General features: G+C 40.8%; 1 long non-coding RNA gene and 2 other non-coding genes across 3 annotated transcripts in view; 1 reads left to right on the forward strand and 2 right to left on the reverse strand.

Moving 5' to 3' along the window:
* Positions 1–33,903: 33,903 nt before the first annotated feature.
* On the reverse strand, positions 33,904–34,010 carry LOC130709615 (small nucleolar RNA R71). The gene has a single exon (XR_009010094.1). It is a non-coding gene; the product is annotated as a small nucleolar RNA R71 (small nucleolar RNA).
* A 27,355-nt stretch (positions 34,011–61,365) lies between these two features.
* On the reverse strand, positions 61,366–61,472 carry LOC130709637 (small nucleolar RNA R71). Its single transcript, XR_009010116.1, has one exon. It is a non-coding gene; the product is annotated as a small nucleolar RNA R71 (small nucleolar RNA).
* Positions 61,473–70,689: 9,217 nt separating this feature from the next.
* Positions 70,690–72,089, forward strand: part of LOC130743056 (uncharacterized) — a 1,844-nt gene continuing 444 nt past the window's right edge. The window contains exons 1-3 of the long non-coding RNA XR_009021336.1: positions 70,690–71,254; positions 71,490–71,652; positions 71,760–71,947. This is a non-coding gene — a long non-coding RNA (uncharacterized LOC130743056). The remainder of the gene's footprint in view (positions 71,255–71,489; positions 71,653–71,759; positions 71,948–72,089) is intronic.

Genomic DNA, 72,089 nt, shown 5'->3' on the forward strand with positions numbered 1-72,089 from the left:
ATAACCCAGCAAACTAAACTAACCGATGTACAACATATATAGACACGTACAGCCTCAGCTGCACTCCCACGTCACGCGCACTCGCAGTGACTCCAAAGTAGTGTGCCCGTAGGCAAATATATACAAATTCAGAAGTGTAAGTGAGAAAGTTATAAGTACAATCCACTAGGAGAAAGTCGGCCTCAAAATGGCCTAAGCAAAGACCCCCCTACAGTCCGACTGACTCACTGTGATCCCTCAGTAAGAGAACCACACAAAAAGTCATGCGTCGGGAACCTACCCTGTCCCAAAAGCAAAACAAATCAGAGCTCTACACAAAATATGACGCCTACTTAATCTACCCTCCAGAACTGCTCACAAGTCCTCCTCCTCCCCCTTGTCAGATGAAGATGAAGTCGAAGGTGGTGAAGGTGGTCTCCGGCCAGTGCCCGGTCCACAGCGAACTGAAGACGGTAGGTTGAAGCTCAGCTCCATGCGTTGTAGAACTCCCTTCGTCAGACGTCCACGCTCGTCAGTACGGTCCTCCCAACTCAAACCCGATCCCCCCCAAGGGAGAGACCTTCGAAACCCAAACCGCCATCGACGTCTGGTAGCAGGCCGACCGCCCAAACACAAACATGAAACCAAAGCCATGGCGCTAGGGTCAACTCACGGAATAGAGTAGATATACAAACAACATGTGATTGGGGGATATATATATGTTATTAGATATATATAAATATATTCCTAGCATGTTATCGGCTCTAACAATAATTCAGTAATACAAACAGCACACAATTCCAGTCAGGGTGAATGTATGCGTGAAATGCAATTCAATATGATCCGGATAGTTGTTTGGGATGGTCACCATCGAGTCAGTCCTAACACCGGCCTAGTGTTTAACCATTTCCGCTCGGGTGTCGCTTACAAACCCATGCATAGTCGGATCAGCCCGCTATGCCGAAGATACATCTTTGTGTTCTTCGATGAAGGCAATTCCCCAACCTTCGTGAAGCATTCCCGTTCTTCACTAGTGAAGCATTCCCGTTCTTCACTATTGGTGAAGCATTCCCGTTCTTCACCGAATGATGCATGATGCAATATGGTTAGCCAAACATCGAATCGTCCTCACAACACAAGTGTTTAGCTTAAACCCTATTTCAAAACCCAAGAGTTTAGTGTCGGTCAATACAACACAACTCCAACAATAAGAGTACTAGAGTACTCGGTGACTTTCAATCATCACCGTAGATCGCCTCAGTGGCTTTCCCCAATTCCCAGTAACTTCAAGACTTGACGACTTTTCCCCGTCTTTCGCAATCATTTTCCCCTTTAGGTTCCCTATGGTTCATTCGTTAATGAAAACGTTTCGAATTTAATTAGTCAGGTTATGAGTTTAATTCTCTGAAGACTAAGTTCTCTAAGGTCTTTAGTTTTCGAAATTCTATTCATTCTAAGTTTTCCAAAATCCCACCAAATGTAACCCCCGGGGAAAGTCTAAGTATATAAAAGATAGCTAAGTCTTTTATATAACAATCGGGTACGAAAAGATAAGTTTTCGAAAACGGAAAACTCCCCCCCCCCCTTGACTAAGCTCTCGGCCATAAAGAGAAAAGAGCTCCGGCTCTTTTTCTTCGATCTAATCTGATTACAAGGTAGTTTTAGGGTAAAACTAAGGCAAAGAAACTGTCGGAAAAAATTTCGGACGATCGGATTGAAATACGGCTATTCAGGGGCGTTTTGGTCCAAAATAAAAGCTCAAAACCTCAAAGTTAACACTTCGGAAAACAAATTTGACAGCGATGTTCCTAACGACATTTGTAACAACTAATCCTAAAGGCACGAAGTCGGATTGCGACTTTTTGACATTAAAGTTTCGAAATGTGCGCCAAAAAGGGTTTTTTACACAGTTTTTCAGATCTTGGACAACTCGATCGAAATCGGCGAATATCGGCGAGTGTTCTAGCTTGTTGGCAAGCATAGATGATAACCCAACAGAAAAATCAGGAAAAACGGATAGTTTTACGAAAAAGCTCGAAACTTTGAGCACAGAAAGAGATATAGAAACGCAGTAGAAACAGTGATCAGATGTAAGAATCAAGCTAGTTACCTCGATACCTTGAAGTAGGAACGAACTGCGCGAAGATCGATCGAGTTTCGGCGAAAATCTCCTCTCCTCTTTTCTCTTCTCAATCCGCGGCCCCAAATGGAAGTTATGGGAGATATTTTGATTTTTTTACTATTTATAGGCAGGTAAAATTGCGGGAAAATGAAAATTTCGCGATTCCGATTTTTGCAGCACATTCACCGATAAATTCTAAGAGAGATTCTGACGACAGATTTCCAGAACTCAAAACAAATCTCTATAATTAGGGAAAAACGATCTCTAAAATCCCAAAAGCGGTGTAAGTTAATCTGTCCCGAAAAACTACTTTTTGCTGTGAAGGTCGGACGACAAAACTTCGTTTTGAAGAAAGATTGGAAACATCGAAACAAATCTGGCAATGCGGACGGAAACTTCGTTAAAAGCTCCGGATAGAAAAAGTCTTCATTCAGTGATTGAATTTAGGGTTTCGAAGCAAAGAAATTAGCGTCGTCGGACTTCCGAGAAGTGAATACTATCGTGCGTACAGTCCAGGGTTCCCAAGGATTTGAAATCTCACTTAAACGTTGCTTTAAAGAGAACTTCTTATTTTCCCAAGGATTTGAAATCTCACTTAAACGTTGCTTTAAAAGCGAAATTAGCCTATTCTGGACACTCTCGCCATAAGGCAGGTGTGCAGACGACTCGCACTAACTCATAAAACCACTATGAAACATTCCTCAAGCAATTCCTGAACTTTCTTCTGCATTAATCTTTCTCGAACGGCGAACTCCTGTCACGCTTACACTGATGCTACGCGTGAGTCGGAAAGTAACTAGTTCCGTAAATCCAGGTCTTACAAAAACATATCTTCATAAAATCTTCAAGGGCCCACATCACGTTCCAAGCAAAGGACTGATGTCCTAGCTTCAAGAAATCAGATGTCAAGGCATATGCTTCGACATCAGGTTGTTTTTGACAAAATGAAGACAACAATGTAACAACAGGGACCTTCTTGATGAGCAATTCTCCATCAGAGTCTACATCATCAGATGCAATCACCTTCTTTTCCTTACCCTTTTTGGTGGATGAAGTAGGAGGAGTTTTCTGAACAGGGACCTCCTCAGAGGAAGAAACTTCATGTGCAGAGGTTTCATTCTCATCTTGCTTCTCTCGACTAGAATCATGAGACTTGACAATAGAACCAGAGGGAGAGGATTGATGTTTCAGTTCAACATCTGGTTCAACATTTGCATCAGTAGCTACATTTGCAAGCTTCTCAAGAGCCTCATTATCTTCTTGATTCACAGCTTATGGAAGATTGGGATTTTGATCATCCTCATCATCAGAAATATTTTGTATCCCCAAATTTGTTGGGTCCTCTCTTAGGAGCCACATGCTTGATACGAAGGCTTCTTCTTCGTGGTTTGGCTGACCCAGTTGGAGCATGGGTACGACTTGCTGCTTTATGGGGAACCCTAGTGTAACACCCCGATTTCCGGGTGCCACTTTAGTAACCAAAAATAACTTTACGCGGAAAACAGGTAATTTTTTTTTTGATTGATTCCTTTTAAATAAAGCAATAGAAAATAAAGACATAACCCAACCACTAAACTAACCAATGTACCATATATACACATGTACAGCCTCAGCTGCACTCCACGTCACGCAAACCCGCAGTGACTCCAAAGTAGTATGTAAGACCTAAGTTTTTAAGCTTATGCTAAGTGAATAAAATCCTATTCACAATTAGGGTTGATGTATCGTGAAGGGAAACCTGAACTAGAGTTTACCAAACGAAATAAATATATGAAGGAGAAAGTTCAGGAAAAGTCTGAGAATCGTACCGAAGTCGATAAAAGTTATAGCATGATCGTTATACGCTTAAACCTAGGTCAGAAACCCTAGTATATAGCTAGTTTTCACTTTTAGGCACGATGGAAGTTAATTCCAAAAATCTTCAGAGAAATGTTAGAACTTCTCTTTTTCCATATATCACAATCGTTTCGAGGCGAAACTCTAGAATCTACGAACGTCCGATTCCAATCATCGGAAATTTGCCGAAACTGAAACCCTGGTATTTCAAAACCCTAGAATCACCCGACAATGAAGACTTTTTCTATTCAGAGCTTCAAATGAAGATTCTACACGCGTACACCCATTTCTCTTGATGATTTCAATCTTTCTTCAGAAGGAAGTTTTCCATTCCGACATCCGATGCAAAAAGCAACTTATCGGGTAAAATAGTTTTATACCGACTATGCATTAGTTGCCAAAAATACAAGGAGACCTCTTTTTAGTTTTGGAATTCTTTCGCCAAAACATATCTTAGAATTCATGGAGAATGACGCCGGAAAAATCAGATTCGCGAAACTTTCATTTTCCCGCGTTTTGTCAACCTCTATATATAGCAAGAAAGGAAGAAAAATCACAAAAAAAAACTACCCATTTTCCCCACCCAATCCCGCGGCCAAGAGAAGAAGAAGGAGGAAGAGTTTTTCTTCATTACTTGCTTGATCGTCGATTAATCAGTTGCTGCTTCAAGGTTTCGAGGTATAGTCGCTAATCCTTACCTCTGATCGCTTTTTCCATAGCTTTTTTGTAGACTTTTCTGAGCTGATAGTTTTGAGGTTTTTGCAAAACTATCCTGAATATTTCATTTCTGATCCTAAACCTCTTCCTTATGTGCCCAAGATCACTTCTGCCGGGTTAGATTTTCCGTTATGTCGCCGGAATTCCGCCGGAATCAATTTTAGCCTTAAATACCCATTTTTGGAGTAAAGCTTCAACCTTTAGGCTAAAAACTATCGCCTTAGCTTAGTGCTAGTAGGATTAGTTGTCATAAACGTCGTTGGTGACGTCCCTGTCAAATTTTCTTTTTGGGATTTCAATTTTGAAATTCTAAGTTAAAAATCATGACCAAAATACCCCTGCGACAGTTTTTGATCCGATAATTTTTCCGAGTTCAGAATACCCTTAGTTACGGCTTATGATAGCATAGGAACCAAGTTTGATCGAAGAAAAATCGAGTTCCCCAATTACCAAAAGTGGCCGAGCCCTATAGGGGAGGAGGGGGGAAAATTCCTTTTTCGAAAACTTGTCCTCTCGCGCTAGATTATCGTACCTCGGAGTATGTACTACTTTGAGTAACCCTAGTGTCTATTGTTTGCTGAGTTTCCGATAGATTCTGATAGTATTTCTGTGGTTTTGCTCTAAAGGTGATTTTAAGGAATTCCCAGAGGAGCAAGCCTTTGATTGTGAACAAGTGTTAGGAGATCATCCTGGAGAATCTACAGGTGAGGGCTACTCACTGAATCTTTAGTTAATGCTTAGGGTCGATACTTTCGACATTGATTTACTGTTTATGCACTTGTTTGTGGTTGATTGGAAAAATGTTTTCTGAGGCTTCGGCTGACAATGTAGATGATTCATCTACTACTATGTTTTTGAGATTGACTTACATGCTATGTGCTATGTGGGTAATCTAGGATGTGTGATGCATGCTTTATATGCTAAGTGCTAAGTGATTATTCTAGAATGTGCTGATAAATGACATGTATGTTGGCTGTGTTGATTTAACTATGTCTTGCACTCATATCTGTGATTCTGAGGAGTGAGAATAGCGGGCAGGTCATGCCGATTTTATTTTGAGAGTTTTGAGAAAGTTTGATAGGACGAATGAGATTCGGGCCTTGTTATGATGTTTATGGATCGAGACATTCTCTAGACTCATTTGGGGATTAGGAGATCCCGAGAACTTATAGGAATTGCGATAAGACTAAAAAGGATATTATTTTGAAAAGAAAACTCATAAGACATTAAACAACCTCTAAATCTTCAATTAATGATAATAAACTCGAAAGGAAGCTTCGGATGCAAATCTTAGTTTTTGGAAAACGAGAAGTGTCATCGGATCCAAGTGTTGAGGAGATTGGTAAGCTCTGAGTATGTTGATACTCCTTCGCTCGTTGAGCAGTTTGTTTAGCCATCCAAGGGATGAGCCGAGAAGCTTCACTGAGGCGTGAGACCTTGTGAATGCTTGATACTCCACTGAGGCGTGAGACCTTGTGGAAAGCATGGATCTTCACTGAGGCGTGAGACCTCGTGAACAGCATGAAGCTTCACTGAGGCGTGAGACCTTGTGAATGCGGGTTACTCTTGTGCTGTTGGAGCAGCTATGTGTTGTGGGGCTATCCTGGGGATAAATCCGGGAAACCGTTAGTTTCCGAGAGTGTGATACTCTTTGCTCGTTGAGCAGTTATGACCATCGGATTGAGATGAGTCGGATGATTTGTAGATCATCATGAGTTATGTGTTGTTGTGAAGTGTTGTCTTTTGTCGCAGAATCGACTTTTACTTAGGGTAAGCTTTTAGAGACATTAATTTACCTAGAACACGTGGCGACGTGTCGAGTGAGGTCGGAGACGTTGTTTGGTTAATCACATTGCATTCATGCATACATAGGAGGTTAATACACGGCGTGATACCGGACCTCGGAGAATTCCAAATGTCATCGGTTTCCAAAATGGTCATAAGACCCGGAATGCCGTGTAAGAGCGTTTGTAGACGACTCTTGTAGCAGACCGAAATGGCAGACCTAAGGGTTACGGCTGATCTAACTACCTTTGTGTGGTGTAAGAGGCACGCGGGCAGAAATGGTCCCACCGTTGCTGGTGCTAGGATTGATCCGTTTGATGCCCATCCGTTCCGGATTGCATGTTGGTTGACTGGGTTAACCTGCATATCATTTCATGCAACATGCATACTGACTAAGTTGCTGAGTGTGATTGCTACTTGTTAATTCTATTTGGAACATGTTAAGTGTTATTATTGTCGTTTATGTTATTGTGGAATATGCAACCCTAGGATGTTATCCCTAGCTATAAGCCTAAGTGGCTATTCTCTTATCTATATCTATTGGTGCTATTATTTACGTAATTCTTTGGAGTTGACCCTCGCGTCTTCTGTGTGTGCTTTGGCGGACAAACGCCCATTGTCAGATGTCTTTGGCGGGCTAGTTCATGATGGTTTCCCCTTCGGGAGGAACTAGGGGAGAAGCTGGAACAGGAGCGCATCGCGGTAGCGAGAGGAGGACGGAGGATGTACATAGACTAGGTCGTTCTGGATTTCGAATTCGGACGACGATCATGCTAGCATGTAGGTCTTAGTGCTGGTGTGAGCTCCTCGAGATGGGATTAGTGTAGGAGTAGAGTCTTAGCTCTGAACATCATTTGTTTCTTTGGGGACAGGGTAGTTTCCCACCTATAGCTTTTTGTGTGGTTTCTTTACGGGAATCACAGAGAGTTGGTTGGACTTAGGAGGTCTTGTTTCAGGCCGATTGGGCTAACCTATTCTCGTTTTTGAGGTTTGTGTTGCGAACACTTCACCTCTACTTTGGTCTGTACCTTTTGCCTATGGGCGTTACAGTTTTCTTTCCGTCACTGGAGGTTACTCGTGACGAGGTTGCTACTTACAGCGGGGGGTTGTTATATATATTGTATATTAGTTTTATTGCTTTTCGCTTTTGGGTTTTATTTAATTCAGTCTTGTCTTAGTTATTATCGGAAAAAAAAAATATTCACGTTTTTCCGCATTAAGTTTATTGTTGGTTACTAAAGTGACGCCACCGAAATCGGGGTGTTACATAGTATGCCCGTAGGCAAATATATACAGACCCAGAAGTGTAAGTGAGAAAATTATAATTACAAACCACTAGGAGAAAGTCGGCCTCAAAATGGCCTAAGCAAAGAACCCTATGGTCCGACTGACTCACTGTGATCCCTCAGTAAGAGAACCACACAAAAGTCATGCGTCGGGAACCTACCCTATCCCAAAAGCAAAACGAATTAGAGCTCTACACAAAATATGACGCCTGCCTAAACCTACCCTCCCAGTACCAAGTCCACAGCGAACTGAAGTCGGCAAGTTGAAGCTCAGCTCCATGCGTCGTGAAGCTCCTTTCGTCAGACGTCCACGCTCGTCAGTCCGGTCCTCCACGACCCTTCCCCGGTACGTCGCCTGATGACCCACAAGATCGATCACCCAAGCGGTGGGGGCATGTTGATCCATCAGCTCAAACCTGATCCCCCCCGAGGGAGAGACCATCGAAATCCAATCCACCGTCGACATCTGGCAGCAGGCCGATCGCCCAAACACAAACATGAAACCAAAGCCAAGGCGCTAGGGTCAACTTACAGAATACAATAGATATACAATCAACATGTGATAAAGGGGGTATATATATATGTTGTATATATATACATATAAGTTATGTATTGCCTACCCCAAGGTATATACCTAGCATGTTATCGAATCTCTTACACAATTCAATCGTCAAAACACATAACGATGTTTATCAACATCAAATCATCAGATCTCAACAACTATAGTTAGAGTGCACGATATGTCATGCAACGTTAATCATAATAAGATGCATTGTGTGCCAGTGCAGAATATGCTGACACAAACCCGAATAACGTCACTCTGCTTGGCGACGGAACAAATCAACAACGTCACTCTGCTTGGCGACGGAACAAATCAACGATGTCACTCTGCTTGGCGACGGGACAAACCAATGGTATTGCCACTTATAGGCTGGGCACCTCGAGACGGTGGTAACACTGGCCTCATGTTTAACCATTTCTGCTCGGGCGTCGCTTATCACCTTTGGCTATAGTCAAGACGGTACAAACTCTACATGGTTTGACCATTTCTGCTTGCTATGCCGAACATCAACAAAAGCGATACAACTCTACACGGATGATCGTTTCTTCCTGTGCTGCCAGGTATAGTCAGGACCGATTCAACTCTACACGGCTGATCATTGCTTCCTGCTATACCTAAGTACTCCACTTGGCACTTCATCGCGTATATGCATGTGTGCAATATGATTATCAAAACCACGACTCGTCCTCACAACATAAGTGTTTAGCTCAAACCCAACCTCAAAACAACCCAAGAGTTAGTGTCGGTCAATACAACACAACTCGGAGTTAGTGTCGGTCAATACAACAAAACTCCACCAGCAAGAATACACCAGGGTCTAGTGTCGGTCAATACAACACAGCCCAAACAACAAGAGCACTAGGTGTCGGTCAATACAACACGACTCCAACAACACTCCCAAGAGTACTAGAGTGCTCGGTGACTTTCAATAATCACCTTAGCTCACCTTAGTGGCTTTCCCAATTCCAAAACTCTCCAAACCCACAACAAAGTCGACTTTTCCCCGTCTTTCGCAATTATTTTCCCCCTTTAGTTCTCCTATGATTATTTGTTTAGTAAAAACGTTTCGAATTGGATTAGTCAAGTTATGAGTTTACTTCTCAAAGTCTAAGTCTCCCAAAGTCTCTAGTTTTCGAAATTCTAATCATTCTAAGTTTTCCAAAAACCCTCCAAAAGAAGTTTCCCGGGGAAAGTCTATGTATTCAAACGAATCCCAACAAATGGCTAAGTCTCAAACCCCTCGTTTGGACTTGCCTAGGGTTGTTCATCCAACCCGAAATATCAAAGATCACCAGATCAATGAATCTCCACTCCGAAATTGCGTCAAAACGCCCAATCCAACAAAAGCACAACATCACAAGTTATGGAAAAGCATCATAACATCAATTCATCACCATAAACAACATCAGATAAAGCATAAGTCGAATTTATCGACGCCTATCATGCAATCGTAGCTAATATAGTAAGTTGCCCTAACCTTAGGCGCTTTCCTTACTAAGTTGCGACTCAAATCAAATCCAATCATATCTTTGCTTTCCCGTGTTGGCTCACTTCTGTTTGTTCTTTGGCTTCGTCGTCAAGCGCTTCCGTCCTTCGTACCCTTCACAAGTTCACATACTAAATCTTAGCCTCTAAAGTCACATCTAAAGTTCCAGAACAAACTTAGCCAATCATTCTAGCTCACTTAGGCTAAATGCACAAACTTTATGTTTCAAGGACTAAAGTCCAAAGATTAAATACTTGTGAGTTTTAAAGAAAGGTCCTTAAAAAAACACATTTCGCAAACAACTCCTCAACTTTTAAATAACTCAACCCTAGTCCCTTGATAAGCACATAATCACGAAAAGGTCCTCACATAAAAGTAAGTTCTTTTTCAACCCTCAATCTTTTATAAATTTATCAAACAAACCCCAAGACTTTTAAAAATCCGGTTTAACCCAAAACTTCTCAGCCTCTTGTGCTTTAATCCTAAAGTTTTCCCACAATAAACTTTTAGTCCTCAAACTTAACTTATGATTTTCACTAAACAAAAACAAGTTTCAGAATTGATTTTCCAAACCCAAAACACATGCCATAGGCTCGGCCACATCTACATAACTATGTATAAATTCACCTTTTTCCCCAAATCACTTCCAAATCCATTTTTAACATTTAAACACAACTAATCAAGACTTAAATTAAAGCTCTTAAAATCCCAAAATCTCTTAACTAAAAAAAACAAGTTTTAAGAAAACTAAATGGTGAAATCCATAGATCCGGTGATGGGGAACAACGTTTGTAAAAGCACTTTTGGTGGAAGTCATTTTTGAAAAAGCATCACAAACCAAAACTCAATCTTTGTGATTAAAAAACATGATAAAAAGGAGAAGATGCTTTACCATAAAATTGGAAGATGAAGATGATGGTAGTTGAGTGGTACTTGAGTGAAGCCATGGTGAAAAGATGAAAAAAATGATAGTCATGTGTGGGTGTTGTACAGGTGGTACTGCCAGGGGAGGCTACGTGAGAAGAAAATGGCTTTCAAAGAGGAAAAGAAGAAGAAAATGAGGGTTGTGCTGCTGTAACAAAGAAAAGAAAAGGACGAGAGTGTTGTGCAATGAGTTGAATGAGATAAATGAAGTGAGTATAGGAAATGGGTGATTTAGGTGCTGCAAGGAAGGAAATAAATGAAGAAGAAGAAGAAGTTGATGATGCTGCTGTAACGTTGGTGATCATGAGAAGAAAAAAAGAAGAAAGGGAATGAAAAGGAGAAGTGCTGCAGGAAAAGAAAAGAAGGGACGTGAATGTGGGAGAAAGAAAGAAAATGAATAAGAAAAGAAATCTGGTGGTGATGCTTCAGTGAGAGAGAACGTGAGTGAGGGAGGATAAGGACGGATGGTTTAGATATTTAGGGAGAAGATATTTTTAAAACTAGTACAAATTGATTTAGACACCGAATGATTTAACTCATAGAGTTAAGAGAAAGATATAGGGGTGATATATTATTATCCCAAAAATTAAGAGGAACTCTATGAAATGATAAAATATAAATTTGGATCACTTTGGGCAAAATAAAACGATCCATCGACAAGAAAATGAGTAAAAACTGAGCTAAAGAATAACTGTTAGACAATTAGAACAAATATGGCGTTGTCATATTATGCAATTAATCTAAGTATCGATCCAAGAAAGGGCGATACTTGCATCGGGTTCATTTAAGTGAGAAAATGGCTTGAACGCAGTATGCTTCAAAATATACCGCAAAACTACTTTTTGCAATTGATGTCGGATGAGAAAACTTCCATCTGAAGAAAGATTGGAAACGTCGAAACAAATTCGGCAACGCGGACGGAAACTTCGTTAGAAGTCCCGAATAGAAAAAGTCTTCATCCATCACTCGAATCTAGGGTTTCGAAGCAAAGAAATTAGCGTCGTCGGACTTCCGAAAAGTGAATACCATCGTGCGTACAGTCTAGGGTTCCGAAATGAAACGCTGGTCGAAGGAAAAATTAGGAGAATCTTTAAATTTTCCAAGGATTCAAAATCTCACTTAAAACGTTGCTTTAAAAGCAAAATAGCCGATTCTGGACACGCTCGCCATAAAGCAGGTGTGCAGATGGCTCGCACTAATTCCTACAGCGACTACGCAACATTCCTCAAGCAATTCCTGAACTTTCTTATTCATTAATCTTTCTCAAATATCAAACTCCTGTCACGCTTACACTTATTCTACGCGTGAGTCGGAAATTAACTTGTTCTGCAAATCCAGGTCATACAATACTCCCCTCCAAAAAGAAAGTTTCGTCCTCGAAACTCAGAGTTCTGCGAAAAGTCCAAGATACAGTTCCTTGATCTTGTCTTCCAATTCCCATGTAGTATTGCCCGTGTCATTGTTCCTCATAACCTTTACTTAAGCAATCTGTTTTTCCCTTAACTGTTTCACTCTTCTATCCCCACTGCTAACTGTCGGCGTCTCAAAAGACAAACCATCATTCAACTTCATGTCGTCTGGCTCGATCACTTGCGTCGGATCTCTGCTTGAAATAATACCGGTTGGCACTCCGTGCAGTCGCACAATCTTAGCCACTTGCTTCTTTACTTTCGGTCGTCCGAAATTCTTCTTAAACTCGATGCCTCTCTGTCATTTCAAAGTAAATAATCAACTTGTCCTCGTTATCTTCATCTACAGTCCCAAAACTCCACTGGTTCGTTCGATAACTCCTAGACGATTCATCCCCTTAGAAACCGCTAGTCCATTAAAACACCTCCCACTTCGTAACTATCTTTACACACACCAAGAAATCAAACTTCTACTTAGTCACTATTCAAATTAAAACTCGACTCGTGTCCCTATTTCTTGTCCTTCACTAATCTTATCCCCTTCAACATCAATTTATCAACAACTTATAAGATAATCCTCCTCTTAATATCTAACAATCCATCACTGTCATTTCCTTCCTTAAAACTTTCCTCACTCAAACCAATTTACACTTACTGAAATCCCTAACACTTCGCATAAATCGAGACTTATCCTCTAGAAGATCAAATCATAACTATACCTCAAGGAACTTAACTAGTTATTTTATCATCCGGTCCTTCAACCTTCCGAGATTTAACTGTAATCATAAATGCTAACACCGCTAAATCTCTTATGTGTACATGAATCTCAGCTCACTAGGTCAACCTTAGCCCTAGGATTCTCATTCAACTCTAATAAAATTCACTTGTTAACCCTAATATGCATCATCGAAATCCATAACAAAGTTCCATTCACTCTTAGACTCTACGAAACTTGTTCAAATATAAAACCCTCAAGTATTCATCTTGATGCTAACATTTTCCTTTCTGTAACCTAATCATCCTCCAATCAATCCAACACTTAGCCTCTCGATCAGAACCTGACAAGACTTCATGTCTCACGCGTTTTAAAATCTAAACCTTCACGAAGTTTGGACCACCAATATCCTTTAACTCTCCAACACTTCTTAAATGAATATTCATTTCTTAAAGCTACAACTCCTTTCCAAGGAAAATCAATTACTTAACACGAACTTTCCTCTCAAACCCGAGACTAATCCTCGATCGATTCAAATTCATCTTACACATCCTTCTATCAAAGTCCATAACCAGCTGTGATTCCGAATATCACCCCCTCAATATTAGGTTGATTAGGCCTAATACATCGAAGGTGGAAATTTAGAAAAACCCACTGGAACAGACAATGAGTTCCTAACATCCAGTAACCACAAATATCCTGATATCAAGTCCCTAACGATTCCGCTACGGAACCACACACCCTCAATCCATGTAAAAGATTAATCCTTCCTCGTCAATTGAGTCAAAGGTCCAACAATCTTGGCAAATCCCTCAATGAAGCGTCTATAATATCCGGCTAAATCCACAAAACTTCTGATCTCTGTCACCGTCTTCGGTTGCTCCCAAGCCAAAACAGTCTCCACTTTCGCCGGATCCACAGCTATGCCCTCCTTCGAGATAGCATGGCCTAAGAAATTGACTTCCTCCAGCCAGAATTCACACTTGGAAGGGTTCGCATACAGCTTTTTCTCTCTCAACACTTGTAAAACTTGACGCAAATGTCCTTCATGTTCCTTCGCATCCTTCGAATATTTCAATATGTCATCAATAAACACCACCACAAACCGATCTAAGTGTAACACCCCGATTTCGGTGGCGTCACTTTAGTAACCAAAATAAACTTAATGCGGAAAAACGTAAATATTTTTTTTTTTTTTTGATGACAACTAAGACTGAAATAAATAAAACCCATATGCGAAAGGTAACAGAACTAATACACAATACATATAGGCTTAAATATGTTGGAAGTCCCTCTAAAATAGGGGTGCTTTGGTTAAGGCCCCTACAAATTTTTTTGGGTGGAATAAGCCCCTAATGTGAAAATAATATATGGTGATAAGCCCCTACCGTGAGGTTCCGTTTAATTTATGATGATTCTGTAAACGGCGTTGGCGTGTATTATATTTTGTGAAAATTATTCAATTAAAGAGGGTGCCACGTAAGTAAATGAGGGATCAAAAAATAAAAATAAAATGAAAATCCAAAGTAAAAAACACAAGTACGTTTGGGGATTTTACTTGAGTTTTTTACTTGGGTTTTTATTTTTTCAACCCTAATTTACTTACGTGGCACCCTCTTTAATTGAATAATTTTCACAAAATATAATTTACGTCAGCGTCGTTTGCAGAATCATGAGAAATTAAACGGAACCTCACGGCAGGGGTTTATCACTATATATTATTTTCACATTAGGGGCTTATTCCACCCAAAAAAAATTGTAGGGGCCTTAACCAAAAGATCCCTATTTTAGAGGGACCTCCAACATATTTAAGCCATACATATAACATTCCCCGCTGTAAGTAGCGACCTCGTCACGAGTAACCTCCAGTGACGGAAAGTAGAAAAGTATAACGCCCGTAGGCAAAATGTACAATCCCAAAATGTTAGGTCAAGTGTCAGCAACACAAGCCTTCAAAAATAAGAATAAGTCAGAGCTAGGACACTAACACCCAACCTTAATAGACTCTAAACACCCATCCCCTATACTTCCATCATCGACTCTCATCTGGTCATGCATGAAGTCCGGGTCCACGTCGAAGGCTCAGCGGTAGTCATTTCGCTCCGGGTCTTCCCCGAATGACGAAGAATCACGAAAGAATCCATCGACGGCATCTGACAAAAAGGGCATACCTAGCCCCCCAAACACAGGTAGCACATGCAAGGGTCAACTTACGGAATATAGGATAGAGAATACAGGACACCAGATAAAGTATAAGGGGTATATATATATATGTTGTCTACATACATATAAGTTCTGCATTGTCTACCCTAAGGTTTAAACATATCATGTTATCAAATCTCTAGTACAATTCCATCATCAAAGCACATAACGATATCTATCAACATCTACTCATCAAAACACATAACGATGTTTATCAACATCAACTCATCAAAACACATAACGATGTTTATCAACATCAACTCATCAAAACACATAACGATGTTTATCAACATCAACTCATCAAAACACATAACGAAACAATTAGAGTGCATGATATGTCAATGCAACGTCACTCTTGACGGTTCCAGAAAGAATAGGCTGGGCACGTTTGAGTTGGTCCTAACACTGGCATTGTGTCGACCATAACCCCGGAGTGTCACTTACAACCTTGACATAGCCGGATCAGTCCTAACCCTGCGGGTCGACTTTTCCCTCCGCTATGCCCGACAATCAACAGGTCGATCCTACCCTCACGGTCGATCATATCCCCCGTCGATGTCCGAATTACCCGAAGGTATAAACTGTACCCGAAGGTATAAACTGTACCCGAAGGCATAAACGGTACCCGAAGGTATAAACTGTACCCGAAGGTATAAACTGTACCCGAAGGCATAAACGGTACCCGAAGGTATAAACTGTACCCGAAGGTATAAACTGTACCCGAAGGCATAAACTGTACCCGAAGGTATAAACTGTACCCGAAGGCATAAACTGTACCCGAAGGCATAAACTGTACCCGAAGGCATAAACGGTACCCGAAGGTATAAACTGTACCCGAAGGTATAAACTGTACCCGAAGGCATAAACTGTACCCGAAGGCATAAACGGTACCCGAAGGTATAAACTTAACTCATGATGATTCCTCAAATCATCCGACTCATCTCTATCCGATGGTCAACACTGCTCAACGAGCAAAGAGCATCAACATGCTCGGAAACTACCCGTTTCCCGGCTTATCTCTCAGATAGCCCAACAACACAACTGCTCCCAGAGCACAAGAGTATCAACATACTCAAAACCTCTCAATATCTCAACACTTGGATCCGACGACACTTCTCGTTTTTCCAAAACTAAGATTCGACTCCTAAGCTTCCTTCGAGATTATTATCATTACTTAAAGATTTAGAGGTTGTTTAAGGTCTTATGAGTTTTCTTCACAAAATAATATCCTTTTAGCCTTATCGCAATTCTTATAAGTTCTCGGGATCTCCAAATCCCCAAATGACTCCAGAGAATGTCTCGATCCATAAAACACCATAACAAGGCCCGAATCTCATTCGTCCTATCAAACTTTCCCCAAAACTCTCAAAATAAAATCGGCATGACCTGCCCGCTATTCTCACTATTCAGAAACTCAGATTTCATTGCTAAAGCATAAATAACTCAGCACCATCAATCAACATGTCATATATCAGCATAATAAGCAATAACCACATAGCACTTAGCATATAAGGCATGCACCACACATCCTAGATTACCCACATAGCACATAGCATGTAAGTCAATCTCCAAAAACATTCAGTAGATGAATCATCTACATTGTCAGCCGAAGCCTCAGAAAATATTTTCCCAATCATACACAAACAAGTGCATAAACAGTAAATCAAGTCGAATGCGTCGACACCTAAAGCATTAGCTAGTAAGGTAAGTTGCCCTTACCTCTAGTTATTCCAGCGTTCTCCTCAAACGTTCCTTCACAATGAGCTCCTTGATCTTCAGGAAATTCTTCAAAAGAACCTTTAAAGCAAAGTAACAGAAATACTATCAGAATCTATCGAGAACTAAGCTATCGATACTTACTAAGGTTACACGAAGTAATCTATACTCTAAGGTACGATAATCTAGCGCGAAAGACAAGTTTTCGGAAAAGGAAATTTTTCCTCCTTCCCCCTAATAGGGCTCGGCCACTTTGGTTAATTGTGGGGTTCGATTTTTCTTCGATCAAACTTGGTTCCTATGCTTTCATAAGCCGTAACTAAGGGTATTCTGAACTCGGAAAAATTATCGGATCAAAAACTGTCGCAGGGGTATTTTGGTCATGATTTTTAACTTAGGATTTTCAAAACTGAAATCCCAAAAACCAAATTTTGCAGGGACGTTACTAACGACGTTTATGACAACTAATCCTACTAACACTAAGCTAAGGCGATAGTTTTTAGCCTAAAGGTTGAAGCTTTACCTCAAAAACTCCAAAAATGGGTATTTAAGGCTAAAATTGATTCCGGCGGAATTCCGGCGACATAACGGAAAATCTAATCCGGCAGAAGTGATCTTGGGCACATATAGAAGAGGTTTAGAATCAGAAATGAAAGATTCAGGATAGTTTTGCAAAAACCCATAAACTATCCACTCAGAAAACTCTACATAAAAGCTATGGAAAAAGCGATCAGAGGTAAGGATTAGCGACTATACCTCGAAACCTTGAAGCAGCAACTGATTAATCAACGATCAAGCAAGGATTGAACAAAATCTTCTTCTCCTTCTTCCTTGATGAACTCGCGGCCTTGAGAGGGTAAATGGAGGAGTTTTGTGTTTTTTTCTCACTTGCTTGCTATATATAGAAAATGGTAATTCGCGGGAAAATGAAAGTTTCGCGAATCTGATTTTTCCGGCATCATTCTCCATGAATTCTAAGATAGGTTTTGGCAAAGGAATTCCTAAGCTAAGAAGATGTCTCCTTGTATTTTTGGCAACTAATGCAAAGTCGGTGCAAAGTCGGTGTAAAACTATTTTACCCGATAAGTTGCTTTTTGCATCGAATGTCGGAATAGAAAACTTCCTTCTGAAGAAAGATTGAAATCATCAAGAGAAATGGGTGTACGCGTGTAGAATATCCATTTAAAGCTCTGAATAGATAAAGTCTTCATTGTCGAGAAATTCTAGGGTTTTGAAATACCAGGGATTCGGTTTCGGCAAACTTCCGATGATTGGAATCGGACGTTCGTAGATCCTAGAGTTTCGCCTCGAAACGATTGTGATATATGGAAAAAGAGAAGTTCTAACATTTCTCTGAAGATTTTTGGAATTAACTTCCGTCGTGCCTAAAAGTGAAAATCAGCTATATACTAGGGTTTCTGACCTAGGTTTAAGCGTATAACGATCGTGCTATAACTTTTATCGATCATGATGTAATCCTTTGACTTTTCCTGAACTTTCTCCTTCATAAATTTATTTCATTTGGTAAACTCTAGTTCAAGTTTCCCTTCACAATACATCAACCCTAATCGTAAATGGAAATCTCTTCCACTGATCCTAAGCTTAAAAACTTGGGTCTAACACTAAGAGCTCATGAAAGATGCGGTTCATGTAATCCATGAAGACAGCAGGTACATTTGTCACTCCAAACGGCATCACTAGGTACTCGTAGTGTCCGTAACGTGTTCGGAAAGCAGTCTTCGGTATATCCTCAGTCTTCACCCTGATCTGATGATAGCCTGACTTCAAGTCTATCTTGGAAAATACGGCAGCCCCTCGTAATTGATCCATCAAATCATCTATCCTCGGCAACGGGTATCGGTTCTTGATCGTCGCCTTGTTCAGTTGTCGATAATCCACACACAATCTCGACCTTCCGTCTTTCTTCTTAACTAAAAGCACTGGCGCTCCCCACGGTGAAACACTTGATCGAATGAATCCCTTTTGCCGAAAGATCCTCCCACGATTCCGCTTCAAAACTAAACGCCCTAAAATCCTACATATCGTACCCATAAGGAATTCCCCTGAGATCCTAGCTTCCTTATCAACGCATCGGTAAAACAACTTCCTAGCTCAGCATGCTATTCTAGACCTCGTGTAACTTCTATAGTTAAATCACGAGCAACTTCGAATAAGGTCCTACTAGGGATAATAATCATAAGATCTTAGTCTAAGTAGTAACGCAAACCATTAGAGCGAAAATCGCTCTGCAGACAATCAATTTTCACTCTTTGCAGAGTCACACAACCTAGCACAGAAGACCTATTCCCCAAAGACTCCCAAAAGACTCGACTAAGCTCTGATACCACAATATAACACCCCGATTTCCGGGTGCCACTTTAGTAACCAAAAAAACTTTACACGGAAAACAGGTAATATTTTTTTTTTGATTGATTCCTTTTAAATAAAGCAATAGAAAATAAAGACATAACCCAACCACTAAACTAACCAATGTACCATATATACACATGTACAGCCTCAGCTGCACTCCACGTCACGCAAACCCGCAATGACTCCAAAGTAGTATGCCCGTAGGCAAATATATACAGACCCAGAAGTGTAAGTGAGAAAATTATAATTACAAACCACTAGGAGAAAGTCGGCCTCAAAATGGCCTAAGCAAAGACCCCTATGGTCCGACTGACTCACTGTGATCCCTCAGTAAGAGAACCACACAAAAGTCATGCGTCGGGAACCTACCCTGTCCCAAAAGCAAAACGAATCAGAGCTCTACACAAAATATGACGCCTGCCTAAACCTACCCTCCCAGTACCGAGTCCACAGCGAACTGAAGTCGGCAAGTTGAAGCTCAGCTCCATGCGTCGTAAAGCTCCTTTCGTCAGACGTCCACGCTCGTCAGTCCGGTCCTCCACGACCCTTCCCCGGTACGTCGCCTGATGACCCACAAGATCGATCACTCAAGCGGTGGGGGCATGTTGATCCATCAGCTCAAACCTGATCCCCCCCGAGGGAGAGACCATCGAAATCCAATCCACCGTCGACATCTGGCAGCAGGCCGACCGCCCAAACACAAACATGAAACCAAAGCCAAGGCGCTAGGGTCAACTTACAGAATACAATAGATATACAATCAACATGCGATAAAGGGGGTATATATATATGTTGTATATATATACATATAAGTTATGTATTGCCTACCCCAAGGTATATACCTAGCATGTTATCGAATCTCTTACACAATTCAATCGTCAAAACACATAACGATGTTTATCAACATCAAATCATCAGATCTCAACAACTATAGTTAGAGTGCACGATATGTCATGCAACGTTAATCATAATAAGATGCATTGTGTGCCAGTGCAGAATATGCTGACACAAACCCGAATAACGTCACTCTGCTTGGCGACGGAACAAATCAACAACGTCACTCTGCTTGGCGACGGAACAAATCAACGACGTCACTCTGCTTGGCGACGGGACAAACCAGCGGTATTGCCACTTATAGGCTGGGCACCTCGAGACGGTCGTAACACTGGCCTCGTGTTTAACCATTTCTGCTCGGGCGTCGCTTATCACCTTTGGCTATAGTCAAGACGGTACAAACTCTACATGGTTTGACCATTTCTGCTTGCTCTGCCGAACATCAACAGGAGCGATACAACTCTACACGGATGATCGTTTCTTCCTGTGCTGCCAGGTATAGTCAGGACCGATTCAACTCTACACGGCTGATCATTGCTTCCTGCTATACCGAAGTACTCCACTTGGCACTTCATCGCGTATATGCATGTGTGCAATATGATTATCAAAACCACGACTCGTCCTCACCACATAAGTGTTTAGCTCAAACCCAACCTCAAAACAACCCAAGAGTTAGTGTCGGTCAATACAACACAACTCGGAGTTAGTGTCGGTCAATACAACACAACTCCACCAACAAGAATACACCAGGGTCTAGTGTCGGTCAATACAACACAGCCCAAACAACAAGAGCACTAGGTGTCGGTCAATACAACACGGCTCCAACAACACTCCCAAGAGTACTAGAGTGCTCGGTGACTTTCAATAATCACCTTAGCTCACCTTAGTGGCTTTCCCAATTCCAAAACTCTCCAAACCCACAACAAAGTCGACTTTTCCCCGTCTTTCGCAATTATTTTCCCCCTTTAGTTCTCCTATGATTATTCGTTTAGTAAAAACGTTTCGAATTGGATTAGTCAAGTTATGAGTTTACTTCTCAAAGTCTAAGTCTCCCAAAGTCTCTAGTTTTCGAAATTCTAATCATTCTAAGTTTTCCAAAAACCCTCCAAAAGAAGTTTCCCGGGGAAAGTCTATGTATTCAAACGAATCCCAACAAATGGCTAAGTCTCAAACCCCTCGTTTGGACTTGCCTAGGGTTGTTCATCCAACCCGAAATATCAAAGATCACTAGATCAATGAATCTCCACTCCGAAATTGCGTCAAAACACCCAATCCAACAAAAGCACAACATCACAAGTTATGGAAAAGCATCATAACATCAATTCATCACCATAAACAACATCAGATAAAGCATAAGTCGAATTTATCGACGCCTATCATGCAATCGTAGCTAATATAGTAAGTTGCCCTAACCTTAGGCGCTTTCCTTACTAAGTTGCGACTCAAATCAAATCCAATCATATCTTTGCTTTCCCGTGTTGGCTCACTTCCGTTTGTTCTTTGGCTTCGTCGTCAAGCGCTTCCGTCCTTCGTACCCTTCACAAGTTCACATACTAAATCTTAGCCTCTAAAGTCACATCTAAAGTTCCAGAACAAACTTAGCCAATCATTCTAGCTCACTTAGGCTAAATGCACAAACTTTATGTTTCAAGGACTAAAGTCCAAAGATAAAATATTTGTGAGTTTTAAAGAAAGGTCCTTAAAAAAACACATTTCGCAAACAACTCCTTAACTTTTAAATAATTCAACCCTAGTCCCTTGATAAGCACATAATCACGAAAAGGTCCTCACATAAAAGTAAGTTCTTTTTCAACCCTCAATCTTTTATAAATTTATCAAACAAACCCCAAGACTTTTAAAACTCCGGTTTAACCCAAAACTTCTCAGCCTCTTGTGCTTTAATCCTAAAGTTTTCCCACAATAAACTTTTAGTCCTCAAACTTAACTTATGATTTTCACTAAACAAAAACAAGTTTCAGAATTGATTTTCCAAACCCAAAACACATGCCATAGGCTCGGCCACATCTACATAACTATGTATAAATTCACCTTTTTCCCCAAATCACTTCCAAATCCATTTTTAACATTTAAACACAACTAATCAAGACTTAAATTAAAGCTCTTAAAATCCCAAAATCTCTTAACTAAAAAAAAAAGTTTTAAGAAAACTAAATGGTGAAATCCATAGATCCGGTGATGGGGAACAACGTTTGTAAAAGCACTTTTGGTGGAAGTCATTTTTGAAAAAGCATCACAAACCAAAACTCAATCTTTGTGATTAAAAAAACATGATAAAAAGGAGAAGATGCTTTACCATAAAATTGGAAGATGAAGATGATGGTTGTTGAGTGGTACTTGAGTGAAGCCATGGTGAAAAGATGAAAAAAATGATAGTCATGTGTGGGTGTTGTACAGGTGGTACTGCCAGGGGAGGCTACGTGAGAAGAAAATGGCTTTCAAAGAGGAAAAGAAGAAGAAAATGAGGGTTGTGCTGCTGTAACAAAGAAAAGAAAAGGACGAGAGTGTTGTGCAATGAGTTGAATGAGATAAATGAAGTGAGTATAGGAAATGGGTGATTTAGGTGCTGCAAGGAAGGAAATAAATGAAGAAGAAGAAGAAGTTGATGATGCTGCTGTAACGTTGGTGATCATGAGAAGAAAAAAAGAAGAAAGGGAATGAAAAGGAGAAGTGCTGCAGGAAAAGAAAAGAAGGGACGTGAATATGGGAGAAAGAAAGAAAATGAATAAGAAAAGAAATCTGGTGGTGATGCTTCAGTGAGAGAGAACGTGAGTGAGGGAGGATAAGGACGGATGGTTTAGATATTTAGGGAGAAGATATTTTTAAAACTAGTACAAATTGATTTAGACACCGAATGATTTAACTCATAGAGTTAAGAGAAAGATATAGGGGTGATATATTATTATCCCAAAAATTAAGAGGAACTCTATGAAATGATAAAATATAAATTTGGATCACTTTGGGCAAAATAAAACGATCCATCGACAAGAAAATGAGTAAAAACTGAGCTAAAGAATAACTGTTAGACAATTAGAACAAATATGGCGTTGTCATATTATTCAATTAATCTAAGTATCGATCCAAGAAAGGGCGATACTTGCATCGGGTTCATTTAAGTGAGAAAATGGCTTGAACGCAGTATGCTTCAAAATATACCGCAAAACTACTTTTTGCAATTGATGTCGGATGAGAAAACTTCCATCTGAAGAAAGATTGGAAACGTCGAAACAAATCCGGCAACGCAGACGGAAACTTCGTTAGAAGTCCCGAATAGAAAAAGTCTTCATCCATCGCTCGAATCTAGGGTTTCGAAGCAAAGAAATTAGCGTCGTCGGACTTCCGAAAAGTGAATACCATCGTGCGTACAGTCCAGGGTTCCGAAATGAAACGCTGGTCGAAGGAAAAATAAGGAGAATCTTTAAATTTTCCAAGGATTCGAAATCTCACTTAAAACGTTGCTTTAAAAGCGAAATAGCCGATTCTGGACACGCTCGCCATAAAGCAGGTGTGCAGATGGCTCGCACTAATTCCTACAGCGACTACGCAACATTCCTCAAGCAATTCCTGAACTTTCTTCTTCATTAATCTTTCTCAAATATCAAACTCCTGTCACGCTTACACTGATTCTACGCGTGAGTCGGAAATTAACTTGTTCTGCAAATCCAGGTCTTACACCTAGAGGGATTTGAAGAAGATGCAGTGGCACCAACAATCTTCACATTGTGTTCTGGGGTGATGATCTTTGAACCTCCCTTCATCTTCTTGCCAGAATCATGAGTCATGGTGAAGTGAACTGTAGAGAAAACTGAAAAATAACCGTTGGAGGTTAGAGAGAAAGTAGTCACACTCTTGGAAAGCACATTGAGAGGAATTGATGAATCCCAATACACGATCAAGGGCAGTTATATAATGAATAATATAGTCGTTGCCCGTGACAATTGTCATTAACTGCTACAAGTCAGTTAGAACACCAATCCCTAACTTTCCTCTTAATTTCTCAAATCTTGCTGCATCCAATGCTTTTGTAAAAATGTCTGCTAACTGCAAATCAGTTTCCACATGTTCAAGAATGATAATCTTTTCTTCCACCAATTCTCTAATGAAATGATGACGAATATCAATGTGTTTTGTTCTGCTATGCTGGATTGGATTTTTGAAAATGTTGATAGCACACAGGTTGTCACAGAACAATGTCATGACATCTTGTTTGACATCATATTCCTTCAACATTTGTTTCATCAACATAAATTGGGTGCAACCACTACCATCAGCAATGTACTCGGCCTTAGCTGTAGATAAGGAAACACAATTTTGCTTTTGCTGAACCAAGAAATGAGATTATTTCCCATAAAGAAATTGTAACGCCCCGATTTCTCGAGTGTCACACAGTAACCAATTAATCCAATTTCCGTAAAGAATTTTCGTCGATTCAATTATTAATCTTTTATTAATGACAAAGGTTCATTAATTGTGAAACTCTTGAAAGATTAACCTTTACAAATCTCGTGGAAGTAAACATCATCCCAAAACTTTTGAATTAAATAAAATAAGTATGAAATATACATCTAAAACCAAAGTAAATTACATCAACTTTATTTATCCAAATGAAAGCAAAATAATTGTTCAGTGCTTCCCGAACTCGGTACTCTCAACCCAAACATAAAATGGATGTCTCTCAACCCAAACCTATTCCTTGGCCTCTTCCTCTTTATCTTCTTCCTCTTCATCAGGAGTGTAGTCGTCATCCGGTAGTGGCTCGTCACGGAGTATCAACTCCCAAGAATGGGTCGTCGCCGTTATCTTCACGGCCATCTACCCCCCCTCCCCCACAAATAACAAATAAACAAGTAGCGCAAGGGTCAGGTCGCAAACAAAATAATCACAATCCATATCATAAAGCACAATAATCATTCGTTATAGAATTTAAGTTTTATGACAGTTAGTCAGTTAGACTAGCGCATCGTCACATCACATAACCCACCAAAACTCCTTGGCCAATCACGTACATCCGCAGATGTACAATCACGTGGATTCGCAATGACCCACAAACACAAGTCTCACGGTGACCGCAGTCAACCAAATCACGTGGAGCCACAATGATCCCCAAAATCTCCCTCGCGTGCAAGCTACTGTTTGTCTCTAACTGCACCATCGTTCTCATGGTACATAGTCTCACCTAGACCTATATTCCATTAATTCTCATTTCACTTGCAAGCGATTAATCACATTCTCTTTGTTACCGGCTCTAAAGTCATCCTAGAGTCTTGACAGTTCAACGTCGGATAAAACATAAACAACAAGAAATAAAATCAACAGTAGAAGGGATTACAACTGGATGAGCGACCTTCTTAAATAAATCTCAGTCAGACAATTACATTAAACAATACAATTAAGAAAAATGTTCAGAATTTCAAAGGACAACTAACCAAATAGCAGATGGATACAAGTTTTTCTGAAATCAAATATCACGGTCGTTTTCAAAAAAATACATCAGAAACCACAGTCACTAAAAATGTTCTACAGAACTCATTTCGCAACCAATAGTTACGTTCAACACATCTCTGGAAAGCGAATTTAAAATCCTACAATTTTCTAGTTTACCACGTTTTCGTTTGAAAATCGGAACTAGGTGATATTGGACCACAAAGTTTTCTGTCCAGCGCAGGAAAAACAGCAGGTACTTCAGTTACTAAAAACGTTGTCCAGGACTCATTACTAAACTAAAAATTACGTTCTTTGTTCTTTATATGCCTGGAAAGCTGATTAAAATTCCTACAACGTCCTAGTTCACTGAATTTTCATTTGAACACCAGAACGGAGTGATACTGGACCTCTAAGTTCGTTGTCCAGTATAGAAAACTGGCAGCGTCCCTTCGGCCTCAAAATTTCTTTACGTATGTTCAAGTCTAGGGTTCCTACTTGATTCAACCTGATTCAAACTCTAAGCCAAGAATCCCTAATAAACATGGTTTTCAAGCATAAAGGTCCAGCAACATTTATGATCATAGAACTCATGCAAGACAATCAATAACACATCTATTCTCATGAAATTTCTCATAGCAAAAACCTAATCATTCTACCCAACCTAAGACCAGCCCTTACCTTGCTAGTTGGGTGGTGCAAAGAGATGAAAGATGAAGTGTGGAAGAAGCTATCCCATGCTGTCCCTCTCTGCTCGCTCGATCTCCTCCCTCCCTCTCGCCCGCACGCTCTCTCTCGCACGCACGGTGGTGGCCGGCGCTTGGGTTGAAAGTGGCGGTGGTTCCTCTTTCTTCTCTCTCGGTTTCTCTCTTTCTCTCTTTCTTTCTTCTGAAGTTTTTCACGTAAGAGTGGTGTATGGGACCTTCTAATTCAGAATGAAGAGAAAATTAGGATTCCCCCCCCCCTACCCTTATCAAACCCGCGGCCACACTAGCATGTGGGCTAGGGTTTTTTTTTCTTTCTTTCAAGCCCGATCCAAGTCAACTCACTTGACCCACTAATTTCCAAGTAATCAGACCTGAAACCCAATTTAAACCCTCCCCCTTTCTCTAAAATCAAAGGTAAATTCGAAATTAAAAAGTTATTATTTCACAAAAATCGCTGGCACTGTACAGCCAGACCTTCGCTCACTAATTTTCAATTATCTTGAGCTACAGATATCGGATTGACACGAACCCAACTGGAGAATTTAGCTAACTCCGAGAGCTACAACTCTCATGAAGGAAGCTTCTCCAGAAAATGTCGTTAAGACCTCTCAAAAATTCATACAAGGTCACAGGCAGATTACCAATTAAATCAAACTTCACTAGAAACTTCACTTTTATTCAATAAATCACTTAAGTAATACATAATTAAGGTTAGGGTCTTACAGAAACACCCCCCTGAGGTGCTTTTTCTGTCATCTACATTTCCTGCCTAATCTGCATCACAATAACCTATCAACTTAGGATCATTGTTGTGTGCATAAAAGATGCCATAGTCAATAGTTCCACTGATGTACTTAATGATCCTCTTGACTGGTAGAAGATGACTTTCCTTAAGTGCAGCTCGATAGACAAACCCCAACTGAGAAGGCAATATCAAGTCTGCTAGCAGTGAGATATAACAAACTTCCAATCATGCTTCGATATAAGCTTTGATCAACATCTACTCCACTCTCATCCTTAGTCAATTTGACATGAGTTGCTTCAGGAGTTCTCTTGTGTGTTGCATTTTTCAGACCAAATTTTTTGACCAATTCCTTAGCATACTTACTCTGAGAAATGAACATAGAGTCCTCCATCTGTTTCACTTGACATCCAGTTTTGCAGAAGGTAACATTTAGATCCAAGTCACATAGCTGACTTATGCTTATCAGATTTGCTGCCAGGCCTTCTACTAGCAAGACATCATCCAGCTCTGGAGATCCACTACTAACAAGCTTTCCAAATCCTTTGATTTTTCCTTGAGCACCATCACCAAAAGTAACATAACTGGTGGAGTGTGGTTTTACATCACCAAGATAATTCTTTACTCCAGTCATATGCCTGGAACACCCACTATCAAAATACCAATCCTCTTTTGAAGAAACTCTCAGAGAGGTATAGGCAACTAGAGCAGATGTGTTGATCTTAGGCTTCTTCTTCTTTAACTCATTAGAGCTAAATTTAGCTGAACTTCTTTTTGGAAACCCATGTAGCCTGTAGCAATAAGGTTTTATGTGGCCATACCTCCCGCAATGGTGACATTTCCATCCGGTTTTGTTCTTTTCTGTGCTTGAGGATAAGCATATGGAATCTGAGAATACACATGTTTGACACCATGTTGTGACATCTGGCTTGACATGTGAAATTCAGTTTTCCTTTCAGCAGGAACAAACGGATGAGTGACCTTCTTGTCATCATCTGGTGTAGAGTCACTCACGTATCCCAGTCCTTTCACATCCCTGGCGATTTTTGCTGTTTCTAGCATGAGATCAAACATATCAGTTCCATTATTCAGCATGCGTACAGATTTAACCATACCCTCCAGTTTGGATTTCAAGACAAATGCTTCCTCCTGAAGATTTTCATTTAGAATTAGAAGTTCTTGTTTTTCCTTCTCAAGCTTTGTGACAGTTTTGCCCAGTTTCCTATGAAGGTATGAAAAACGATAGAAATGGGGGATTTGAATAGCGTTTTCAGTATAAAACTTCCCGCTTAAGATTTTAACAAATCTTTTGAGACACAAGTAAAGTGCTTAAGATAAGAGATAGAAAAGCACACAAGGATTTTATCCTGGTTCACTTGATGAATCACTCAAGCTAATCCAGTCCACCCGTTAAGGTGATTTCTTCCTTCTTAGAATGAACGCAATCCACTAATCAGGTAAATGTTACAACTGCACTTGAAACCTACAAGTGACTAACAATACACTGACTTAGCTCACACTAAGATTCACTCTCTTAGTCTTCTCTACGATCCGATCAAACTTGATCTCCTAAAGGTAACTAAACAACTGTTTAAGAAAGAATGTTTACAAGAAATTTGCTTCTGAAAAGCTAATAGTAAGCACAATGAATTCAGATGAAAGAATGCTTAGAAAGTTTGAATATAGCTTGCGCGTGTGAGATTCTTCCAACTGCATCTTTCAATCTTCAGCCTCTATTTATACTCCAAGGATTAGGGTTTGAACGCTGCATGGGAATGCTACCGTTGGAGGGCAGTTCTGGAAATTCCAGCTTCTGCTGTGGCTGAGAATGTTAGGTAGGTCGTCAGGATAGTACATTTGCTTTTGTACTTGGACAGTGACTTGACCTTTAAACCTAGTAGACTTATGATCAGGGGAATGCTTCATGTTGGAACTTGTGAAGCTCGTTGATCAGAGTCAGAGGGAAGCAGAGATCCTCTGACCGTTGTATCTTCTGATTCTGAACTCAGAGGGAAGTACATGGTCTTCAGAGTCATCTTGCTTCTGGACATCAGAGTTCCCACTTTTCAGCTTCTGGATCTTCAGAGTCTTCTACACCATCAGAACATCTGAACCTTTAGAGTGTCTGGGTTGTCAGAACATCTGGATCTTCAGAACTTCAAGTGACTGGGTCCATATCAGAGCTTGTATGACTTCAGATCTTCTGAAGCGTTTCTACTGTTCAGAGTGAACATAGATGTTGCGAAAGCGTTGCTTGGGTCACTCTTTATGCATAGTGCTTCTGATTTGTGTGAGATAAAATTGAGGTCAGAGCCTGTAAATAGCACACTCAGAAAAACACGTTAGAGTACCATAATTGTTCATACTAAAATGTTAACTTGTAATCATCAAAACATAGAGTTGTACTACTTGATCAAAACTTGATCTTACAAGCTTACACATCAAAAAACTGGGTTATACTCCCCCTTTTTGTCATAAGCAAAAAGTTTGGGGTGTGAAAAACTTAGCTTGAAGTACAAGGTACTTCCCCTTAGAGAAGGTCTAAGTTTCAAAAAGATGGAGAAAGAATTAAAGATGAAAAAGAAATTAGCGAGTTAATGAAATGAGTTAATGCATATGCAGAACGTTTACCACCGGCCACGGGAGTAATGAGAAGCTTCAGTTACTAATAACTTATCCTCGAGAAACAGCTTCAGCATTAACGTCAGGAGACTGAATTGAGCTTATAAATAGCGGTGAAAGCATAACAGTCTTCACATCCCAGATACAGAAGAACACAACTAGCAATGACTTCCTACATAGATTGTATCGAAGAGCTGAGGAGGAAGGCATTTGATGAAAGTTTGTTCTTTAACATGCGCCATCCAGAGGAGCCAACAATGTATGATCTAACCAACCGGCTCTTGGGAATGGATCTGAGTCCAGAAATGGACACAATCCTTAGAGACTTCCTTGCCTTTGTAGAGGAGCTACAGTAACTCTTCCAGCGGGAGCTGGATAACATGGTGAGGATACAGGAAGTGGGGGACGCACTGGTGTCCATGGCAGAGGGTCCTGAGAAGCAGGAGCTTCGTCTGACCTTGAATCGTCTGGAATATGAGCAGCATCCTCTGGAGCTAGAGAAAGCAGCGATGCGTAGAGAATGTGGGAACTTGAGGAGAAATCCTCCTTTTTAATTGTAACGATGCAAGTGTATGATATTGCCATTAATAAAAAACGGTTGTTTGTTGATTTATTTTAAAACATTTTATGATGAACAACTAATATGCAGCACATAAGGTGAAATGTAATAGAAAAACATAACATAAAAGGTAGAGAGAAGAAAACATAGTTGAAAAAGAAAGAAAATTAAAATAAAAACATATAAGAAGAGAGAGTTCCTAAAATCTAAGGATTGGGTGTTCTCCGTAAAAGCTCTGTGCACATCTTCTTTAACTCTTGAAGAATGGCATCATAAGAGTCAAGGCGTTGTTCAATGAGATCAATCCTAGGATCTGACTGAGGTGGAACAGATGTTGTAGCTTGATCCGAGTGAGAAGCTTGACCTGATGCAGCAGCAACTGGAATAATGCTAAAAGCTTGATTTCTGAGAACCTCAGCTTCAGTTGAAGTTGAGCAGCTTTTTCTAGAGTTTGCAACCTTGCAGCTTCACGTTGCTCTTTTTCAATCCTTGCAGCTTCTTCTTCTTGTTCTTTCTTCTTTCGTGCTTCTTCAATAGCAGAGTAGAGCTGTTCCTTTATCTGCTGTTCAACCAGAAGTTCTCTTCGTCTGAGACGTTGAGTAGCAGCTTCAACACATTTTGCCTTCTCAGAGTTGAGAAACCCCATCATTAGAGGAACTTGGTCAACCATCCAAGAACACAGACATTCCCATTCTTCAACAACTAGGTCTGGACTTGCACTTAGGTCAGTGCGACCATGCACATTGATGATCCTTAATGATGCTTCATGATTAAATGCATTGATGCAGTCAAGAAGGGTGGTTGGTCCAGAGTAAGTGTAGGGAATAAGGGAAAGGTTTGGTTCAGTTGATGAGGAGTGGTTGCTGCTAGCAACTTCAGAGGGAGAACCAACCTGCAGAGTTTGATGTGCAGAGTTATTGGTCTCAGGGTTTGGTTGAAGAGTTTCAGTCTCGAGATTCTGTGTTATCTGGTGAATGGTTGGAGACTGACTCAGCATTCTCTTGAAGAGGAGGAGGAGGAGGAGGCATTGAGGTAATAGGAATTGCCTGGATGGGGAAATCAGGAGGAACCAAAGGTTCTGGCCTAGGTCCAGGGTAGCGGCGAGGACTAGGAACATTGATGAAATGCTCAGGGATTTCAGAGAGCATTTCTCTAGCAATTTGAAAGAATTGTCTAGTGGCTTCTGACTTGTTGGATGGAGAAGAAAATGGAACATTGGTGGGAAAGGATACAGATGGAATAGGAGAGAGGTTGTCACGATCATATGGATGACGTGATTGTGGATTGGTTTTGGTTTTATCAGAGTCTAGAGCTTCAGAGGCTTGTGGTGCGGAGGTTTGTTGTTCAGAGGCTTGTGATTCATAGGTTTCTGAATGGTATGGAAGAATGATAGGTGTAGTGGAGGCAGAGGGTTTGTTGGCTTGAAGCATTTTCCAAAGAGGTTCTTCCTCAATGGTAGGTTGAAAGAAGAAGTCTCTAGGGGGGAAGGGTGAGAGGTTTGTTGATGAATTGGTGATGGTTTAGGATTGGTTACATCAAGCAAATTTAAATCATCATCAGAAAGGGCAGCAAACTTACTTGAAGCTCTTGCTTCAGATCGTGTGATTCTGATGGAGGGTGCAGGTCTAACTTGTTCCTGAGTATTTTCCACGATAACTACTTGAGGTGCAATCCTGACCTTATTAGCCTTCTGCTTAGGCGGTGGAGCATCATCATCATCGTTGTCATCACCATCAGAGGGATCCTTCTCCTCAGATGCTTCAACTTGCTTCCTCTTGGTCTTCTTCTTCCTTGGGGACTCAAAGTCCGGAGGCTCTGGGAGATTTCTGAAGAATTTGTTCACATCAATCTCAAAGCCTTGCTGCTTCATGATGACCCTATTTTAGTAGTGTTTTTAGGGTCATTTTTTGTTTGTTTTGAGTCTTTTTGTTGAGTCTCATGTAGTGTTTCATGCATTCTCATGCATTTTTATCTTTTCTTGAGTCTTTGTTTTGTTTTGGTAATTTTGTAGTTTTATAGGGAGTTTTCTTGCATTTTAAGTTAAGTTTAGGACTTGCATGATTTTCTTTTGTTTTATGAAGGACCTCTTGTGCTAATGAGCTCTTGGAGCTTCTAGAATCTTTCTTGACTTGTTGGTTAGGTTTGGAGAGCAGAAACTAAAGGAGAAAGAAGGCCAAGAAGCATGGAATTGATGGAGAACTTAAAGAGGATTGAAAAGAGGAGTTTCAGAAGCCAAAAAGTCCTTTTCAGGCGAGCTTAAGCGCCTAGGCGCTGGGAATGGACGCCTATGCGCCAATTAGGTCCAGAGGCATGTTTTTTAACATGCAATTGGCGCTCAGGCGCTCTGAATTGGCGCCTGAGCGCCCAGCCACGTTTATTTTGCCTATAAATAAGGCTTAGGCCAATTTCTTTGATACATTTGGACATTTCACTCATTTTTGATCAAGTTTTAGAGCTGAGGAGAACTTTGGGGCCAAGGGAGGCTTCCAACTTGTATTCTTTCTCAGGTTTTCTTTACATTTTCTTTATGAAGCCATGAGTGGCTAGTTTACTTTTTGCTTTGGTTTAAGAGATTCTATGAAATTTTAGTTTGTTAAATCCTATCTCTATGCTTGAGTCTTGATTCAATCTTGTATTTCAATTCCTTATTGCATGCTTAGCTTTGGTGCACCTTTGATATAGGCTAGATTATAATCAAATGGAAATTTGTCATGATTTAGGGACATGAATTGGAATAGATCCTTCTATACTTGCTTCTAGGCATAGAGTGAGGGTAGGGTTTTGTTGGCCTGAACATACATGCTTATTTACCTCTTATGAATGTTTAAGTACACAAGGAATTGGGCTTATCTTTCAGTTTGAGAGAGTTACTTTTGTGAGGAATCAACTTGTAAGTACATAGGCTATAACAACAAGAATTAAATCAAGGTTTCACATGCATAGGATAGGTGGACTAAAATGGATTAGATGATCAAAAACCCAAGGCAATTTTCCATCATTTGTTTTTCACAACTTATTCATTATTGCCCTTTTGCAAAACTCTTGTCACAATCAACCAAAACCAATCTTTGAAATTTACTGCTTTAAGAACTTGCAAACTTTAGGCTTAAACCAACAATTCTCACTCACAATCCCTGTGGTTCGATATTTTAAAACCCGGAGGTATTTGTACACTTGCGAATTGACCAACAAGTTTTTGGCGCCGTTGCCGGGGATTGTTTGTGGTTTTCGGTTTAAGTTAAAAAGATTGTTTGTTTGTTTTACTAAGCATTGCATTGAATAGGTGTTACTAACCTTTTCTCTGTTTTGTGATTTCAGTTTATGCACGGTAGACTTGGTTCGGATCCACTGCTGTTTGATTCGGAGCCAGAACGCACCCTCCGTCGTCGACGAGCTCAACAAAGAGCTGCTGAGTTAGCCGCCATGGCTGCCCATATGACGGAGGAGGAGATGCAAGCCCACATTGAAGAAAGAGTGAATGAGGCTCTTGCTCAAAGACTTCAAGAGGAAGAATTGGAAAATGCCAATCGTTCTCTTGGAGACCTCACCTTGGCTGCCATGAGCTACGATTATCTGGGCAGCATAGTTTCCCCCGATGGCATGGGAAATTTTGAGCTGAGGCCGGCATTCATTAATTTGTTGAGCCAAAATCAGTATGGTGGAGGTGCTCTTGAAGATCCTCATGCACACATGGAGCGGTTTATCCGCAATTGCAACACCTACAGAGTTTAGAATGTTTCAGCGGACACCATCCGCTTGAGTTTATTCCCCTTTTCATTGAGGGATACTGCTGAGGAGTGGTTGAACTCACAACCCCAAGGTAGCATTACATCTTGGGAAGACTTGGCTGAGAAGTTCACCACAAGGTTTGTTCCAAGAGCACTCTTGAGAAAGCTCAAGAGTGACATCATGACTTTTACTCAATCCACCGATGAGAATCTCTATGAAGCTTGGGAGAGGTTCAAGAAGCTCTTGAGGAGGTGTCCTTAACATAACCTTACTCAAGCTGAGCAAGTAGCAAAGTTCTATGATGGTCTCCAATATTCTTCGAGGTTTGGTTTGGATGCGGCTTCTAGTGGAGAGTTCGATGCCTTACTTCCACAAGTGGGGTATGAGTTGATTGAAAAGATGGCTATAAGAGCCATGAACTCTAGTAATGATCGCCAAGCCCGAAGAGGAGTCCTTGAGGTTGAAGCTTATGATCAACTTATGGCCTCCAACAAGCAACTCTCCAAGCAAATGAATGAGATTCAAAATCAAATGAAGACTACCAAGATTGGTGGTCGAGTTGCCAAGGTGGAGTGTGTGACTTGTGGAGGGCCACATGACAGCGAAGAATGCACAGAGACTAGACCGGAGGAGGAAGTGAAGGCTATGGGTCAAGCTCGGAATGACCCATTTTCAAATACTTACAATCCAGGATGGAGGAATCACCCTAATTTTTCTTGGAGTCAAGGTAGTAGTGGGCAAGGAAATGGTTTTCAAAGACAATTTCCTAGCCAAGGATTCCAAGGCCAAAGCTCAAGACAACCTCAAGAGCGAGGAGAAGGTGAAGGTAGTGGTTCCAAGAAGAGTTTAGAAGAGTTGGTGGAAACTTTCATCAACCGGACGGAGAACAATTACAAGAATCAAGAGGCGGCTATCAAGAATCTTGAGAATCAATTTGGCCAGCTGGCCAAGCAAATAGCCGAGAGACCTCAAGGTAAGTTTCCCTCCGACACTATCCCCAATCCTAAGCAAGAAAATGCCTCTGTTGTAGCCACTAGAAGTGGGAGAGTGATGAGTGAATTGAAGAAAAAAACAGAGGGGGAAAAGAGAGAGGAGATAGTGGGAGGAGAAGTAGTTGTGCCTATTAAGGTGAGAGAGGAAGTTGATCTTAGTCCTGAAACTAGCAAGGTTCCGTTCCCTAAAGCATTGGCTAAGAAGAGCTTAGATAAAAAGTTTTCAAAATTTGTTGATGTTTTCAAGAAGCTCCACATTAGTATTCCTTTTGCCGATGCTTTGGAACAAATGCCTATATATGCTAAGTTTATGAAGGATATTTTTCATAAGAGAAGAAGATTGAAGGGAGTAGAAGAGACAGTGTTGACGACGGAGGAATGTAGTGCCATTTTGCAGCGGAAGATGCCAAAGAAGAGAAGGGACCCCAGAAGTTTCACTATTCCGGTGGAAATTGAAGGCACAACGGATGTGGAAGCCTTGTGTGATCTTGGAGCGAGCATCAATTTGATGCCGCTCACCATGTTTGAGAGGCTTAACCTAGGAGAGGTTACTCCAACCATGCTCTCCTTGCAAATGGCGGAGCGATCCCTCAAGACTCCATATGGGATTGTGGAGGATGTAATGGTGCGGGTGGACAAGTATGTGTTCCCCGTGGACTTTGTTGTGCTTGATATGGAGGAGGATGAGAAGATTCCTCTCATCCTTGGTCGACCTTTCTTAGCTACTAGTAGAGCTAAGATTGATGTTGACAAGGGTCACCTCATTCTCCGTGTTGGTAAGGAAAAGGTACGGTTTTCTGTTTTTAATCCTATGATTGAGACTATCCTGTGATGTGATTAGAAGCAGGACAAAGGTTTTAGAAGAGACCCCCAAAGTTAATGCCCAAATTGATGAGTTCCATCCGGCTCTCATCAAGCTTGTTAGTGGTAACAAGTATGGGGGGTCCAAGTACGAGAACTTACATGCTCATATGGTGAAGTTTACCCAAGCTAGCACCCTTGCTAAGATTGAGGGTGTTTCAAGTGATGAACTGAAGATTAAACTCTTCCCTCATTCTTTGACAAGGGAGGCTAGAGCTTGGTTTGATGAGCAAGAGGACATTGCCTCATGGGAGGATTTACTCCAGAGGTTTTGTGCAAGGTTTCTTCCTTGCACTTGTGGTAAGTTAATCAATGGAAAGGAATTTCCTTCCTAACACCATCGGAAGGAGAGTCCACCTAGGACTATAACCTAGGGCTAAATGGGAGACAACCCATTCTTTTCATTTTGTTATTTTCTATCTTTTAATTTTGTAGTATTTTAGGTGTTTAATTTCAAAAAAAAAAAGTAAAAAATTTTGTGAAAAAAAACTGGGTTGAGCGCCTAGGCGCCAATTCATGAGCGCCTAGGCGCCAATTAGTGGCAGAGGCACTGCCTCCGGAACTGGTGTGAGCGCCTGAGCGTTCCCCTCGAGCGCTCGAGCGCTCCTGTTCGTATTTTTGCCCACATTTTGAGTTTTAAAACCCCAACCTTTCATTTTCCCACTCTTAACTCTCATTTCCCTCATATAAACGCACCCCACTCTCTCCAAACCCCATCTCTACTTCTCATTTCTCACTTGCACACACCTTGGCTCTTCCTTTTACTTCAAGGTTCTGCATTGCATCAAGTCTCTTCCACTTACACCCACTCACTCTCAAGTCAAGGTAAGTTCCATTTTCCACTTCCTTTCATCATAGTTCTTGAGTTTTGCAATGCATGCTTCTTTTGGGTAAGGGTGAGTGAATTTGTGCTAGTGCAAGTCGGGTTTGGGTTGTATTTGTAGGATCACGCGCTTACCACTACGCCAAAACCAATTGGTGTTAGTGAGGGCGCAACGTTATTTCTTATAGCGTAGCAGACAGCGCCCCGTTTCGAATGCTACCTGCAGGCAGGATGCTGGCCCACCTGGACCCAACAATCCCCCCCCCCCAGCACCTACCAGCCAAACTAGCTGCACAGCATGCCTTCCGTGGGATTCGAACACGGGACCTGGCTCTGATACCACTTGTAGGATCACGCGCTTACCACTACGCCAAAACCGATTGGTGTTAGTGAGGGCGCAACGTTATTTCTTATATAGCAGACAGCGCCCCGTTTCGAATGCTACCTAGCAGGCAGGATGCTGGCCCACCTGGACCCAACAGTATTTGTTAATTATGGGTTGGTGTTGTGCTTAATTAGAAAGGGGTTGTGAATTTGTGAGGAATGGGTAGTTAGGATTTTGTGGTTTAGTGTAGTTTAGTTGTTGCTTACAAGGTGTTTGTTAGAATGCCTCAATGAGTTCTCTTAGTCGATTTTTGGCAAGTTCTTTTGTGGTAATCTTTCTTTCTTTGCCAAAATCACTAAGAGACTTGTTGGGTGCTCTTAGGTTGTTCTATTTTTGTTTGTGTACAAAGTTTCTCCTTTCATTTCTTTTTATTTTTGAACTAACATTTCTAACGTCTGTGGCTTGTGTATGTGCTAACAACTTTGCAGATGCCTGCAAAAAGAGCAAGAACCAACGCAAGAGCTGTAGCTTCTTCCTCCACCTCCCGGAGCTTTGATCGCTCCCGCTTCCTTTCATTGAAAAAGGAGGAGTTTTACCGTTCTCACCTAGCACACAAGGAGTGTGTGAAGGAGCGGGGAGTTCTTTATCGGGAGGGAAGAAGAGACCTCTTGGGCATGCAAGAAGCCATGGAGATTAGGAGGTGGAAGAATTGGGTCAACCCCATTCCGTTTGCTTGTGAGGTCATGGTTAGGGAATTCTACGCAAACACCTACTGTGACAATCAAGAGGACAGGTCCAGGCCACCGGTGAATTCATCTTGGTTCAGGGGAGATGTGATTGACTACAATCCAGCAGTCATTCGCAGGCATTTTGGTCACCTCACGGAGGACCAAGAGAAGGAGCTTTTCCCCGAGAAGGCCACCTATCATGAGCTCTTAGAGGAGAAGTCATTGGAGATCTTGGAGGAGCCAGCGGGAGAAGAGGAGGAAGAAGAAAATGTTGAGGTGGTGAATGAGGTGGTTACTCCACCACGTGCTGACCCTTCTCCTGCTTGGATGGAGGCCGCTTTCGGGCGGATGTTTTTGAGGCAAGATCGCCTACACAGGGATCTTGACCTCCATTGGAGGGGAGGTAGCACATCAGACCCCATGTATAATGGGCCCATGGATTTTAATACCTTGGAGCAGGGGATGATAGACCTGAGCTTGATGCATGATGCCGGTGTTCATCCGGATTATGGCGATGGAAGGGGTGACCATGACCCCATGGAGTGAGTTTATTGAGGTATTTCTATCCTTAGTTTAGGTCATGCATCTTTGGCATATTTTTCAATTTGTAGTTTTTGTTTTTCTTTTTTTTTCATGCATTGTTAATTAGCTATTTGTTTTTGGGTTTTTTACTTCCCTATACTCACATGCTTTTAGCTATAGTTTTGCTTCCCTACTTGTGCTGTTTTTGAAAATGCTTTTGTGAATATTTGTTGTTGTTTTTGGGGATGAGTGATTGCATGTTGGGGAAGAGAGGAGGAGACTTCGGTCTTCCGAGTGTTTCTTGAGAAAGGAGTCGAGGTGAGTCCATTAAGGGTCTATCTTTGGCCCTTCACCATAAAAATTCCTTGGAGGATCCTGACTCACTTGCAATTCTTGGTTCTGCGTTAATTTCACTCATAGCATGCTTAGTGATTTCTGTTTTATTCTTGAGACTTATAGGATTTCTTGAGATTCTGAGTTTGTGGTTGAACATTGCCCTTAGTTGTCCCATTTGAGCTTAATTGGAGAATCTTTTTGTAGCCAAAAGTTTGGGATGGATGTTTGGTTGGAATATTGGGGAGTGTTGGTCCTTGTTTCATTTGAGTGGAGCTGAAAAATTGTGAAATAGTCTCGTGCCCCAAATTTAAAGTTAAAAAAAAAGAAGAAAAAGAACTCCCAAACAAAAGTTGGAGTTGGAAAAAAAAAGAAAAAAAAAGAGTTTGAAAAAAGGGGTGCAAGAGGCTTGTGAAAAATGTGTGTTGTGAAAAGCTCCGGGGTTATTAGAGGAGGACCACACTCAATGTGCTTGAAAGCCTAGTTTTCCCTTAGGGACCAACCACCATCATGCTTTACCTAGCCAATGTTTCAACCCTTTTGAAAGTCTCTTCGAATATTTGCATGTTTGATCTTTGTTGCTATTGAGTGAATGACATTCAGGACCTATGAAATTGTTTGTGTGCTCAGTGTACTAAATAAACATCTCATCCTAGGATTTTTAGATCTATATGATTCTCATGAATGGGCTCTACACTCTTCTCTTTTCAAAAGATGCATGAAGTAGGTTGTCGGGTCTTTCTCTTGGAACTAGTTGTGGTTACTAGGTCCCCCTGTTTTTCATGTAGTATTCCTTTGTGAGAGCACTTGTTTGGGAGCATTTCTTGCGCTTGAGGCTATAACAACAAGAATTAAATCAAGGTTTCACATGCATAGGATAGGTGGACTAAAATGGATTAGATGATCAAAAACCCAAGGCAATTTTCCATCATTTGTTTTTCACAACTTATTCATCATTGCCCTTTTGCAAAACACTTGTCACAATCAACCAAAACCAATCTTTGAAATTTACTGCTTTAAGAACTTGCAAACTTTAGGCTTAAACCAACAATTCTCACTCACAATCCCTGTGGTTCGATATTTTAAAACCCGGAGGTATTCGTACACTTGCGAATTGACCAACACTTCAGATCCTCAAGATAGTATCTAATTGCCTCTGGATCATCAGCCTTGGACCAGAGAGGATAGTCCTTTAGAGGAATCCTTTTCCTTGGTCTTCCTTCGACAGTGCTGGAATCAGCCTTGGTTAAAATCATGCCCATTCTCTTCAGGGAAGTGGCATTGAAGTTATCTCCAGAACATCCTAGCCTTCGTAGAGCATTTACCAATTTGCTTTCCACAAAGAAGTCAGAGAGAAAACTACCAAAAGGTATGTATTTTATGGCAGATTTTGGTGAGGTAGTGGTTCTGGACTTCTTGATGCACTCCTTTAGATAGGAGAAGAGGAAGTAAGGCAGGCACACCTTCTTGTGGTCTTTGATGAAGAAAAGCAACGCCTTCTGGGTGAAGTTGATGTAATCAGGAGAGCTTCCCTTTGGTCTTTGGTTGATGCAGTGTAGAAGAATGTTGTGCCAGATTCTCAAATCAGGGTGAAGCTCCTTGGTCTTGCAATCATTCTTTCCTGGCTTCCATGTAGAGTAGAGAGCCATGTTGACTTTCTCCTTGGTGTTGGCTTTGACCTTTGATTCTTGCAACTGAAACCTGTAACCCTTGCTTGATTCTGGACCCAGAAGCCTTGCAATTGTTTTCTTAGTTATGATGATCCTTTTTCCCATAATGAAGGATACCACTTGGTGCTCATTGCAATTTGCGTGTTTCCAGAATTCCTTCACGAGCTTCTCAAACACAGGACCACTGATTCTTTGAAAGTACCCTTCCCAGCCTTGTGCTTGAATCTCAGGACGCAGGTCAAACCCATTTGCAGCAATGACATCAAAATCAAATTTCCATTCAGCAAGAACCTGGAGTTGTTCAGGAGCAAAGCAGCAGGTAACCACACATTGTCTCTGAGAAAGTGGGACAACATCTTGCACATCATATTGGGCACTCTCAGTCGAACGAGGACGCATGACAGGACCCACTTGCCCAGTTGGAAGACCCACAACCAAATTGGGAAAAACTCTTCCATCGGCGGAATCAGACTTGTCACTGGAGTCAGCTCTTTCTTGATTCACCATTATGGAGGATGAAGGTTTGGGTAGAAGAGAAGAGGTTGAAAGCGAGAGAGAATTGAAGAAGATAAGGGTTTTGCAAAAGCAGGAGAGAGAAGGTAAAACCGAAAGTGATGGGAAACATGTGTGCGTAGTGGTTTTAGAAGGTAACCGTTGTTGATTAAAAAGCAAAGTAAAATCAACGGTTAAAAATTAAAGACATCATTACAAACAGTTAATACACATATCACACGGTGGAGATAAGCACATCTGCACTCATTACAACAGATTGTCAGCACGGGCACAAGGAACGATGTATCATAGCAACTGACACACGTTTACTGTCTCAGCTTCAGAGTTGGCACCAATGGGTACTTAAACTCTGATAGAGTTACCTTATGAACTAGACATCTTCTGATAGAGAAGCATCGTAGCCAGAGGTTCTGATCCATCTTCATGCTGGACAAAAGTCCATATTCAGATTTTTCAGAATGAAATTAAATCTATCCCCTGCTAAGGGCTTTGTAAAGATATTTGCTCATTGATGGTCAGTATCAATAAACTTCAGAAGAAGTACGCCCTTCTGAACATAATCTCTAATAAAATGATACTTTACCTCAATGTGTTTTGCCCTTGAGTGTAAGATAGGATTCTTACTCAGTGAAATTGCAGCAGTGTTATCACAATAGATTGGGATGTTGCTCTCAAGGATTTGATAATCCTCTAGCAGATGTTTCATCCAGAGCATCTGAGTGCTGCAAATGGCTGCTGAGATATATTCTGCCTCTGCAATGGATAGTGCAATGGTTGATTGCATCTTGCTTGCCCATGAGACTAAGTTACTTCCCAGAAATTAACAATTTCCAGAAGTGCTTTTTCTCTCAGTTCTATCTCCAGCATAATCAGCATCACAGTAACCTGAAAACTTATACTCTGATGTTTTCTTATACATCAAACCAAGGTTAGTGGTACCTTTCAGATATCTCAGGATCCTCTTAACATCAGTTAAGTGGGTTTCCCTCGGATCTGATTTGAAACGAGCGCATAGATGAACACTAAACAGAATATATGGCCTAGATGCAGTTAAGTATAGAAGTGATCCTATCATTCCACGATAGAGCTTCTAACAAACTTTACCACTTGCATCTTCTCTCTCCAGGATGCATGTAGGATGCATTGGAGTCTTAGCAATTTAGATTCTGTCATGTTGAACTTCTTCAGAAGTTCTTTAGTGTACTTGCTCTGGTGGATGTACGTTCCTTCTGGTGTTGGATCAACTTGTATACCCAGAGAGTACTTGAGTTCTCCCATCATACTCATTTCAAATTCATCCTGCATCATCTCAGAGAACTCTTTGCATAGAGATGGATTATCAGATCTAAATATAATATCATCAACATAAATTTGCACAATTAAGATATCATCTTTGTAAGTTTTGCAAAAGAGAGTTGGATCTACTTTACCCCTTACAAACTTATTTTACAGAAGGAATGAGTTGAGTCTCTCATACCATGCTCTAGGAGCTTGCTTCAGACCATAGAGAGATTTCTTCAATTTGAAAACATGGTCAGGGTTCTTCTTATTTTCAAAACCTGGAGGTTGATGAACATAGACTTCCTCTGAGATGTAACCATTTAGGAAGGCACTCTTAACATCCATCTGATGAAGAATTATGTTGTGATTCACTGAGAATAAGATCAGTAGTTTGATAGCTTCCAGTCTTGCTATCGGAGCAAACGTTTCAGTATAGTCTATTCCTTCTTGCTGACTGTAGCCTTGAGCAACTAGCCTTGCCTTGTTTCTGACTACATTTCCTTTCTCATTCAGCTTGTTTCTAAAAACCCATTTGATTCCAATCACGTGAACGCTTTGAGGTTTCTTCACTAGGCTCCAAACATCATTCTTGGAAAATTGATTCAGTTCTTCTTCCATAGCCAGAATCCAGTCCTTGTCTTGAAGAGCTTCATCAATTGACTTGGGTTCAATTAAGGACACCAATCCTTTCAGATTGAGCAGAGTCTCTTCAGAGGGTCTGAAGGCTGATCTGGTTCTGACTGGTTCATCTTTGTTACCCAGAATCAATTCGTTAGGATGAGACGCAGTGATTCTGCTCTTCTTCTGAGGTTGTGAATCAGAGGGACCAGCTTCTTCTGGTTCATCTTCTTCTGGCTCAGCTTCCTCTGGAGCTTTGCCTTTATCAGAAATATTTATACTCAAATCAGCAAACTTTTCAACTAGCTTTGACTGATCAGAGTCAAGCTTATCATCAAATCTAACATGAATAGATTCTTCAATAGTTTTAGCATCAGTATTATAAAATCTGAAACCTTTAGATCGATCAGAGTAACCAAGTAATAGACATTTAGAAGATTTAGCATCAAACTTATGCAATCTATCCTTAGTGTTTAGAACATAGCAAACACAACCAAAAGGATGAAAATAAGAAATGTTGGGTTTTATATTCTTCCACAATTCATAAGGAGTCTTATTCAGAATTGGTCTCACAGAGATTCTATTCTGAATGTAACATGTTGTGTTTACTGCCTCTGCCCAAAATTGCTTTGCCATGCCAGTTTCTTGGAGCATGGTTCTAGCCATCTCCTGAAGAGTTCTGTTCTTCCTCTCAACAACCTCATTTTGTTGAGGAGTTCTGGGACAAGAGAAATCATGTGCAATTTCATAGGAATCAAACAGACTCTTAAACTTGTCATTCTCAAACTCTCCACCATGATCACTTCTGACACGCACAATCCTACAAGCCTTCTCATTTTGCACTTAGGCAATGAAGGTAGAGAACACAGAATGAGACTCATCCTTGCGGGATAGAAATTTTACCCATGTCCAGCGGCTATAGTCGTCAACAATGACCATCCCATATCTTTTGCCACCTATAGACTCAGTTTTCACCGGTCCAAACAGGTCGATATGCAGAAGTTCCAACGGCCTTGAGGTAGAGACAACATACTTTGCCTTGAACGGGACTTTTGTGAATTTTCCTTTCTGACATGCTTCACAAAGAGCATCTGAAGAGAACTTCAGAGCGGGTAAGCCCCTGACAAGGTTGAGCTTACTCAGCTGAGAAATCTTTCTCATACTGGCATGCCGTAACCGTCTATGCCATACCTGTAACACCCCGATTTCCAGGTGTCACTTTAGTAACCAAAAATAATCTTTACGCGGAAAACAGGTAATTTTTTTTCGTTTTCTTTCCTTTAAATCAAAACGATAAAGAAGTAAAGACAAAACTGAACTACTAAACTAACCAATATACATCAAATATAAACATGTACAGCCTCAGCTGCACTTCCACGTCACACACACTCGCAGTGACTCCAAAGTAGTGTGCCCGTAGGCAAATATTTACAGATCCAGAAGTGTGAGTGAGAAAAAGTATAATTACAAACCACTAGGAGAAAGTCGGCCTCAAAATGGCCTAAGCAAAGACCCCTATGGTCCGACTGACTCACTGTGATCCCTCCGTAAGAGAACCACACAAAAAGCCATGCATCGGGAACCTACCCTGTCCCAAAAGCAAAACGAATCAGAGCTATTACAGTAACAACCAACTCCAAAAGACTCTAACCACCCATACCCCACACTACTATCATCGACCCTCCCTCGATCAGGCATGAAGTCCGGGTCCTCGTCGAAAGCTTCAGTAATAGTCGTTCCGCTCCGGGTCTTTCCCGCACAACGAATTATCACGAACCGGCTGACAGACGCCTGGCAGCAGGCCGACCGCCCAAACACAAACATACAAACAAAGCCAAGGCGCTAGGGTCAACTTACAGAATACAATAGATATACAATCAACTTGTGATAAAGGGGATATATACATATGTTGTATATATATACATATAAGTTATGTATTGCCTACTCTAAGGTATATACATAGCATGTTCTCGAATCTCCTACACAGTTCAATCATTAATACCTAACGATGTTCATCAACATCAAATCATCATAATCTCAACATATGAAGTTAGGTGATAAGGTTAGTCAAACAATGTATCGTCCTCCCAACACACACGTATCCAACTAAACCAATGTTCCCTGTCGTTGCCCTAGGGTAAACGACGATGAAATCTCACGCTTCCATGAAGTCTCACGCTTCAATGGGGTCTTACGCTTTCACGAAGTCTCACGCTTCAGTGAAATCTCACACATTCACGAAGTCTCACGCTTTAGTGAAGTTTCGCGCCTTCACGAAGTCTCACGCTTCAGTGAAGTTGCACGCCTCCGCAAAGTCTCCCGCTTCAGCAAAGGTGTACGCCTCCGCAAAGTCTCCCGTTTCAGCGAAGGTTCCCGTCTCCACGAGGTCTCCCGCCTCAGTGAAGTTTCTGCTTTCACGAAGTCTCACGCCTCAGTGAAGCTTACTCACTTTCACGAAGTCTCACGCTTCAGTGAAGTTCCATGCTTTCACGAAGTCTCACGCCTCAGTGAAGCTTCCCGGCTCATCCTTTGGATGGCTAAATAAACTGCTCAACGAGCGAAGGAGTACCAATGTACTTGGAAACTTATAGTTCCCCCGGCTTATCCTTTAGATAGCCAAACAACAAACTGCTCCGACCCAAACTCAAAACAACCCAAGAGTTAGTGTCGGTCAATACAACACAACTCCACCAACAAGATTACACGAGGGTCTAGTGTCGGTCAATACAACACAGCCCAAACAACAAGAGCACTAGGTGTCGGTCAATACAACACGGCTCTATAACACTTCCCCAAGAGTACTAACGTACTCGGTGACTTTCAATCATCACCATAGCTCACCTTAGTGGCTTTCCCAATTCCGATAACTCTCCAAACCCACAACAAAGGTCGACTTTTCCCCCGCCTTTCGTAAATATTTTTCCCCTTCAGTTCTCCTATGCTTAAACGTTAATAAAAATGATTTCAATTCAAATTAGTCAAATTATGAGTTTATTTCTCAAAGTCTAAGTTTCCCAAGTCTTTATTTTTCGAAAGCTCTATCATTCTAAGTTTCCAAAAATCAACCACCCAAAATACATTTCCCGGGGAAAGTCTAGGAATTCCAACGAATCCCAACAAATGGCTAAGTCTCAAACCCCACATTTGGACTTGCCTAGGTTTGTTCATCCAACCCGAAATGTCAAAGATCACCGGATCAATGAACCTCCACTCCGAAGTTGCGTCAAAACGCTCAATTCAACACATCATCAATATCATAAGTTATGAAACAATCATAACAAGAAATCATCATCATATACAACATCAGATAAAGCATAGGTCGAGTTTATCGACGCCTATCATGCAATCATAGCTAAATATAGCAAGTTGCCCTAACCTCGAGCTGATCCAGCTTCGAAATCACAAGCTCCTTCACTCAAGTGCTCCGAACCTTCCAAAGTTCCTTCAACTGAACCTCGGAGAAAAACAAAGCAGAACCCAAACAAAATCGATTAGTTCGATCGCAAAACAATACCTAAACGATAGACAAAGCACTAAAGCTTCAGAATAGGACAATCAGGTACGAAAAGACAAGTTTTCGAAAACGAAAACTCCCTTCCCAACACTACAAGGTCACGGCCACAAAGGAAAAACGGCTTCGGCTCTTTTTCTTTGATCAAATCAATTCACAAGGTAGTTTTAGGATAAAACTAAGGCAAAGAAACTGTCGGAACAATTTTCGGACAATCGGGTCGAAATATGACTATTCAGGGGCATTTTGGTCCAAAATAAAGCCTCAAAACTTCAAAGTTATCAGTTCTGAAAACAAATTTGACAGCAATGATCCTCATGACATCCGTGACAACAAATCCTAAAGGCACGAAGTCAGATTAAGTCTTTTTGACAATAAAGTTTCGAAATGTGAGACAAAAGGGGTTTTGAAACAGTTTTTCAGATCCTGGACAACTGGATCACAATCAGCGTTTACTGACAGAGGTTTTAGGCTCATGGGAACCTTGAGAACATAACCCAAGCAAGAAATCGAAGAAAACGGACAATTTTAGAAAAAGCTCAAAACTGTGAGCACAGAAACGACTTCAGAAACGCAACAGAAACAACAATCAGAGGTAGGAATCGTGTTAGTTACCTCGATACCTAGAAGCAGGGACGAACTGCACGAAGATTGGTCAAGTTTTCGCGAAAATCTCCTCCCCCCTTGCTCTCCACGAATTTGGGCCACTAATGGAGGAAAATGAAAGATATTTTGCTTTTTCGCCTATTTATAGGCGGGCGAAATCCCGGGAAAATGAAAATTTCGCGATTCCGATTTTTGCAGCACGTTCACCAAGGAATTCTAAGAGAGATTCTGGCGTCAGAAATCCAGAACTCAAAACAAATATCTATGATATGGGAAAAACGATATCGAAAATCTCAAAAGCGGTGTAAGTTAAATCTGTCCCGAAAAACTACTTTTTGCTGTGATCGCCGGACGACAAAACTTCCTTCTGAAGAAAGATTGGAAACGTCGAAAAAAATCTGGCACCGCGGACGGAATCTTCGTTAGAAGTCCCGAATAGAAAAAGTCTTCATCCATTGCTCGAAAATAGGGTTTCGAAGCAAAGAAATTAGCGTCGGCGGACATCCGAAAAGTGAAACCTATTGTGCGTACAGTCCAGAGTTCCGAAATGAAACGCTGGTCGATGGAAAAATAAAGAGAATCTTTAAATTTTCCGAGAGTTCGAAATCTCACTCAAAACGTTGCTTTAAGAGCGAAATAGCCTATTCTGGACACGCTCGCCATAAGGCAGGTGTGCAGACGACTCGCACTAACTCCGAAAACAACTACGCAACATTCCTCAAGCAATTCCTGAACTTTCTTCTTCATTAATCTTTCTCAAATGTCAAACTCCTGTCACGCTTACACTGATTCTACGTGTGAGTCGGAAACTTAACTTGTTCTGAAAATCCAGGTCTTACAATACCCATTGCTCCTTATTAACAGAAAGAAGGCACTTCACATTCTGAGATTCCAACTCAGATAATCTGATCTTATAAATGTTGTTCTTCCTCTTGTTGTTCATCAGAACAGAGCCATCAATCTGACTTACAGCCCTGCAAGACTTTTGATTGAAAATAACATCATAACCCTAGTCAGCTAATTGACCTATCGACAATAAGTTGTGAGTTAAGCCATCTACCAATAAAACATTATCAATGCATGGACTACTATCAACACAAATAGTACCAGTACCAACAATTTTACCCTTCTCGTTGCCACAAAAAGCCAACTTCGCCTCCAGGCTTAAGTTTTAGCTCTTGGAACATACGCCTTTCTTCCGTCATGTGACGCGAGCATCCACTGTCCAAATACCATGATTGGTGTTTCAGTGGAGCGATCAAGGATATCTGCAACATAGATAATCTTATCCTTAGATACCCACTTTCTGGGTCCTCTCTTGTTAGTTTCCTCAGAGGTTCTGATCACCTTGGGTTTCTCAACATAATAGTGTAAAGGAATTTTAGCATGATATTTAGACATGGAGAAGGTTCTCTTTTTGAGAGGGGGGTCAGCAACTTTAACAGGTAACGGTTTAGGTAATATAGTCCCAGAGGGTCCAAAATATTCATACAAGGATTTAGCCTTAGGCATAGGAGGTTCATTTCTACTGGGTCTAGAATAGCCAATGCCATACATTCCATTTCTGCTTACGCCATAGATCATTGAAGTCATCAAGCTTTTGTCTACGCTTTTAGCTAGGAATCTTTGAAAGAATTTTTCATATTTAGATTCATTCTTACTATCAGAGGCATCACAAGCTACCACTTCTTCTAACTTAGCAATCAGGTTCTTAAGCACAAAGTTAGAATTTACTAAAGCATGATTATTATTTTTCATTTCAGAAATAATTTTCTCATGTTCAGCAGAGGTCTTAGAAGTAGTAGAGAAATCCTTTTTCAACTTTTTATGCTTAGTCAATAAAGAGTTATACTTATCCATAATATCAAACAAAGCATGTTTTAGTGCAGAGGTTGAGAAAGAAGCGAATACCTCATTTTCATCATCTGAGTTAGGATCTTCCTATGATGCTGAATCAGAGTTAGTTGCATCTTTTGACTCTGCTTCTTTGTCTTTGACAATATCCATGAGTCCTTGAACTTCACCATCAGAGTCAACATCTTCTGACTTTGATTCATCAAAAGTCACCATCAGACTTTTCTTAGTTTTGAAGTGCTTCTTTGGCGTCTTGTCCTTTTTCAGCTTTGGACAATCGCTCTTGTAGTGCCCTGATTCTTTGCATTCAAAACAAGTGGCTTCCTTGACTGAGTACTTCTTCTGGCCAGATGAGGATTCAAACTTTCCTTTGGCCTTTCCAGAGCCTCTGTACTTGCTCTGCCTGTGCTTCAATATGCGGTTGAGCCTTTTGGAGATCAGAGTCAGCTCATCTTCATCAGAATCTTCTTATGCTTCTTCAGATTCTTCTGCTTCAGCTTGGAGAGCTTTCGACTTCTCAGATTTAGACTTCTAAGATTTGGATTTCAAAGCTATAGACTTCTTCCTCAGATCCTGCATTTCTAAGCACTTCAGTTCATGACATTTCAGTATGCTGATGAGTTCTTCTAAACTCATACGCTCAACATCTCTTGTCTTGATTTCTGAAATTGATCCTAATGGGTTATAACTATTATGGGGATTAGGTTTAATATACGTTCACTTCGAGTCAAATGCCTGAAGTCATAGTTTAGACTTTAAGTCAGTAGGTTAACTCAAATAGTAATTACGTTATGTGTACTCATGAAGGGTACGAATGACGGGAGCGCTTGACGACGAAGCTAAAGAATAAAAGGAAGCGAACCGACACGGGAAAGCAAAGATGTGTTGGGATTGAAATAGCAGCTAGTATGGGAATTGGCTAAGGTGAGGGCTACTCACTGAATACTAGCAAATGCTTTAGGTGTCGACGAATTCGACTTGATTTATTGTTTATGCACTTGATTGTGTTTGACTGGGAAAAATGTTTTCTGAGGCTACGGCTGACAATGACAATCATTTATCGCTGGAATTGTTTTTGATACTGATTCACATGTTATGTGCTAAATGGTTAATCTAGGATGTGTTGATATTGATTCACATGCTAGGTGCTAAATGGTTAATCTAGGATGTGTTGATATATGTGTCATGATTGTTGGATTGTGTTACTTTGATTATGCAAATACACATATATCTGTTGTACGTCAGAGTGAGGATAACGGGCAGTTATGCCACACTCATCATGAGATTTTGGGAATGTTTGACGGGACGAACGGAGGTTCGGGCCTTGTTATTGTTTTAATGGATCGAGACCTTCTCTGGGAATTACTTGGGATTATGGGATCTTTTAAACTCATAAGATTAGAGATAAAAACTAAATGGAAACTATTTTACAAGGAAAATTCATAAGACACTAAACAACCTCTGAACCTTTAAATAATGATCACAATCTCAAATAAGGGCTTAGGACTTGAATATTAGTTTTGGAAAATGATAAGTGTCACCGAGTCCAAGTTTTGGGGAACTAATAAGTTTCCGAGTATGTTGATACTCTTTGCTCGATGAGCAGTTTTGTTGTTTGGCTATCTAAGGGATAAGCCGGGAAATTAATAAGTTTCTGAGTACGTTGATGCTCTTTTGCTCGATGAGCAGTTTATTGTTTGGCTATCTAAAGGATAAGCCGGGGAACTATAAGTTCCAAGTACATTGGTACTCTTTGCTCGCTGAGCAGTTTTTGACCATCGGATGGAGATGAGTCGGATAACTCGAGAAGTTATCACGAGTGATTGCACTCTTTTCATAATTAATTGTCTTTTGTCGCAGAATCGACATTTACCTTAGGGTATTCTTTTTAGAGACAATAAGTTAGCTAGAACACGTGACGACGTGACGAGTGAGGTCGGAGACGTTGTTTGGCTAATCACTTTGCATTCATGCACACATTTTGAGGTTAATACACGGTGGGATGCCGGACCTCGGTGGATTCCAAAAATGGTCATAAGACCATGATTTCCACATAAGAACACTACGGTGATTCTTAGTAGCAGACGGAAATGGCAGACCTGCGGGTTCACTGCTGATCTGACTACATTTTGTTTGGTGTAAGAGACTCCCGAGCAGAAATGGTCCCACCTTGGCCGGTGTTAGGGCTGACTCGATGGTGCCCATCTTTCCGGATTGCATCTTGTTCCTCGTCATCTCATTCATGCACCATGCATACTAACTTAGTTGCCGAGTGTGATTCATACTTGTTAATCTTACTTGATATATGTTAATTGTCATTATTTGTCATTTATATTCATTGGAAGATATACAATTTATAATGCTATCCCAAACTTCTAAGCCTAAGTAGCTATCCCTTAAACTTTATCTACTGGGTGTATTACTTATGTAATTCTTTGGAGTTGACCCTCGCGCCTTCTGTTTGTGTTTTGGCGGACTACGCCCATTGTCAGACAACGATATGTGGTGATGCGAGCAGATGCTACTCCATGTCGAAGACCTATAGAAGACTCGAAGAATAGAGTCGGGTGTAAGGCTAGAGCCTTTTGGGTAAAGAGCTTATCATTGTTGGTTAAAGCTTATAGGATTATTTTATAAGTATTGTTTGATGTTTTGTGTAGGTTTCGGTGCATTGCTATCTTGCGATTCTCCGATGTGGAAATCATAGGGAGTATATCGGATTTATGAGTCATTGCATAATAGATTCCTCGTTGAATCTAATTCTATTTGTTAGGTTTGTAAGTTGGGTTCATCTGTTGTTACCTCCGGGTACTTGCCTTGTTTAAGGCTGGATGTAAATTTATATACAGTTGGGAGTATGCATTGCATGATTTAGAAATACTTTGAAAAGAAAAAAAATACTCGCAATTATAAATCTCTTTTAGAAAATATTGCATATTTACTTCAACAGGTTACTAAAGTGACCCCCGGAAATCGGGGTGTTACATTAGGATAGTACCTTGCTGTTGTACTTTGGATAGTGACGTGACCTTTAACCTTGTTGACTCTTGATCAGAGGAATGCTTCGTGTTGGAACTTGGGAAGCTTGTTGATCAGAGTCAGAGGGAAGCATGGATCCTCTGACCGTTGTAGCTTCTGATTCTGAACTCAGAGGAGAAGTACTTGGTCTTCAGAGCCAGTTTGCTTCTGGACTTCAGAGACTCTACTTTTCAGCTTCTGGATCTTCAGAGTCTTCTAAACCATCAGAGCTTCTGAGCCTTCAGAGTGTCTGGGTTATCAGAACGTCTGGATCTTCAGAACTTCAAGTGAGCTGAGTCCACATCAGAGTTTGACTATCTTCAGATCTTCTGAAGCTTTTCTACTGTTCAGTTTGAACATAGAGATTGCAAAAGCGTTGCTAGTGTTACTCGTTAAGCAAAGTGCTTCTGATTTGTGTGAGATTATATCAAGGTCAGAGTCTGTCATGAACACACTCAGAAAACACGTTAGAGTACCATAATTGTTCATACTAAAACGTTAACTTGTAATCATCAAAACATAGAGTTGTACTACATGATCAAAACTTGATCTTACATCCTACCATAGTCGCAAGCCTCATGCCATTTTTTCAACAAGTGCTTGTATGCAGCAGCAAGTTCTTCATCTGAGATATCTTCATCACTGGACTCACTATCAGTGTTGTATTTTACTGTCAATCCCATTACTAGTTGTTCCTTTTCTTCCTCAGAATCATCATCTGACCAAGTTGTCACCATTCCTTTTGCTTGCCTTTTCAGGTATGTTGCACATTCTGTTATGTTATGACCAAAACCGTCACATTCATGACATTGTACCCCTTTAGCTTTGTTTGCTTTGTTTTCTTCTCTGTTCTTGGGAGCCACTCTTGTGTCCTTGTTGTTAAGTTCAAACACATCATAACGTTTTTAAAATCTTATTTTGATCATAACAATTTTATAATAGAAGTTTCTTTGAAAATTTATTCACTGGTAACATTCTTAATTACAGGAGAAACTTGGCTCTACATCACACACCTCAACGTTCTATCACTTATTAAGAAGAAATTTTTTCTCCAGGAAAGGAAGGAACCTTGCAACTACTGTATCCTAGCTGAAACTTCTGATCGTTCAATGACACATAATCAGTCATATATTTCAAGCAATATTTTGAGCGCCAAAGATTCAGTTTGATTTCAACCAGTTGTCTCACATTCAAATCTTATGATAATCACTTGAATTTCATTCAAACTAAATCAGATGAAGACAAAACTTGCTTTAGCAAAAGGCACGCTGACCAACGAGGAAAAGTACAAGTCGTCAACATCAAATTGCCAAATTGTCTCTTATCTGAAAAGTAGCCCAAAGTCTATTACCACCTACTAGCTGACAAACATCACCTTTCAAGCTAAAGGATAGACTTTCTTCAGAAGTAACATTTAATGAAGCTACCAACCAAGCCAATTGAATCAACGGTCCGATATCAAAACTCAACGGCTATCTCAACGGTTGGATTGTGGCTCACAACGGCTACAACACTAGCAAGCAAGTATTTAAGGGATCTTTGAAGATCTGAAGAGAAGAAGAATTAACTCTGAGAATTCAAGCATTCATATTCAAACTTCTCAACAGCATTCAAAGCTTGAGCAGATATTCCCAAGTGTCAAACACAAGTCATAAATTCTGCCCAGTGGAAGAGAAAACCCCGTACCTTAAAAGAGTCACATCTTTTATTCTCTTCACACTATTGTAGTAACTCTGAAGTGAATTCAATAGTCAAATCTGAACCCAAACACTTAGAGTTCCAGTGCCATAAAGTCTCTACCCTCACTCTTGAAAGAAGAGAACCATTGTAGAGTATCATAAATCTTTGTAAAGATTTCAGAGAAGTCCTGTACAATACTTATAGGAGGAGTTCTGCAGAATACTTGGAGAAGTCTGTGATAATACTTCGAGAAGTCCTAGATAATACTTTGTATTGGAGAAGTCCTTGATACTTCCTAGTGAAAATCTTGGTGGTGGCCAAGTACTGGACGTAGCCCAATTGTTTACGGTGAACCAGTATAAATCTATGTGTGCTGATCGTTTTGTTCTATTTACTGTTTTACTTCCGCTGCACTAAACGTGAAAAGTCACTCTTAAACATTTTGCCTAAGAACTAATATTCTTTTCATAAAACACAGTTTTAAAAAGTAATTTTCAAGAACACAATTCAAACCCCCCTTTCTTGTGTTACTTTATTGCATCTCACTTGCAGGTGTCAGACCTGTTGTCAGTAACATTTGGTCTTAAACTTCTGTCAAATCTCCTCATGACTTTGTTGAATTTTCTTCCAAGCAAGGCTAGTGCTTCTTCCAGATTTTCATTAGTGTCTCCACCATTCTGACTTCCTCTACCCAGATTTGACACAAATGCTATCTTGTTCTATTTCTCAGACCTTTCATTGATGGACATTTCAAAGGTTTGTAATGACCCAATTAGTTCATCCACTTTGATGCTACTAATGTCTTGTGCCTCATCAATAGCAGTGACCTTCATGTCAAATTTCTTAGGTAAAGACCTAAGGATTTTTCTGACCAATTTCTCATCTGTCATGGGTTCTCCTAGTACAAAAGATGCATTTGCCATATCACGCACACGCATATGAAACTCAGAGATTGTTTCTTCCTCCTTCATCTTGAGATTTTCAAATTGAGTAGTTAGCAGTTGAAGTCTTGATAAGCGAACTCTGGCTGTACCTTCATGAGCAACCTTGCAAATATCCCAAGCATCCTTAGCAGTAGTACAAGTATGAATAAGCCTGAACATGTTCTTGTCAACACCATTGAAAATAGCACTAAGAGCCTTAGAGTTTGCAGTAGCTTCTTCATCTTTAGTCTTGCTCCAATCTACTTCAGGTTTGAGTTCAATAGTTGTAGTCCCTTCCTTGGTTTGCACTGGATGAGTCCACCCTTTGAGCACTGAATTGTACACCCTTCCATCATCAATAGATCAAAGAAAAGCAATAATGCGAGCCTTCCAAGAAACAAATCTGCAGAAAAGTCTTCAATAAAAAGTTTCCTTTTCCAGAAATAAAACTCCCACAAAATCCTCAGATCAAATCATTGAAACCGATTTGATCACATAGAATATAATCCTTGAACGGCGCATAGAAGCTTCCAGAAATACCCTAGCTTGATCACCAAGTAATCAAAACGAAGCTTCACATAAAATCTAGCCAACTCATTGCAGGTTTTGCAGGGACAGATATCACGGGCAAGATGTTGTGACATCGGGTCCGACATGTTGGCCAAAAACTTAACTTAGCTAAAATGCAAACAACATAACAAAGGAACAACAACCTTGACGTTGCTCCTGCACTATTTCGTACGCTTTTTATCTTAATCCTGAATTACGTTTAACGATTTTAAATGTGTGAAGGTTTAACTATGACTATTTGCTTGGTTTAATTCAACGAAAGCTTAATCACACTTCAAGAGAAATGTTACCTCGCCAAGCGTGTTTGGTCAAGGGCTTTGCCCATTAGGGCTAGGGTGCTCGGGTCCCCATGGCCATTTGGGGTCCCCGAGGCTTCGCCTAGTTAGAGATGCTCGCCCTTATTCCGAGGAGGCTTTTTTTGATAAGAAGCTTATCCCACGCATAGCCAATGGATAATGGTGATGGTGCCAGAATTGCCTGAGCGATTCCCAGACTTCAAGGTCGTAATGGAATCGCCACCTTCAGGAAATTTTTCCCACCGGGCAATCGCCGTAATTCAGCTTTTTCGATAGGTAAAGTCAATCGTAGGAACATTTCTGAGAATACCCTATCTTATATATGATTCGTAAATACAAGTTTTTGTATTTTTACATTTTTGGACGCCTCGTTAAAAAACTTTATGACCCTTGTTTAGTGGTGTTTTTAGGGTCATTTCTTTCTTTGTTTTGAGTCTTTTTGTTGAGTCTCATGTAGTGTTTCATGCATTCTCATGCATTTTTATCTTTCTTTGAGTTTTTACTTCGTTTTGGTAATTTTGTAGTTTTATAGGGAGTTTTCTTGCATTTTAAGTAAGTTTAGGACTTGCATGGTTTTATTGTGTTAATTGAAGGATCTCTTGTGCTAATAAGCTCTTTGAGCTTCTGGAATTGTAACACCCCGATTTCGGTGGCGTCACTTTAGTAACCAAAATAAACTTAATGCGGAAAAACGTGAATATTTTTTTTTTCGATAATAACTAAGACAAGACTGAACTAAATAAAACCCAACAATAACAATAATCAGAACTAATATACAATATATAAACAACCCCCGCTGTAGTAGTAACCTCGTCACGAGTAAACCTCCAGTGACGGAAAGGAAAGTGTAACGCCCGAAGGCAATATATACAAACCAAAAGAAAAGGGTGAAGTGCCCGCAACACCATCCCTCAAAACTGAGAATCAGCTGACCCAATGGCCTGAAAATAAGACCTCCTAAGTCCAACCAACTCTCTGTGATTCCCGTAAGGAAACCACACAAAAAGCTATAGGCGGATCTACCCTGTCCCCTAAGTAACAAATGAAGCAAGACTGTCAGAGCTAAAACTCTACTCCTACACTAATCCTAACTCGAGGAGCTCATACCAACACTCAAAACTATGTGCTAGCATGATCGTCGTCTGAATCAGAATCCAGAACGACCAAGTCTACTAACCCTATCCGTCCTCCCCTCGCAACCGCAGTACGCTCCGATGCTGGACTCACGGGCTTAGGGCCCGAACCCTGATCATCGATGATCGCAACAGAGGGTGCACTAGACCCTGCCGAAGGCACTCCCACTGGAATCTCCTATGAGGGATCCTCCTCCTCTGAAGATGACGGTGGCGGCGGTGGTCCTCCGAATCCTGGTCCGCAGTGAACGCCCGGTGGCAAGTTGAAGCTGATAGAGCATCGCCTCAACACTCCTGACCTCAAGAGTCCTCCACTGTCCACGTGGTCCTCCATGATGCGCCCCGAATACGTCGCTCGATGGCTCGCGGGGTCAACCACCCACGACCCGGGGTCGTCCTGATCGATCATCTCATACCTAATCCCCCCCGAAGGGTGGACCATGGTGAACCAATCCGCAATATTCATCTGACAAAAGGCGTTGTCCGCCAAAACACACACAGAAGACGCGAGGGTCAACTCTAAAGAACTATGTAGATAATAAACCCAATAGGTACAAATAATAATTAGCCACTTAGGCTTATAACTAGAGATGTCATTCCTAGGGTTGCATGTTCCATATCGAACGTAAAGGACAACAATAACAAATAGCATGTTCCAAATAGGATTGACAAATAACAATCACACTCGACAACTAAATTAGTATGTATGTTGCATGATATGCAATGCAGGTTAACCCAGTCAACCAATATGCATTCCGGAACGGATGGACATCATCGGATCAGCCCTTCACCAGCCACGGTGGTGCCATTTCGGCCCGTGATGCCTCTTACTCCAACATCATCATGTAGCCAGATCAGCATAAAACCCGAAGGCCTGCCATTTCGGTCTGCTACTAAGAGTCACCTAGCAGCGCTCTTACGCGGAAATCCTGGTCTTATAACCAATTTTGGAATCCGCCGTGGTCCGGTATCTCGCCGTGTTTAAACCACTTAATGAGTGCATGCAATGCAGTGATTAGCCAAACAACGTCTCCGACCTCACTCGACACGTCGCCACGTGTTCTAGCTAAATTAATGTCTCTAAAAGCTTACCCTAAGGTAACGTCGATTCTGCGACAAAATACAATAATCATTAAACGAGTGCAACCACTCACGATGACTCTTCGGGTCATCAATACTCTCACGAAGTCTCACGCTTCAGTGAAGTTTCATGCTCTCACAAGGTCTCACGCCTCAGTGGAGTTCCATGCTTTCCACAAGGTCTCACGCCTCAGTGGAGTATCCCGCATTCACAAGGTCTCACGCCTCAGTGAAGCTCCTCGGCTCATCCCTTGGATGGCTAACAAACTGCTCAACGAGCGAAGGAGTACCAACATACTCAGAACTTACCAAACTCCTCAACACTTGGATCCGACGACACTCCTCGCTTTTCCAAAACTATGATTTGACTTCCAATGCCTTCCTTCGAGGTTGTTATCATTACTTAAAGATTTTGAGGTTATTTAAGGTCTTATGAATTTTCTTTATAAAATAGATTCCATTTTGTCTTATCGCAAGTCTTATACATTTGCAGGATCTCCCAATCCCAAGTCGCTTCCATAGGATGTCTCGATCCACTAAACAGAATTAAGGCCCGAACCTCGTTCGTCCTATCAAACTTTCTCGAAACTCTCAAAATAAAATCGGCATGACCTGCCCGCTATTCTCACCATTCAGAATCTCAGATTCCAGTGCAAAAGCAGAATTAACTCATCATAATCAATCAACATGTCATATGTCAATATCTTAAGCAATAACCACATAGCACCTAGCATATAAGGCATGCACCACACATCCTAAATTACCCAATTAGCACTTAGCATGTCATTCACTCATCAAAAACATTCAGTAGATGCATCATCCACATTGTCAGCCGAAGCCTCAGAAAACATTTTCCAATCACACACAATTCCCGTGCATAAACAGTAAACAATGTCGAAACATCGACCCTAAGCATTAACTAGAGATTCAGTGAGAAGCCCTCACTTGAAGGTTTTCCAGTATGATCGTCAAGCGCTTCCTCGCACTCAAAGTGTTGTTCCTCAGAGAAATCCTCAAAAGCACCTTTACAACAAAATCACAGAATACTATAAGAATCTATCGAAAACTAAGCTATCGATACTTACTAAGGTTACTCGAAGTAATCTATACTCTAAGGTACGATAATCTAGCGCGAAAGGACAAGTTTTCGGAAAAGGAAATTTCCTCCTCCCCCTCTAATAGGCTCGACCACTTTTCACAATTAAGGGGCTCGATTTTTCTTCGATCAAACTTGGTTCCTATGCTTTCATAAGCCGTAACTAAGGGTATTCTGAACTCGGAAAAATTATCGGATCAAAAACTGTCGCAGGGGTATTTTGGTCATGATTTTTAACTTAGGATTTTCAAAACTGAAATCCCAAAAATAAAATTTTGCAGGGACGTCACCAACGACGTTTATGACAACTAATCCTACTAGCACTAAGCTAAGGCGATAGTTTTCAGCCTAAAGGTTGAAGCTTTACTCCAAAAGTTCCAAAAATGGGTATTTTAGGTTCAAATTGATTCCGGCGGAATTCCGGCGACATAACGGAAAATCTAACCCGGCAGAAGTGATCTTGGGCACATATAGAAGAGGTTTAGAATCAGAAATGAAAGATTCAGGATAGTTTTGCAAAAACCCATAAACTATCAGCTCAGAAAACTCTACAGAAAAGCTATGGAAAAAGCGATCGGAGGTAAGGATTAGCGACTATACCTCGAAACCTTGAAGCAGCAACTGATTAATCAACGATCAAGCAAGGATTGAACAAAATCTCTTCTCCTCCTCTCCTTAGCAAACTCGCGGCCTCCTTGGGAAGAAATGGGTAAGATATTTGTTTTTTTCTCATTTTTTTGCTATATATAGAAGGTGGAAATTCGCGGGAAAATGAAAGTTTCGCGAATCTGATTTTTCCGGCGTCATTCTCCGTGAATTAATAGATATGTTTTGGAAAAAGAATTCCAAAACTATAAAGAGGTCTCCTTGTATTTTTGGCAACTAATGCATAGTCGGTATAAAACTATTTTTCCCGATAAGTTGCTTTTTGCATCGAATGTCGGAATAGAAAACATCCTTCGGAAGAAAGATTGAAATCATCAAGAGAAATGGGTGTACGCGTGTAGAATATCCATTTGAAGCTCTGAATAGATAAAGTCTTCATTGTCGAGAAATTCTAGGGTTTTGAAATACCAGGGATTCGGTTTCGGCAAACTTCCGATGATTGGAATCGGACGTTCGTAGATCCTAGAGTTTCGCCTCGAAACGATTGTGATATATGGAAAAAGAGAAGTTCTAACATTTCTCTGAAGATTTTTGGAATTAACTGCCATCGTGCCTAAAAGTGAAAATTAGCTATATACTAGGGTTTCTGACCTAGGTTTAAGCGTAAAACGTTCGTGCTATAACTTTTATCGATCATAATGAAATCCTTGAACTTTTCCTGAACTTTCTCCTTCATAAATATATTTCATTTAATAAACTTTCGTTCAGGTTTCCCTTCACATTACATCAACCCTAATCGTGAATAAGAAGTTTATTCACTTAGCATAAGCTTAAAAACTCGGGCCTTACAGGAATTTTCCTTGGCTTGTTGGTTAAGTTTACAGATCAGGAACTGAAGGTGAAAGAAGGCCAAGAAGCTTGGAATTGAAGGAGGACTTAAAGAGGCTTGGAAGAGGAGTTACAAGAAGCTAAAAAGTCTTTTCCAGCGAGCTTAAGCGCCTAGGCGCTAGTTATGTTTTGTCAGGCTGCTGGAATTGGCGCCTAGGCGCTGAGAATTGGCGCCTAGGCACCAATTGCCTTCCAGAGAGCATGTTTTTGGCTGGAATTGGCGCTCAGGCACTCTGAATTGGCGCCTGAGCGCCCAGACTCGACTGTTTTGCCTATAAATTGGTTTTTAGACATTTCACTTGTAACCTTTTGTCATTTTATCATATTTTCATAAGTTAGAAGAGAGGGTTTGAGTTCTGGAGCTTGAGGAGCTTTCCCTAAGCCCTATGTTTCAGGTTTCATCTTTATCTTCTTGTATGGATTCCATAGCCATGCTTGGCTAAAACCCCTTTTGTTTTGGGTTCTTTGTAAGACTTTGGATGTTTTAGCTTTCATTCCTTTTCTATTCATGTTGTTCTGAGTAACTCCTATGCTTTATCTCTCAAGCTTGAATGCATGCTAGCTTTTTACTTTTCTATAATCATAACGATAGTTTATTATAGAATTGGGACTTGTTGTGAGATTACCTCTTCTATACTTGCTGCTAGGAATAGAGGAAGGGTTGAGGTTTGTTGGCCTGAATTGCATGCTTAGTGCTTCTAAAAAATGTTTAGGTTATCAAGGAATTGAATCTATCTTTTGATTAGAAAGGGTTTTCTTTACGAGGCATCGATAGATGACTATCTAGGCTAGAACATCAAGGAGAGACTCAGGATTAATTGAATAAGAAGGTTTGCTAAAACTGAATTTGTTGAGCAAGAACCCAAGGCAATCTCATCTCTGAATTTCAATCGCTTTATTACTCGATCACTTGTCTTTTTACAAACTCAAGAAACAACCAATCATTAAAACTGAATTTTACTCGCTTTTCAACCTTGAACTTGAATCTTAAACTGGATTTGCAATCTTATTCCCTGTGGTTCGATAATTTAAAACCGGGTAGATTCTGCACACTTGCAGAAGAACCAACAAGTTTTTGGCGCCGTTGCCGGGGAATTGTTTTGCGATTTTTGGTTTAAGTTTTTAGTTTGTGGTTTTATTTTTTTTGTTTTTATCCTTGTCTAGAATTGGTGCTACAAATCTTTCTCTGTTGAGTGTCATACGTAGGTTGCTTTCAAGGGAGGCACCACCATGGGTGGCCGCATGACAGAGGAGGAGAGGCAAGCCCACATTGAGGCAAGGATCCAAGAGGGTATCACCCTCCGCTTCGTGAACAAGAAGTTGAGAATGCCAACCGAACTCTTCGGGAACTAACTTCGGGGTCCATGAGCTTTGACTATCCCGGAAGTATTGTCATTCCCGAAGGGGTGGGGAACTCTGAGTTGAGACCGACATTCATCAACACGGTGAGCCAAAGCCAATATGGTGGAGGTTCCTCGGAAGATCCTCATGCTCATATGGAGAAGTTCATCCGGAATTGCAACACTTATCAGATGGTGAATGTTTCTTCAGAAGCAATCCGGTTGAGTCTTTTTCCCTTCTCTTTGAAGGACGCAGCAGAGGAATGGTTGAATTCACAACCTCAAGGGAGTCTCACTACTTGGGAAGACCTTGCAGAAAATTTCACAACGAGGTTCTTCCCAAGGTCCCTCTTGATGAAATTGAAGAATGACATCATGATGTTCACACAATCCTCAGATGAAAATCTTTATGAGGCTTGGGAGCATTTCAAGAAGCTTTTGAGGAAATGTCTTCAACACAATCTCACCCAAGCTGAATGTGTGGCGATGTTCTATGATGGGTTACTATACTCATCACGGTTTGGCTTGGACGCGGCTTCAAGTGGGGAGTTCGATGCTCTTCCCCCACAAGCGGGGTATGATTTGATAGAGAAAATGGCGAGGAGAGCCATGAACTCCGAGAATGAACGCCAAATCCGAAGAAGTTCTTTTGAAGTGGAAACTTATGACAAGCTCATAGCCTCCAACAAGAAACTCTCCGAGGAAGTAGCGGAAATGCGGAAACATATACAGTATACCAAGTCAATTGGAGCGAGAGTAACTAGTTTGGAGTGCAAATCTTGTGGTGAATCTCATGATAGTAACCAGAGTACTGTCAATGATGATGTTAGCAAGGTCAGAACATTGACTCAGGGAGGAAAAGCTCCAACCCCAGAACAAGGTCCTCTTGACCAGCCGCAGATTGTTGTAAAGACGATTGGTAAGAAGAGTCTTGAAGAGCTGATTGAAGGATTTATTGATCATTCAGCGAGCAATTACAAGTGCCACGAGTTGGCCATAAAGAGCTTGGCGAGTCAATTGGGACAGCTAGCGAAACAAATGTCCGAAAATCACCAAGGTAAGTTCTCTTCCGAAACTTTAACTTTAACCGAGCAAGAAAATACCGCTGTTGTTTCCACTAGGAGTGGAAGAGTGTTACATGAACCAGAGGAAAAAATTGAGGGAGAGAAAAATGAGGAAGCTGGGGTAGAAAGAGATGAGGGTGTTATAAAGGAAAGAGTTAGAGAGCCCACTAGGACTCGGGTTGTAAACACTCATATCCCTGAGCTCCGCAAGATTCCATTTCCCAAGGCTTTGGTGAAAAAAAAATTGGGATAAACAATTTTCTAAGTTCTTGGAGGTTTTTAAGAAACTCCATATTAATATCCCTTTTTCTGAAGCCTTGGAGCAAATGCCAATCTATGCTAAGTTCATGAAAGAAATCCTCAGTAAGAGAAGGAAGTTGAGTGAGGTCGATGAAACTATCTTGATGACCGAAGAGTGTAGTGCCATTTTGCAAAGGAAGATGCCTAAAAAGAGGAGAGATCCCGGGAGTTTTACTATTCCGGTGGAGATAGAGGGGTTAACTATGGCAGAAGCCTTGTGTGATTTAGGAGCAAGTATCAACTTGATGCCGCTTAGTATGTTTAAAAGGTTGAACTTAGGTGAGGTTACCCCAACTATGATTTCTTTGCAAATGGCGGATAGGTCCTTAAAAACCCCCTACGGGATCATTGAAGATGTTGTGGATAAGTTTGTCTTCCAAGTGGATTTTGTCATTTTAGACATGGAAGAAGACTCTAAAGTTCCTCTCATATTGGGGAGACCATTCTTAGCCACAGGTGAGGCTGAGATTAAAGTGGCTAAGGGAACTCTAACTTTGAAAGTGGGTGAAGAGGAGGTCCTCTTCAATATCTTTGACTCCCTAAAACACCGAGCGGATGATGAAGTTTTTCGGTGTGAAGTGGTTGATGAGCTTGTGTGTGAAGAGTTTGCAGGATATCTATTAAGGACCCTTTGGAAACAACAATCATGGAGGGGTTAGAAATAGAGGACCAAAATCTTGAGAGTGAGCTTGACTCCTTGTACCATGAGGTGAATGCTACTCTATCTCAATTAGAATCTGTCTCATCTCTTGCCACCAAAAGCATTTGGAAAGAAGAATTAACTAGGGATGAGGAGATTCCAATTGAGGAGAAGAGTGAGCTCAAGCCACTCCCTTCCTCTCTCAAGTATGCTTATCTTGAGGAAGGTGAGAATAAACCTGTTATTTTGAGTAGTGCTCTCACACCTTTAGAAGAGGAGAAACTCCTCAGAGTTTTGAGGGATCACAAGTCAGCTTTGGGTTGGACTATTGATGATATCAAAGGTATTAGTCCTGCGATATGCATGCATAAAATTTTGTTGGAAGAAAATTACAAACCTATAGTCCAACCTCAAAGAAGACTTAACCCTTCCATGAAGGATGTGGTGAGGAAAGAGATAATTAAATTGCTTGATGCAGGTGTGTTTTATCCAATTTCGGATAGTGAATGGGTAAGTTCCGTTCAAGTGGTTCCCAAGAAAGGAGGCATCACTGTGGTTGCCAATGAGAACAATGAGTTGATTCCCACTCGTCAAGTGACGAAGTGGAGGGTTTGTATGGACTATCGAAGGCTGAATTCGGTAACTAGAATGGATCACTTTTCTTTGCCTTTCATAGATCAAATGCTTGATAAGTTGGCTGGGCACCAATACTACTGTTTTCTTGATGGTTATTCCGGATACAACCAAATTTGTGTTGCACCGGAAGACCAAGAGAAGACGGCATTCACTTGCCCTTACGGCGTGTTTGCCTATAAGAGAATGCCATTTGGGCTTTGCAATGCCCCAGCTACTTTCCAAAGGTGTATGTTTGCTATTTTCTCTGACTTGATAGAGACTTGCATCGAGATCTTTACGGACGACTTCTCTGTTTTTGGTCCAAATTTTGATGCTTGTCTAGGGAATTTAGCCTTGGTTCTGAAAAGATGTCAAGAGACCAACTTGGTCTTGAATTGGGAGAAATGCCATTTCATGGTTAGGGATGGCATAGTTCTTGGACACAAGGTGTCCGACAAGGGGATTGAGGTTGATAGAGCTAAGATTGAAATCATTGAAAAGCTCCCTCCCCCGACTAACATCAAGGGTATTAGGAGTTTCCTCGGGCATGCTGGATTTTATAGGCGGTTTATTAAAGAATTTTCCAAATTAGCTAAGCCTATGACCAACTTGCTTAAGAAGGAGGCACCTTTTACTTTTGATGAGAAGTGTTTGAAAGCTTTTGAGTCGATTAAAGAGAGTTTGGTGACAGCCCCGGTAATTGTTGCTCCGGATTGGTCTCTACCATTTGAAACCATGTGTGATGCTAGTGATCTAGCTTTAGGGGTTGTCTTGTGTCAAAAGAAAGAAAGAGTGTTGTATGTGATATACTATGCAAGTAGAGTGTTGAATGAGGCCCAAAGGAACTACACTACAACTGAAAAAGAGTTGTTGGGTGTAGTCTTTGCTTGTGAAAAGTTTAGGCCTTACATCTTGGGTTTTAAAGTAATTGTTCATACTGACCATGCTGCTTTGAGGCATTTGTTTGCTAAACAGGACTCTAAGCCAAGGTTGATTCGATGGGTCTTACTCCTTCAAGAGTTTGACCTTGAGATCATTGACCGGAGAGGCAAGGACAATAGCGTGGCAGACCATTTGTCAAGATTGGAAGGTGGGGCATGCAGCCCAATGAAGGTATGAAAAACGGTAGAAAGGGGGGGGGGTTTGAATAACGTTTTCAGTATAAAACTTCCACCTTAAAGATTTTGACAAATCTTTCGAGAACTTAAGTGCTAAAGATAAGAGATAGAAAAGCACACAAGGATTTTATCCTGGTTCACTTGATAAATCACTCAAGCTACTCCAGTCCACCCGTTAAGGTGATTTCTTCCTTCTTAGAATGAAGGCAATCCACTAATCAGGTAAGAGTTACAACTGCACTTGAAACCTACAAGTGACTAACAATTACACTGACTTAGCTCACACTAAGATTCACTCTCTTAGTCTTCTCTAGGATCCGATCAACCTTGATCTCCTAAAGGAACTAAACAAACTGTTTATCAAAGAATTGTTTACAAGAGACTTGCTTCTAAAAAGCAAATAGTAAACTCAATGAATTTCAGATGAAAGAAAACTTAGAAGAATATAAGATTGTCTTGCGCGTATGTGAATGCTTCTAGCCGTTTCTTTCAGTCTTCAGCCTCTTTATATACTCCAAGGATTAGGGTTGAGCGTTGCATGGGAAATGCTACCGTTGGAGGGCAGTTCTGGAAAATCCAGCTTCTGCTGTGGCTGAGAACGTTAGGTAGGTCGTCAGGAAGGTACATTTGCTTTTGTACTTGGATAGCGACTTGACCTTTAAACCTAGGAGACTTCTGATCAGGGGAATGCTTCATGTTGGAACTTGTGAAGCCGGTTGATCAGAGTCAGAGGGAAAGCCCAGATCCTCTGACCATTGTTTCTTCTGATTCTGAACTCAGAGGGAAGAACATGGTCTTCAGAGTATCTTGCTTCTGGACATCAGAACTTCACTAATCAGCTTCTGGATCTTCAGAGTCTTCTACACCATCAGAACATCTGAGCCTTCAGTGTTTCTTGGTTATCAGACTTTCTGGATCTTCAGAGCTTCTCGTGACTGAGTCCACATCAGAGTTTGTATAACTTCAGAACTTCTGAAGCTTTTCCACTGTTCATACTGAACATGGTGAATGCGAAAGCGTTGCTTGGGTAGCTCTTTATACACAGTGCTTCTGATTTGTGTGAGATTGAGTTGAGGTCAGAGCCTGTAAATAGCACACTCAGAAAAACACGTTAGAGTACCACAATTGTTCATATCAAAAGGTTAACTTGTAATCATCAAAACATAGAGTTGTACTACTAGATCAAAACTTTGATCTTACAATCTCCCCCTTTTTGATGATGACAAAACTAAGATTTTTGATGAACAATTCTTAAACATTAAACTGAATTCACTCAGAGTTTAGAGATATAGAATAATACTTATCCTGATGTGAATAGTTTATCTTGCTCATTCTGAATTCAAGTCACTGCTTGATTCTGAGCTTAGCTCCCCCTGAATCTAATACTTGATGAAAACGTTAGTAAAGTCTAGATTCTGAGCTAAATGATATAAGAGTTCAGAGTGAAAAACTTATGACATAGATGAAAATCGAGTAATCAGAGCGCATAAGTAATCAGAGTCACGGACAGGGTATCAGAGTCTTGAGTATCAGAGTCAACTTAGAATCACTTCAGAAGAAGTGATTCCTTGTATTTGCCCAGTGACACATCTATGGTCATGAAGGTGGAACTCTTAAATTCTCCAAAAGAAAAAAATAAATCACACTAACACATCTTACACATCAAAAACTGGGTTTACTCCCCCTTTTTGTCATAAGCAAAAAGCTTGGGGTGTGAAAAACTTAGCTTGAAGTACAAGGTACTCCCCCTTAGAGAAGGTCTAAGTTTAAAGGAAATGAAAACGATGCAAGAATCAGAGTTAGGCGAATTAAATAGAAGAGTTAATGCAAGAGAAGAACGTTTACCACCGGTCAAGTGAGTAAAGAGAAGGGTCAGTTACCAAGAACTTAACCTCGAAAAACCGTAGGGGCATTAACTTTCAGAGAGAAGGTGAAGCCTATATAAAGCGTTGGAGAGAAGGGTAAGCTTCACACGTCGAACAATTTTCAGGAAAGAAAAATGGCATCATACATCGTAGCATTAGAAGAGCTGAGGAAGAAGGCCTTTGAGGAGGACTTGTTCCTGAACATCAGGCATCCAGAGGGTGCAACGACCATCGCGGAGCTGACACGGACACTGCTGGAAGAGGACCTGCGTCCAGAGGTGAAGAGAGACCTAAGGGAATTTCTTGCCTTCGTGGAGGAGGTACAAGAACTCAGCCGGCTTGAACTCAAGCTGCTGGAAGAAAAAGAGGGTTTGGAAGAGAAGCTCAAGACCTCAGAAGAGATTCTGGAGAGGGATGAGCTAAAGGACAGGCTCAGCAACATCCAGTATGCACTGGAGCGTCTGGAGAAGGATAGGTCAGAGCAGCGCCAGGAGTGCAGAAGAATGAGGAGAGATCCTCCATTCTAGACTTTAGGAAAAAAATGTATGATGTAAACATAAAGAATGTATGATGTAAACAGAAAAATATTATGAATAAAAGGATTTTTGCAAACATATGTGACACAAATATATATAGATATGCATAGTAATCACAAACGAACAAAGTAGAATAAGTAAAATAAAAAGAAACAGAGTTAAACAAAAATAAAACAACGTTAAAGAAAAGGAAAAACGAAGAGATCCTAAAGCTAAGGTTTATCAGTTCGTCGCAGAAGTTCCATCATCATGTGCTTCATTTCGATCAGCATGGATTCATGAATGTCAAGACGCTGTTCCATGATGTCGAGTCTGGATGAGCTTGACTGAGCAGAACCGGAAGGAACATTCTGAGCAGCTTGAGAATCTGGAATGGAAGCAGAAGCAGCAGGAGTAAACACAACTGGTGCAAGTGCTTGGCATCTAAGAGCTTCAGCCTCAGCTTCAAGTCGCTCTGCCTCTAGTCTGGCTTGTTCAGCTTGAGCTGCTGCGAGACGTGCAGCTTCTTCTGCTTGAGCTTTCTTTCTCTTGGCTTCTTCAATAGCTTCAAGAAGCTTTTGTCTCTGTTCTTGTTCATGAAGAGCCACCCGTCGAGCAAACCGTTGCTTTGCAGCCTCAATGCTCTGACTTCCCTCTGTATGCAGGAGCTGCATCATAATTGGAACTTGAGCCACTAGCCAAGTGCCCAGATTGTTCCACTCATCAGCCACACGTTCAGCATTCTCACTGAGGTCAGTCTGACCGTGCACATTGCGTAGCATCATAGAAGCTTCATGATAGAAAGTATTGATGCACTCAGAGAGAGATGTGGGTCGGAGGTGAGTGTAAGGAATTATGGAGAGGTTGGGTTCAGGAGAGGCTGGGTGATTGCTGCTGTGGGCTTCAGAGGCACCTTGTGGAGAACCAATGTTAAAAGGTTGAGCATTGGGTTCAGAGGTTCCAAGGTGAGGTTCTGAAGTCTCAAACAGAGGATGGGGTGATCTAACCGAGGATTGGTTAGACACTGATTGTTCGGGTTCAGGTTCTGGTTGAATAGGCTCTTGTTGGTCTGGGGCAGGGTGAGCTTGTTGAGCCAAAGGGTCTGCCTCTTGTAAAGGATTGGCCAAGATAGGTTCATCTGGGTCAACTAGACGTTCAGGTCTAGGGCCAGGATATCTCCTAGGGCTTGGACAAGTGAGGTAATACTCCTCTAAGGTAGACACCTTTTCTTTTCTGACCTCCATGAATTTTCTAATGGATTCAGAGTTATTGGAGGGAGAAGAATCAGCAACATTGGTTGGGAAGGATACAGGTGTAAAGGCTGTGGAAGAGTCTGTATCCGTGGGTTTGAGAGCCAGACGTTCTGATGCTCTTGGGACAGAGTGATCAGAGGTTCTGGGCTCAGGTTCTGTGTGGGTAGGCTCTGGTTGTGCATGAATGATGGGTTCAGAAGGTAATGGGTTGTACTGAATGGTAATGGGAGAGGTAGGTTCTTCTAACCTAGAGGGTTGGTTCTGAAGCAAATTCCAGAGAGGTGCTTCAGTAGGTGAAGGTTGAAAGAATGAAGATCTTGGGGAATGTGGTTGAGAGGGGGTTTGTGTAGCTGGTTGGGATTCAGGAATAGGAGTGAGGGGATTTGAGGAGTGTTTGAGCATGGCAGATATAGGGAGTGCATCAAATAAATTCAAATCATCATCAGAAGCAAGTGCAGGCTTACTTGAATGTGCTGATGATCTAGTCACTCTGGCAGGAGGTTCAGTCCTTCTGACCACTTCAGCAGCTGGTTCCACCCGAGTAGGCTTCACCACGATTCTGACCTGCTTCTTCTTCTTCTTAGGAGGACCATCCTCATTATCACTATCATCACCATCATCAGGCTTTCTCTTCTTCTTTTTGACCAGAGGGACATCGGATTCCTCAGAAGATTCGTCCAGTATCATCTTCCTCTGAGCTTTCTTCTTGGGAGGAGAAGGAAACTCTGGAGCTGGCGGCAGTCTGCTGACGAAATCATCAAGATCAATTTCGAATCCTTGAGCCCTTAGGTCATCAACATAGCACCTAATGGCGTCAGGATTGTCTGCCTGTGTCCACAGAGGGTAGTCATTCAGAGGCATCCTTCTACTTCTGATTTCAGAAGATGTGTCTTCACGAGCAGGAGCAATCTTCTTCTGGACCAAGCCCATCTTCTTCAGAGAATTTGCAGTGAAGACATCACTGACAATGGTGCTCAGATCCTCTACACATCCAACATTGACCAGATCTTGCACCAGCACTACAACATTTTTCGCTTTAGACCACGCTATTTTGTTCTACGGGCCAAAAACTGTGGCGTAAAACCGGTATATGCCACGGTTTTGTAACGGTAGATATGTTAAACCAAAATTTTAAATACGAACAGATACACCCGTGGCTATACATTCTTAAACCACAGTTCATAAATCGCAGGAAAGTTTCTTTCGCGGTTTTAAACCGTGGGAATGTCTCCCACAATTGTAACCGTAGCATAAAAGTTTTATTTAATTAATTTGAAATCCAAAGGTTAATTTTCCTAAAATAATGAAAAAGAAAACTAACTAAAGTGCCAAACCCTTGCTCCCGTAAACCCGTCTTCTCTTCTTCTTCAAAATTTGGTAAAGTGCGACAAGAGCCACCATCAACTCTGTGCGAAACCTTGTGCGTTTGGCCTTCTCCTCTACGGCGTTCTTCCTTTGCGGCGAGAGCCACCATCAGCGCCACCGATTCTCTTATCTGCGGAGATCGAGAACAACCATCTTCGTCTCTGAGTCGGAAGAAATCGACGAAGTGCGACGAGAACCCAACCAATTCTCATCACGTGGATAAAGAGGGGTTGAGTGTGTTGGCTGGAAACCCTATTCTCCTCTTGCTCTCCAATGATAACCCTCTTTATCACAATACCCCTCTCTTCTTCTCATTATTGATTAGGTGTTGAGTATTTTTTCTTCTCTTCATGTTAGATGCTAGAAATAAAGGGTCCTTTAGTCTTGCTTGATTCTTTTATTTGATGCATTATTTCGTTTGCTGAAGTCAGTGTCTGTTTTAGTTTGGTGATGCTCAATTTGGGCTTGGATCCTGATTTGGAGGATTCTCTTCTGCATATCTAGATCTCCTTTGCCATTGTTACTTGTTTGTTTTTGTGATTTCAATACTTTTCAGTTCAGTTTCAGCTCCTGTATGAATGAACAAGTTTAAATTAAAAAAATATTATGTCCTTTTAAGAAGATTTCAGGAAGCTTTGGGCTTTTGTTTATCTCTATATCTGGGAGTGTTTGGAGGGCTAGTCTATTGCTATATTCTTATGTTGCTGGATGCAGAGAAGTAAGGGAGAGGATACCCATTGTCATCTACTTTCAGTACTGAAAAAGGAAGACTCTTCCTTTACTTTTCTTTAGTTATGTTTTCAGTATTTTGTGATGGAGTTGTTATCTTTATATTTTCTTTTTACTTATATGATTATTTAAAACTGATTAATATTCTCTTGGTTTAAGAGACCCTTGGAGTGGTGGAGGGTATTCCACCTCTTTTTATTTGCTCATTTTCTCCAATAATCATTGCCTGTAATGGAGTATTTTTTATTGAATGCTAAGAGCTTTTATCAAGGTCCAATGTGATAGCTAGCTAATTATGTTTGTGGGTTGCAGTTTGCTAAAGAATATATCAAAAAGTATAGTGAATGTGTAACTGTTAAAACAAATCACAATGACAGTTATGTATGTTGTGCTCTTTTTATTATGTGGTGGTAATGTTTGTTACACATGTAAGTAGTATGTAACCTCTCATAAGTCTCATTATCATTTCTCTTTTCTCTTTTCCTTTTATTTATCATAAGTCTCTTTATGTTTATGCAGTTTGATACTACATTAGTTGTCTAAGATATGTAAGTAAAATTTCTTCCACTTTCTTCCAGTTTGATACTACAGTTTGCTGAAGAATATATCAGAAAGCATAGTGAATATTGTAGCAAAAGAAAAGGTCCAAATTAATACTATATAATATTTTATCCTCTTTTTCTTTCCTTATTTCTGTGTTTTATGAACAGGTGCTCATCACTAAACCTAAGGTTCTCAACTAAGAAAATCCAGAGTGGCTAAAGGTGGTAAGGGATCAAGAGGTAGCATTTTTATGCTGTCAACTTTCACTCTATTTATGTGAAATAGTTATTTCAGGGATCCTTTTCTTTCTTCCTAGTTTCTATATCTACTGCAGTTTTTTCTTTGTGCCTAAAGCTCTATTCTCTGGAAATTTATCTATTAATTCCCTGAAAAGGGATTAGAAGGGCTTTTAATTTTAAAAGATGATTATCCTAGAAACTCAAAGGCTACTCCTCCTACATGTTGTGTCTACAGGGTGTGTAATAGCATCATGCTCACAACTGGCAATTAGTTTGGCCACTGATAAATGCCTGCAAGGCCAATGGTTTGCATTATATCCAGTCCCCTTGTTGAGGGTGACATGCTCCCATGACTCTCAGTCAGCATCCGATTTCATAGTTTTATGAGTTTGGGTCAGGTTTGTTCTTGTATGGCTTAGTAGAATCTATATTTTCAGTGCTACTTAATTGCCATGTTTGCTTATTTTCATAATTTTTTTAATCCTGTAGAATCTTAATTCTGCAGGGATTTCTTCAACCGGGGGAAGGTGCTTGGATACAGGGCAGCAGCTTATGTATCCCAAGGGAATAACCATGGCCACCTTTCATATGGGGAATGATCATGTTGAGAATTGGGCTGATTTAGGCATGGCAGACAATAACCAACAAATTAATGATACTTGCACATATATTGATACTGATGATAAAATCCATGTGGGTATCCATTTTTCTAGTAAATTTTGACTTTTTCAGACTTAGTTTTCTTACTAGGTTTGCATTTTTGTTGTGCAATTTATGCTGTTTTGTTATTGTATGAGAAATTTGCTACAATTTTACTGGAGCTAAATAATGTTAG

The sequence above is a fragment of the Lotus japonicus genome, chromosome 3 (genome assembly GCF_012489685.1).
Source record: "Lotus japonicus ecotype B-129 chromosome 3, LjGifu_v1.2".
In the NCBI taxonomy this organism is placed as follows: domain Eukaryota; kingdom Viridiplantae; phylum Streptophyta; class Magnoliopsida; order Fabales; family Fabaceae; genus Lotus; species Lotus japonicus.